This window comes from Hibiscus syriacus, unplaced genomic scaffold, assembly GCF_006381635.1.
Source record: "Hibiscus syriacus cultivar Baekdansim isolate YM2019G1 unplaced genomic scaffold, ASM638163v2 tig00110264_pilon, whole genome shotgun sequence".
Taxonomy (NCBI): domain Eukaryota; kingdom Viridiplantae; phylum Streptophyta; class Magnoliopsida; order Malvales; family Malvaceae; genus Hibiscus; species Hibiscus syriacus.
Window position 1 is genome coordinate 1,513,573 of NW_024062653.1, and position 72,089 is coordinate 1,585,661.

A 72,089-nucleotide genomic window follows, 5' to 3' on the forward strand; every position below is an offset into this window, starting at 1 on the left:
TACAATATCCGTAATTCTGTTCAGTCCAGAGTCAACCGATCGACGACCGAAAAATATGTATGCTACTGTGCCCGACGCGAAAACTGATGCAATTGGATGGTTCACGTATCGAAAATGAAGAGGAAAAACAACATATGTGAACTAACAGTATACAACGGTCCTCACACATGTTGTGCTGAAGGGGTCAACCAAGATCATCCCAACTTGGACTCTGAAGTGATATGCCAAGCCATCATGCCCATGGTAAAAGCAAGCTCTCATATAGCTGTTGCAGTGTTGATTTCAGCTATACAATCGCAGTATGGGTACACCGTCTCCTATAAAAAAGCTTGGTTGGCAAAATAAAATGCCATTGTCAAACTTCATGGCGAATGGGATGCATCTTACAACGAACTTCCAGGTTGGTTTAGGCTGGTGCGGACATTGAATCCTGGGACAATTGTGGACTTCGAAACCTCCTATGCATACCATAATGATCGAGTTCTTCGCGATCGATGCCAATTCTACCGGGTTTTTTGGAGTTACCCACAGTGTGTTAATGCTTCCAAATACTGTAAGCCTGTGGTCCAGATCGACAGGACTTTCTTGTATGGAAAATACTAGAAAGTTTTATTATTGGCATTTGTCCAAGATGGCAATCGCAACATTCTTCCAGTTGCTTTTGCTCTTGTCGAAGGAGAAGATACAGATTCTTGGGCTTTTTTCTCCGAAATTTACGTGCACATGTTATCACGAGGGAAAAAATCTGTGTCATTTCAGATCGCGGAGCTGAGATCAAAGCAGCAATGGAGTCTTTGGGTCCAATGTGGCAGCCACCCTTTGTCCAACATAGGTATTGTCTCCGACACATTGCTGCGAACTATCATGGAAGATACAAGAAGAATGATGAGCGTCAATTAATTGTGCGCATGGGTAAGTGAAAGCAAGTTAGTAAGTTATACATTTTTTGATCATTTTAATTTTGCAAAGAAAGCAAGTTAGTAAGTTATACATTTTTTGATCAGGTTAGGAACTACTTCCTCGAACGTTTGAATCAATACTTCAAGATTTACGGGCGAAGAACGAGGAAGGATACGATTACATCAGCCTCATCGATAAAGAAATGTGGACGAACGCATATGATGGTGGATATCGATATGGACACATGACGACCAACTTGGCTGAGGCAATCAATTCAACCTTAAGGGGTGCACGTCTCTTACCTGTAGCTGCTTTGGTAAAAACTATATATTTTTGTTTGGGGGCACTTTTTGCGAAGCTCGGGGGACAAGCTCAAACCTGGATGCAAGGCGGTCATGTCTATCACCCTAGATTAGTTGTAGATCTACAGAAAAAAATTGTTGCATCAAATGGAATGTTGTAACAAGCTTCTCAAGAAGGCATGAAATGTTTCGTGTCACAGAGTTACTGCGACCTCTTCAAGGGATTGAATATGTGTCATTAAGAGTAAATCTAAGGGACAGAACGTGCGACTGCGGGTTTTTTCAAGCTCTGAAGTATCCATGCTCTCATGTGATAGCAGCTTGCTCGCATACACGTCAAGACTATAACCATTTTGTGGATCTCGTATACCTACTATCTGAAGTTTTTAAGGTATACGAATTTGAGTTTCCCCCTATAGGTAATGACAAAGACCTTGATGAGGTTCAATATTGGCTTCCGATTGTACCAAATCCGAGTTTATTGAGGGAGCGTGGTCGTCCAAAATCCAATCGAATTCATTGTGATATGGATATTCGAGAAAGATCTAGACAAGACAGAAGATGTGGCCATTGTAGAAACCCAGGACACACTAGAAAAACATGTCCACTTCTGTTGTCATCAAGTAACAATTGATGAGGAAATGATGTATTTGTTTATCAAATAATAATTCTTGTATTTTAATTTGCATTTACTTCAAGTTAATGTCATTCGATAATCGCTGATGAAGATTAAAAAAACGAACACAATCATTAAATTTTATCAAACTAATAACAATTTGGTATTTAAATACAACAAACTTACAATAAGAATTAAATGGTAAATGATAACCAAATTACAATAACTAATATTAAATGGTAATAAACAAAATTAATTGAAATATATTAAAAAAAGTCCAACAAATTTAACAAAATAAAGTAAGTATTAAATGAGAAATAATAAAATATTACAATTAAACAAAATAAAGTAAATACAAATATAAAAAAAAAAATCTATCGATGCATGCGTCGTGAATGTGTTCCGCAGGGCGGTGGTTGTTTGTCTCGAGAAGGATTTCTTCGTATCACTGGTTCTGACTCATCGCTGTCATCATCATCGTCGTCGTCGTCGTCACCATCATCATCGTTGTCGTCGTCGTCCTGAGCAGGTATATTAGGTTGATGAGGAGCTGATGACGATGAAGCACCTCCATAGAATAAGGACCCTGGAGGTGTATGACTGACTATCCCACCGGCCTGCGAAAACTGACAAAACTAGGAAAACTGGGAAAACCCAGACATCGCTGAGTGTGAAAACTGTATAGGAGGTGTCTGTGCTGCGGCCATGGGTGATGAGGCTGAACCCGCTAAATATCCAGCATATAAACCCTAAGTCGAATCTACAAACATAGACCCATAATAGCCTCCAAGAGGGGTCATCTGTGACGGTGGCGGGGTCATAAAACCAGGTGAAGGCGGCGACGGCGGCATCTGGTAATGTACAGACGATTGCGGCATCATATATGGATGCGTCATCATATATGGTTGCGGTGGCTACTGGGAAGGTCATGCTGGTGCAGCTGAGGATGAACCGGAAGCACATGCTCTCCGTCTACGAGTCGGGGGACGATGGTGCTGTATCGGTGAACGTCTCTGTCGACATCGTGAAAAGGTCTGCCCTCGTGCATCATCGGGAAGTAGAAACGGTTTCCCGTTACTGTTGAACCACTCATAATAATCCTCAGCATACATCAAGAAGTCAGTAAAAATGGGCTCTCTACGTGGAAGGCGCCGATGTCGATCCTCCCACAACACGACCCACTCATGATTCCTCACCAGCCAATATGTATCTGTCTTGCCGCGTCTATCTAAGCTATGTAACTCGTCCATATTGCGAGGTGCTTCCGGAATTGGTTGAAAACAACCAAACTGCCGGAGCAGGCGATCAGTGGAGTGCCACTCTACGGTCGCATAACAGATCAGATGGACCATCGCCATCCAAACATCTGATGGACCCCTCAACTCAGGTGGGATCACCGCCCTCACATCATCAGTAGAATATGGCACCCATTCAAACTAAAACAAATAATATATAATTTTTATCAAAATAATAATCTAATTATACAACTATAATCTAAAATCGATTTTTAAACATTAAAATTCATACCTGTGTGCCAGCCTTCTGATCGATTAGCACCCTAATTTTTTCTAAATCATCAGGTAGCTCCTGATGATTTTTCCTATCAGTAGACCACCTATTCAAGAAAAAAATTTGTTATACGCTGTATAAAATTATTAATATATAAAATCAGTTTTATAATTACCTCAGAAGTAGTGGAAATACGAATGGGTTCTTCACAACAGGACATAAAAAGGGCAATCGATACCATGACCAAGACTGCAGTAGCAGGAGACATTCGCCGATAGCATTACGTTTGTAGTCAGTGGCTCCACACATCTCCCTGTACAGTAAAGCCAAAACTGCCGAGCCCCAACTGAATGATATTGTGAGACGAAAGTCGCTAAGATGTCGCAACCACATGCAGTGAACTAGGTTGCGCGATTTGTCCGGCATCAGCAACCCTCCTATCGACTGCAGTATGCATGCCCGTGCATACATCTTAACCTCATCCTTAGAGGCGTCTGCGCTCAACTCCCGAAAATTGGCCTCCGATAAACTTTTTCGGGACACGTCCTAGACTATCCCGACACAAAGTAGTCCAAGAACCGGAAGCTATACCCGATATCACATCTCCATCCACCGGAAGCCCCAGGTGCATAGAAACATCCTCAAGCGTGATCGTGCACTCTCCGCATGGAAGATGGAATGTGTGGGTCTCCGGCCTCCACCGCTCTACTAAGGCAGAAATCAGGTCTGGCTCTATCTTACAGTGACCCTGATATCTACCTATGTAACCGAATCCAACCTCTACTAAATACGGCAAGAAACAGCTAGGTATCACTAACTTAAGATTCCTAATAAAAGGATCTAATACACGGTCATTCTCCTAAAAATAAATAATTACAAAAATTAATTCTTACTCTAATAATCATGCATTTAATAAATCAACTAATTATTACTAATAATTTAAATTAAATTAAAACGTTAAAATGTTACCGTATCAGCAAAGTGTCGAGATATTTAATTCTTAATCTAATAATCATGCATTAAATAAATCAACTAATTATTACTAATAATTTAAATTAAATTAAAACGTTAAAATGTTACCGTATCAGCAAAGTGTCGAGATATTTAATTCTTAATCTAATAATCATGCATTAAATAAATCAACTAAATATTACTAATAATTTAAATTAAATTAAAACGTTAAAATGTTACCATATCAGCAAAGTATAGAGATATATGATTTCCATCCGAGCGAAGTAGGTTGTCTTCCATTATATATCTGCAAAAGAATTATATTAGTAAAATATTAAATAAAGTAAATACATAATAGTAAAAATATTATAAAATATACCTTAAAAAGATAGAGTATTTGAGAGAAATTTAGAGAATTTGAGAGAATTTGGTGTGATAAAAGTGATTGAGGATGGGGTATTTATAGGAGGATGGGGACGTGTATTTAGGGGTATAGCGCGCCCCCTGCACCGCGCTATACCCCACGTGTCAGATACCCAGGTATAGCGCGGATCAGGGGGCGCGCTATATCCACGTGGCATCAGATCACCGTATATCGCGGGGCAGGGTGCGCGCTATACCCACGTGGCGCCAAATCAGCGTATAGCGCGGTTCAGGGGGCGCGCTTTACTGCTACGGGTGTTAGATCGGGAAATATAATCTAACCGGTGTTAGATCGATAAATATTCCGATCACCGGTGATTTATTGAGAAAATTGCCTAAGTATAAGACTTATTTTAAATTGATGCTTAAATTTTAAAATTTTGAATTTTCAATCTCAAATAAATTTATCTTTTATATATATTTTAAAATTTTAAGTTAAATTATATTTAAATTATTAATTAATTATTACATAAAAATTAAATTAAATTTATAAATATTTTAATTAATTTTATATAATTTAATAAAATCATGTTCAATAAATAAATTATTTATTGATTATAACTAAGATTTATAATATAAGGATTACAATTAATATAAAAAATAGATTTATTAATTTGATTATCATAACTAACCATTTGTTTTAACTTTCAAAAAGTAATCATATTAGTTATCATAATTTATTATAAATTCAAAATCTCACAATTTCATCAAAATATTACTACATCAACTATAACTTATAAGTAATTTATTATAAAATCAAAATCTCACAACTTCATATTTATAATTTATAAGTGAAGTAAATATCAAGTCAAGATTTGACTAATGCTCCTTCCATTTTACAATTTCAATGGTCACCACCAGATACCAGGTGGATATGCCTTAACACAAACGACGCATACTTGCAAGCTACAGGCCACGGTTTTACCGGAGGACTCTTGCGCAACTCTTCGAGTGATTGTTTGGCCGGCTTTCGACGTTCGTTAGGACATTCGTCCATGCTTGAGACTGAGCTTTGGGGTATCTTGGAGGGCCTCAAAATTGTGTGGCAACTTGGATTCGACCGAGTTATTGTTCAATCAGACAACAGTGATGCCATTCACTTACTCTTCCCCCTTCTCTTACAAGTCCCTTTACACTTGTTTAAAATATTGCAGCTCTTTGTAATAAAGCTTGGATCATTGATTTCCAAAAGATACATCCATAGGGATTCCTATGGTCTTCCTTTTTTCCCCTGTTAAAGAGTTAATGTAATGGCTTTTGCCTCTTTTCTATTCAAAAAATATATATATCAAATTAGATAAATATTATATCAACTCAATAACAAGTCGGATCATTTACAGGTTGAGTCAATTACATGTCATGTTCATAACAGGTCGGGTTGACAATAGATCAGATAATACCAATTATTTATCAGGTTAATCCTGGGTTCAGGTTCATATTAGTCGAATGCATGTCAGGAGGTTCAGTTATCATATTATCAGTTAAATTCAGGTTCAGGTCCTTCTCAGATCGGGTGCAAGTCAGGTTCAGATATATAATTTTCAAGTCCAACATGGGTTCAGATCAACATTACTTCAGACTCGAATCGATTTTGAATCACCATCACTCGGATTACAAACAATTTTAATTTTACATGTCGGATCGACTTTTTACATCCTTATAAAGGGGCAATAATAATTGTGCTTGTGGACCTTAAAAACCCAACAAACATGAAATTCTTCATTTGACAAAGGATCAAGTTTTGATTGGAGTCCCTCTACTTTTCTCAAATGACATTTAATCATACTAATATAATTGACATAACGTATTTTTTAATATATATTATATTTAATCAATCAAATTGATATTACTATTAACTATTTTTTTAAAATCTTAATACAAAAATAAGTTTCTAATTTTTCATTAAAAATAGGTACATAATGTTTTCAATGTTATACTTTTACATGTATGAACTATAACCATCGTTAAATTTGGTCGTTATCTGACACATGACATGCCTATAAAATTTAAAAAATATTTAGAAAAAAATATTATTTTTTAAAAAAACCCCAAAAAAATTCCACTATCAATCGACCAATGTTAGTCCGTGATCATCACAGTTGATATTATAAGAATCGTCTCGTCGTTGCGACTAAAACTCAATCTCCTACCCACCGTGAAATTGTGTCGATCGTCGTGGAAAACGCTGTGAAGGGTCATCAATTTTTTAGGTTTTTCTTTACAATTTTTCAACGATTCTAACAGCTCAAGGTATTCGTGTATGTTACACGATCGTCACCATTGAGTTCACCGTCCTGCATCGAAAAAAGTGGTGACCCTTCACTGTCGAAGGTGAAGGGATGGGAGGGAGAGAGGACGACGCGAGGGGAGATTGATTTTTTTAATTTTTTTAAATATTTTTCTTTTTAAAAATAATTTAAAAAAATAAAAAATATAACGATAAACACTTAAAATTGTATTGAAGAAAACGTTATACACCTATTTTTTACAAAATAATTTTATCAAAAAATTATTTAAATACCAAAAGTCATTTTAAGGTATAATTTAAACACTTATTTTTGTATTTAGCTTTTATTAAAATATTGATGGATTTTTTTTAAAACATCTAGAAACGAGCATTTTATCTTAGACGATGGATTTTGAGCCAATTTGACTCGATTGTTGTTAATTTTTATTTTAAGAATTTAAACTCAAGCCTGGTCAAATCTGTTTGAAAAGGCGAGATCAAATCAAATTCGAGTTTAAAATAAAAAAAATTATCTCAATGTAATATAATATTATAATTACCACTTATATGTTTAAAGATATAGATAATAATACTCTTTTTATTTTATTTTCCCTTAACCCTTTATTTTACCTAATAAAAATCAATTATATATATATATAAGTCAATCGAGTCAAGTGCAAATTTTAACTTAAAAATGGAGTTTTGAATCGGGTAGAACCCTTGCCAAAGATCCAACCCATGATCATACCTAAAAACATCGCTTCCTTCATAAGTAATGTCAACATGATGAATTAAAGGATATCTTTTCAAAGAAAATTCATGTCAATAGTGAAATAGTCAAGAATCTTAGTTTAATTATTTAAGTGATAATGATATTATAAAAAAATAAACGATTAAATCATATTAAGTTAAAGAAAATAATTAAATCTCAAATTTATATTTGGTAATATGACCAAAATCACAATTCCACCATTTATAAAGCCTTTAATCTATTTTCTACTAATCACAATTCCACCATTTATAAAGCCTTTAATCTATGTTCTCTTCACTCTTTGGAAACAAGGAGGCTCGTATACTTGTTCTCGGCCTCGACAATGCCGGCAAAACCACCATTCTCTATCGGCTCCAGATGGGTGAAGTTGTCTCCACGATACCGACAATTGGATTTAATGTGGAAACGGTGCAGTACAATAACATCAAATTCCAAGTTTGGGATTTAGGTGGACAGACAAGTATCAGGCCATATTGGAGATGCTACTTTCCAAATACTCAGGCCATAATCTATGTTGTTGATTCAAGTGACACAGATAAGCTGGTGATAGCTAAAGAAGAATTTCATGCTATCTTGGAGGGTTTATGGTCTTGCTGTATTTCTCTTCTTCTCTTCCGCTGTCACAGTCTACAGACGTCGTGCCACCTGCCACCTACGGTAACCGTTGACCGACGAAACTACAAGGTTTTTGTGGGGCAAAGCTTGAGATTTTGTTTGTTGAAGCACTTGTCTAGAACTTACAGAAGCTCTTGGGGCTGCGCAAAACACGTCCTCCAGTCTTGGTTTTTTTTTCTTAGAAGCTTACCACGAAGCCAAAACAGAGAGAGGTTTTCAAAGAAGAAAGGAGAATTGTTTGTTAAGGATGGCAGGGGAAGAACATAACCGAATATTTGTCGGAGGATTATCATGGGAAGTAACCGAGCGACAGCTTGAGCATGTGTTTAGTCAATTCGGAAAAATTATTGAATCTCAGATCATGGTGCAGAGAGATACAGGGCGATCTCATGGATTTGGATTTATTACATTTTCAGATCGTCGGTCCATTGATGAAGCTATCAGGGTGATGCATAGGCGAAAATTGAGAGAACGTACAATCTCGGTGAATAAGGCTCAACCCAAGATGAGTAAAGATCTTTATCATGGCTATAGAAGAAGTTACTCATCAAGAGGGTCGCTATGCAGGTGGAGACAATCATGTTGCACATAATGAATGCTTCAATTGTGGCCGCTTCGGGCACTAGGCACATTATTTTCCTCCAACTTGTGGTGGCCAAGGTGGGAGTGGCGCCATGTTCTCTTCACGTTTAAGATTCAAAGGCGCTGCCGTTGATGACCGTGGTGATCGCTTCAGAGATCGTGATCGGTACATACATGACTGTTATGATGGCAGACAACGCTTTGGTTATAGGGACCGTTTAGACAGAAGGAATGACAGATATGAGAGACGTGATCTTTTCATCCGCGACAGGTTTATAAGGAAATCTTGAATGAAATTTCCGTCGGGGAATAAGGAGACTTCTTTGGGCAGCAAAAAGGCAGTTAATAATTCTAGGCCTGAAGGCATTCCTCCTTCTCAACGAGGGAATTATGGGAATGGAAATCTATCTTTAACAGAGGCATCAACAGCTCAACTACCCGAAGATGTTGTCCACGCTGGAACCAAAAAGGGGTGTTCTGGTAACAAGTCTGGTGAAGAAGCAAGAATTGGGAGAATCGATTTTAATAATCGGTGGAAGAAAGGTCATACAAATGTTAGGAATGGATACAAAAGTGGATGCTTCATGTTATTCATTGAAAACTTACCAAAGAAAATCCATTGGAAAAGACTTGGATCGTTATTCTGTGATCACGGTCATGTAATTGATGCCTTCATTCCTAACAAAAGAAATTCTATAGGGGCTCGTTTTGGGTTCATTCGCTTCGCGATAATTAAAGAAGCAAGGAAGGCGATTTCAAATATGAATGATTTTCATATTTACGATAACAAAATTAGGGTCTCTTTGGCCAAATATAATCCTCGACAGTCTTATTGGAGGAAGTCCTCGACAGTTGTTCAACGTAAGTCTAGGATGGAAGTTGCTTCGAGGAATAATCACTGTGAAGTTCAAGGTGTTGTGGACGAAGATAAACTTCACGTGTTGAGTAACTGTTTGGTGGGTTGATGCAAGAACTTTATCAAAATCGGTGATCTTGCTAGCCATATTCAAGCCAAAGGACTCGCTGGTTTCACGTTAATGAGAGTTGTTGAAAATGTACTTCTAATGGTTTTTGAAGACTCTACTTCGTTGAGAGTTGTGAATAATGAAAATTTAGAGACTCTTGCACAATAGTTTTCCAGAGTTGAAGCTTGGTCAGAGAGTCTGGTGGTGGAGTGTCGTCGAGTGTGGTTAGTTTGCGAAGGGATTCCTTTTCGCGCTTGGAATTGGGATACATTCAAAAACATTGCAGCTAAGTGGGGCAAATTATTAGCAATCGACGACAGTTGCGAGTTTCCATCGTCTTTTGATCGGGCTAAAATTCAATTACTCACAAAGTCTCAGGTGAGAATTAATGAGTCGTTGGAGTTGAAGGTCGGTCCTAATTCCTTCAGAATCAAGGTGCATGAAATTGATCCTTCCTTCAAACCAAATTCTTGGGTACCTGAAGTTCACAGTGATTCATTAGAGCTGGTTCCTTCAATTGGATCGTAACTGTTCTAGAGCTCTATGCAAAGTCGTTTCGTTCAATTTCCATTGTTGACAGTGTTGGTTATCTGTTATGCTATGATCTTTTACGTTGGTTTTTTCAATTTGTTTGAGATTTATTTTAGAAATAGTATTATTGTCTTTGGGGCTTTGTGGTTGACGACGGTAGATTTTTAAGTGATATGATTTTTGTAATGGCGTATATGGGTATTCAGTGTTTTCACATGTAATGGGTGTTATTTAATAAAATATGATGTACTCTTTTCTTCCTTCCAATGTTCTTCAACATACTTCTTAGTATGTGGAAGAATACGAATGGAGTTTTTGACTAGACCTCCAACTTCTATAAAAAAAAAAAGGCTTTAATCAATTTTCTACTCGTAAACCTAAAGCAAAAATTAATGATGAATGAACAATGTGAATTATTGTGAAGCAGGTACTCCGAATTGTCAGTCCCGACTAGCTTCTTCAATCTTTGGCTAATATGATTATTCTTACGACATTCAAGAGGACAGTTCGAGTACGCTTAAACATTTAACATCCTTTGACTTAAAAGTTTGGCGACGAAAAGTATGAATAATTTAAGCATTATGTGAAAAAAATGGTTTCCAACTCTTTCGACTATTAGCCTATCGATTCTTAATTCAATAACTCTAAATTTTTGTTCTAGGCTAATACTATCGTATGTCTTGCACTTATTCTGAACGTCCTTTCAAAAATACCAACACATTCAACATCATGCAGCACTGGTTAAAAAGACAATAGAATGCAGCATGAAAAGAACAGATTAACCTTTATCTTGCATCCATTGTGCTCCACGCTCTATATATATCTGTACTGAATATGATCCTCCAAAGACCCTACAAATAACAAAAACTAAAACATACATTAAGCTGACTAAAATATAAACGTTAAGCTTATTTCCACTAGGTTAAGCTGCAGCTACAAGTTACAATTAGCATAATCAATCTGTAAACATGGCATACAGATGGGGAAAATAATTTACTAGAGGAAGATAACTGTGGCTTCCTTCCGGTGACCAGTGTCAACCCTCTTCCTCATTTTCTGGATTGGAGTCGAGGTCTTCCCCCTTCCATTTCATAGTCTCATTAAGCGCACTGCCAGAGGTGTGCTTACATCGACACTACGACTGGTAATTCCTGACAAAGGCTCTACAACAGGTAATGTTGCTCTCACTGTAACGGCACTAATACTTGACTGGCAATCTAAATTTCGGCACTAATAATCCAGACTGTGTCCCAGATCCTTGCCCTGTTATCCCTACCTGTTGCATATAGTAAGATGAAGACCTCTATCATGATACCATAGCATCCCTTTGATCCATGCATTTACCTTGAATAACCTATACTTGAATTTGTCTTCAAATCGACTTACAAGTCGATGTTAACTAAAAGGATAACTCTATTTGTTCTAGAGCTCAATGTAGTATCAAACATACCATACAGATTGCAAATGCTAAGATAACAGAAAAGCATCGGTGATCACTAGACAGTTAAAAAGCATACAGATCTTGGAAGCAACATGAAGAGGTACAGAAACTACTATCTATATCAAAGGTAGTAATTGTTTCCTAGTTCGTATTCCTACGAGCATCTGATATAAGGTACTAGGAAATGCGACTGCGACTCTGACATTTAAATCCCCATGAAAATCAAATATGACTATCAACATGATTTTAAAATATCAAACCTGCATAAATCACATGAAAATCTCATTGTATGACAAGCTTCTACAATGCATACAATTCAACATATGCCGATAGAAGTCTTTCGAGCATTATCTGGCAAAGCTTGATGAAGCAAGCATTTAGAAACCACGCTGTCAATCCTAATTTTCATGTTCAATTGCCGATGATCACATTCAATAAGCCAGAAATCATTCAACAATTAACTAACAAAAGGGCCAAAGATTAAACATAAAACGTACAACAAATGTTAAACTTTTAAGTAAACACTAACAATTTATTCTTGTAGCAGAAGAAATTAGCATATAATACACAACAATAGAGTTATTCTGAGCACACTCTTTGATCATATTAATCCAAAACATAAAAACACAAACCCATTTTCAGATCACAAATTATATACACGAATACTTATAAATGTAAGACATGACCATCATAACCTTCATCACCATCATCATTGCTTAAAAAAACCCATCAATAATCAGGGCGGTGATAATCACTATAATCATCCCTTTCCTTTGACGTCACTTCATGCTCGACCCTTTCACCAATCTCTTTTTCTTCGTATTTCAATCCTTCTCCCAACGCCATTCCACCTAAAGCCCCGGCCACAGCTCCAACAGCTAATCCAGTTCCCAGCCCAACTTTGGGGGCCCCTCGAGGCTTTTGATCGTACGGGGAGTAATCCACCGGCGCTGACGGGGTGCCATAGCTGGAAGCTCGTTCAAAGAAGTGGCGTGGAGGCATGGGCTGGGGCGGGGAGGAGTAGTAATGGCTGGAGTAATAAGGAGGGTAACCCTCGGGGACGGACGAGTAAGGCGTTGTTGGCGGAGGAGGAGAGGTTGACGGCTGAGGCGGCGGGGGAAGAGAGACGTAGGTTGGAGCAGAGTATCTAGGTGGAGGAGGGGCATTTGTGTAATAATAGCTAGGAGGAGGAGCAAAATGGTAATCATGAGGTGGAGGAAGGGGACGTTCTCGGATCCCGAGTTTCACTCGGATCTTACCTTGGGGACGACCCGATTGTCGGAGGAGAGAAAAGGTTCGGATCTTGGAACCGTCAATCGGGTCCTTTAAGTCCTTGAGTTCGACCCGGAGGGTGGCCACCAAAGGCTTCGGGGTTTCCGAGGGTTTGGAGTGGAAGATCTCGAGGGTCAAAACGGCGTCGTGGAAAGGAACAACGAGGGGAAGGGTGAAACGCTCGTTCCAAACTGGTCGGGTTGAGCCGGAATCGTCTGATCGGGTCGATAGACGTCGGTCTGGATCGAGCCAGAATACTGCGTAGGGCTTTAGATCGCCATTTTGCCAGTTGACGTTTTTCAGATGCTTGGCTGACACGATCGTGAGTTCGAGGTCGAGTGGTCTCGGTGGAGGCGGTCGGGGGTGAGTCGCCATGACGGTAGCGGTGGCGATGGCTTTTGGTAGGTGATTATGCTAACGTGCACCGGATCGAGTGGTGCGTAGGATAGTCTGGAAGTTTTTTTGAAGATATTTTTGACAAATTGGGAGGGCTGAAGATTGCTTAGGATTTAGGAACGGGGGAAAAAAGAAGAGCAATGCAATGACGCTTTTAGCCTTAGTGGTTGGCCGGTTTTTATGCGTGTATCCGTCTGCGAATAGTATATTATAGGGTAAAATATTGAAATGGTCACTTTTATTTGATAAGCGGTCACTTTTGATCATTAAATTATAAAAATATTATCTTAGTTATTTATGTTATTTAAAACTTTTTTATTATTTATACTATTAATTTATAATATTTTGTTAATTGAAATGTTAATTTTTTTTAAAATTTTATGATATTTTATTAATTTTGATTAAACGTAAATCTACTAGATATTTCATCAAAAATATCCTAAACTATACAAATCTAGAATATAAATATAATATTTGATTTTCTTGTAAATAAAATTATAATAATAAAATGGCTGTTCTTTTTTCCCATATGTATGGGGTAAGGGGAGGTAAGATAGTAGGCTACCCCCAACACCAGGTTGAGAGCAGCTTCCGTAAGAGACTTCCGAATTATGAAATGCCTTCCGTGGGACTCGATCCCACGACCTCAAGATTAAGAACCTTGTGCTCTACCAACTGAGCTGTATGGTCATTTCAAAAATATTAAAAATTTAAATCTACATCATAGTTAAATCATGAATTTTATTAAATAACGTAATGTATTTTTTATTAAGTTAAGGTGATTACAAAGTAGTATATGTTCTATATACTCTGAATCATTTGACTATGAACGCTCAATCACCTTGCTGCAGCTACTGGTGCTCGAATTCTTGACCTCTAGGAACAACAACGGTTCATTTAACCACTGAGGTAAGTTGATTCATGTCATAATGTACTTATTTTTAAAAAAAGTTTAATGTTAAAATAAGTGTTCGAACTATACTTAAAGTTAACTTTAATTATCTAAAACGTTTTTTGTTAAAAATATGTGTTTAATGTTTTTCTGTTATAGTTTTAAGTGTCTAATGTGTTGGACATTTTTTGGGTATCTAAGTTATAATGGCTATTAAAAAAATATTGTTATTTGAAAGTGTAAGTCAAAATTTTATTTTAAAAAATACTTAAAACTAAACTTTATTTAAAAAAAAATCCAATTTTGAAATTATAAAAAAATCTCAAACCCAAAAAAAATCTAAGTTCAATCCTTTATCACCGTCATCCACCACCAATACCGCCAATCAATTGAAACTCCAATGGCGTGTGACTGCCTAAACCCTCATCGGTCGAACCTCTATCCTTCACACAGTGATTGTAGCGAAAAATTGGTGATCACATCATGGGAAATTCCTTTCGGACGATTGCGAAATCATGTATTTATACAACAATTGGGTATTCAATCGGTCATGAAAATAAGATATTTCAGTTGTTGGGTGATTTTTCAGTTAAATAGCGTTGAGTGTTCGGTCGGTTGACAATGTTGATAGTGACCGACCATGTTAAGGGATTAAAATTTAGATTTTAAAAGATTTTTTTTGTTTTTTTTATAATTTTAGAAATTTTTAGTTTTTTAAAATAAGTTATAATTTTAAGTTTTTTAATTTACATAAAAATTAATTTTTTATTAATGTGACATGTGTCACTTAACAATTAAATTTAACGACATTACAATCCATACATCTAAAAGTATAATATTATAAATGTTAAAAACCTTTTTTTAACACAAATTTTTTAAACACCTAAAGTTAACTTTGAATATAATTTAATCACTTTTTTTATATTAACCCTATAAAAATATCACAAAATAAGAATGTATTAAAAATATTTTTACAATCATATTTAAAAAGTTGAGATACGTTAATTATAATATATATAAGAATGTATTAAAAATATTTTTACAATCATATTTAAAAAGTTGAGGTACGTTAATTATATATATAGATAGATAGAATAAAAATATATTTATTAAAATATACAAGACTAATTTTTAAATTTTAATCACATTTATATTTTTTTACTATTTTAATCTAATTAAATTAATAAAATTTTTATGTTAAAAAGTTATATTTTTTCATCATTCAAGCAACTTCTACAATAAAATTTTTTTATTACTTTTTAAAATTTTAAATTTGAACACATCGTATATCATAAATATAAAATTTTATTATTAAATAATTAAATTTTTTTAAACATATACTACTCCTTTTATTCATCTCAAATTTATATAATAGAAGGGTTAATTACATGAAAAATCACTTATGTTTATGTTTTGTCCACTTTTAATCACTGATTTAAAAAAACATAAGATATGATATGTGACGTGATACTTGATATAATTATATATTTTGTCTCTTTTATTTACATATTCTCTCAATTTAGTCATATTTTTAAATAAATATTTAACATAAAATATATAGTTTTAAATGAAAATAAAAATAAAATACTTTTAAATAAAATATTCTCTCAATTTTCTTTCTTTTGTTTTCTTTCGACCAAAGGGTGACACGTGTCACTCTTTGATTGGTGAAAAATATATTAAATTAAAATAAAGTTAATATTCCAATAAAATGGTGACACGTGATATTAGGGGTGAGCAAAATTTTATTCGACTTGAAAGAACCGATTTTTTCTACTCGACTCTTGAAAACTTGACTCGAACTAACTTCGAGTTATAATTTCATAAACTCGACTCGACTAAAAAAATTCAAGTTCAAATCGAGTTGTAAAATACATCTCGAATAACTAACAAAATTTAGTAATTAGTAGATTGATTTTTAAATTTGAGTTGAATCCCTTGACTCTATATCATAAATGTATATCGCATATGAAAATATATGAATGAATACACATGTATTGTATATGGTTATAAAAGACCATTTAAATTGGAATCAAATAATATCATAATATTATAAATATTTATAATTAAATTTAAACAGAAACTCGAAAATTTGATTTGACTCTACTCTAAAAAATTTCAAGTCAATTTCGAGTTGTAAAATAGGACTCGTCAACTTGAATAACTCACATTTTTTCTCGAATTGGCTCAATCGAACGCTCACCCTTATGTGGCATGACATGTGACATCATTCGATTGGAGGATTAAATTTATTTTAATTTATTAAAAGTAAGACTAAATTAAGAGAAAATATAAATAATAGAGATCAAATGTGTGATTATATCAAAATATTTAACTTATATTAACAGTTAACTCAAAGTGATTAATTTAATAAAAACGAAAGTGATCATACCTTATATTTTTTTGAAATTAATAACTAAAAGTAGACAAAAACATAAACGTAAGTAATTTTAAATGTAATTAAATACATCTTTCTTCTTTATTTTTCTGAAAAATAAACTAAAGTAAAAATAAATATGCCTTTCAATTTGTTTTCTTGAAGAAACGAAAACAAGCAAAAAATGTCTTATACGCTTCTTCGCTAGTCGTTACGTTATACAAAGTCAGAGATAGCCTTCGCCGCCGCTGCTTCTCCTTTTCCGTCTCTCTCTCTCCCCTTTAATTTTCTTCTCCAAAATCATTTGATCTCTTTTAATTCTCGAGAAAAATTTAATTTTCTCGGGGGGCAAAACTATGTCTGACCCTTTGATCAATGGACTGGCGGGAGCCGGTGGAGGGATCATAGCTCAACTCATAACATATCCTCTTCAAACTGTACGATTCACTTCTTCCTTCCCCTTTTCAAATTTAAAAATAAAAAATCTATTTAAATTTTGTTCTAATTTCTGCTTTTATCTGCAGGTAAATACTCGTCAACAAACAGAGCGTGATCTCAAGAAAGAGAAACGGAAAATCGGAACCATTGAACAAATGTGCCAGGTTTTTTTTTTCAATGGTTTTAGTTTTAGATGACGGCTTTTCGTTTTAATTAACGGAAACTTCTGAACATTTAACGGAATATGCTAATTGAGCTGTTTTAGCTTTTAAATTAGGCACTGCTTGCATGTTGATTTTTCAAACCTTCCTTTTTTTCCCTTGTCATATTAGCAATTATTTTATAACTCATATTAGCAATAGGATTAACAATTGAAGAGTGATAGTAATTTAGTGTTCATTCTTGAATTTGTTCGCTCGCTTTTGTTTAATAGGTTGTAAAACATGAAGGATGGGAACGGTTATACGGAGGCTTAACGCCTTCTTTAGTCGGTACAGCTGCATCTCAGGTGATAACCTTTTGGATTTCTAGCATGATTGTTCTTGTTCTTGTATTACTTTTAGTAATGATAATGTTGCCAAGTGAAAGAAATTAAATTAAATCTTCAATTAATAATGATAGGAAGTTTTTTTTTTGTTTGCTTATTGTTTCATACTATATACTTATTTGTTTGGTTGCCGAGAAAGTGATTGGAAAAATTAGAAGTGGATTTATGAACTTAAGAACCATTGCCCAATTTATATATTATGCTTTAGTTTTACGTTGAAGCTGAGAAAGTTGGTAGTTATCCCTAGGTGTTCGTGATCCTTACCTTGAAAATTGTTCTTTATTAATGTATACTATTTGGCAATTTGCTACTGTAAACTGGCTTAGAGTGCTTATTGATAAATGGATTGCAATTTTCAATGTAAATGATTAGTGGTCCCATGTGATGGCAGATTTGTCCCCCAGCGCATTTATTTATTTATTATTGGCTTAAGGGTCACCTTTGTCCCTGTAGTAGATCTAATTTATCACTTTCGCTTTTATCGTGTTTTCGCATCAATTTAGCCTCTAAAGTTGCTCAATTGCATAATTCTATATTCTATCTATGACTTAAAACACTAAATTATAAACCTAAGTTATGATTTATGGTTAAGAGGTTATGAGGTTGTGATTTAGGGTTCAAACTTTATAATTTAAGGTTTTAAGTTAGGGTAGGGTATAGAATGATACAATTGAGCAACTTCGAAGGCTAAATTGATGCGAAAACACAATAAGGGCGAAAGTGATAAGTTGAGTCTACTACGGGGTGCAAAAGTTACCCTTTTGCCTTTATTATTTCTAGTTCTTTTCTTCGGTTTTTAGTTTTGTTAATATTTGTGAAAACTAATATCCGAGTATCATATTCCCCGTAAAACCCAAACTATAGCGGAAGAATATCTGTGAAAACGAATATAGCAAATGCCATATTCCTTTAAAGCATAAACTGTAGCTGGTTTTGAGATTAATTACCATAGAAATCAGGACTGATATGTTATAATTAGTGTTTAGATGCTATTGAGCTAAATCAAAATCCAGATAACTATCTTGTGAGCTCTATGGAGAATATTGTCATGGAGCCATTTTTGTTTCTTAACTAGTTTTTTGTACATGTTTTTCGAACTGGACTTTCTTACTGATCTGTGATTGGAATAGATTGCTTGCTATTGGCTTTCATAAACCTTTTTTCCCTTTTGTTGAGTGACATTTTAAATTTTTTGTGTTCGGTTTTTTGCTGTATTCCGAAGATACTTACTACTTCTATGGTACAGGGTGTTTATTATTATTTTTATCAAATATTTAGGAACAAAGCTGAAACTGCAGCACTTCAAAGCCAGAAAAGAGGGATTGGTGATGGATCAGTTGGGATGCTTTCTTCACTTGTTGTAGCAGCTTTAGCCGGGTAATGTAATATTATGTGTTTCTAACGTTGCCCTGCATCAACTTTTTGAAAACTCTTTATAAATTGTAAAGCATGTATGTCAATGACTGTCTTATAATATCTAAAATTGTGTAGTACTTCTCTGCAATTCTCTCTTCTTTGTATATCTGTGAGCTAAATATATGCTTCAGCTTCATCATTTCCCTGTGTAGGTGTGTAAATGTGCTGTTGACGAATCCTATCTGGGTAGTCGTGACACGTATGCAGGTAAATAGAAAATGTGCGTTGCAGGGAGTTTCTTATTTGCTGTAAAACACAGAAGGAACAAAACTTCATTGTATGCATTCTTCATCAAGTCCACAAATAATCTTATAGCTGAATATTAATTATGCCTTGAGAAAATATGGCCCCTTGTGTGCAGTAAATGTGTTCTTAACTTATGCCCAACATTATTTTATGCTTAGCTTCTGCTCTTTTGTCTTAGATCACACATAAAAATTTGCATTTCTTTCGATTTCTGAATTATGCATCCAGTCTGAAAATATCTGTCTTGTTCAGTTTACATGCTTGTTCATATTTAAATTAAACAACGATTGTAATGCAGACTCACACAAAAATCGCTAAGAACGACCATTCTAATTGATTGACAACAACAGCTCCAGAGGAAACAGTTCTTCCTGTCATTGACCCTCTTTCTTATGGAACGAGCCATGTGGTATGAATGGTTGCTTCATCTGGGTTGTTCTTTATGTAATTCGCTGATAATATTGAATCAAATACAAGTCATCTCTAATTGAAATAGTAGGATATTATTGTTTTAAACCCTAAAGTAAGATATCGTTATTCTTGTAGTCATAATTATCTTAAAATTTTGTGATGTCAACCAAAATGCAAGATATTTTGTTGCATTCTTTTGCCAATGGAATACTTGCAGATTCAAGAAGTCTATGATGAAGCTGGACTTTTGGGCTTTTGGAAAGGTGTATTCCCAACATTGATAATGGTACGTGAGAAGTGACAGTTACGTTACGTCTGCTAAGTGTGTCTCTGATTGTTCTTGATATTTCTTACAGGTGAGCAATCCGTCGATACAATTTATGCTGTACGAAACGATGTTGAAGAAGCTGAAGAAAAGACGATCACTTAACAAGCAGAGCAACAATGGAGTAACTGCTTTGGAGGTTGATTCTGAGTTAATCTCCCTTTACTAATAATTACGTCAATGTTTCTTGAAAATGTCTTCTTCTCTAGCTTTAACCTCTACACAAGCTGTCTAACTATGCTAGATATTTCTTCTCGGAGCTTTGGCAAAACTTGGAGCTACTGTTGTGACATATCCTCTTCTCGTCGTGAAGGTACGACCGTATGACATATAGATATTCATTTTTAGAAGAAAAACAACTTGGCAATAACCATTGTGACATAACCCCTCATTTTTGGTCGAAAAACGAGTCGAAATCATACCCGTTTCTTTGTTGCTTTTTCAGTCGAGACTTCAAGCAAAACAAGTTGCAACCGGGGACAAAAGGCATCATTACAAAGGTATGAATCGTTATGATAAACCTTATGCTCAAAAGTCAAAACTTCCGTAGTCTTTTAACTATGAGCATCTAACGGAGACAAACCCAAAAGGCTATTGTGTTCTGGTTGGTCTTCGGAGAAAACAAAAGCCGATGATGGAACCATGTTTATATGTTTCGAGTTAAGGTTCAATTTATTTCTAATACTTCCACCACGTGCATCGAAATAGGGACTCTGGATGCTATTATAAAGATGATCAGGTATGAAGGATTTTCCGGGTTTTACAAAGGCATGAGCACAAAAATCGTACAAAGCGTTCTTGCAGCCGCTGTGTTGTTCATGGTTAAAGAACTTGTCAAGGGTGTTCGACTGTTGCTTATTAAAGATGGTATTCTTGCCACGAAATCCAAGTCTCATTAGTGAATACTCTCGTGCTCCTTCTCCCACTCAATTCCCCAACTACATTTATTTCAACAATTTCTAGTTGGTTAAAATATAAAACTTGAATCATAACATATAATTAAAAATATATAAAAACATGTTTACTCATTGAAATAAGCCTGCAACGTTTGAACGGAGTTTGGAAATACCAACAATAAATTTGTTTATGTTCACAATGTGCACATCAATGTTGGATAGATACAAAGAAAATACAAAGAAAATGAAGGTTCAAGTAAAAACAATTTCCCCTCTTTGGTGGGAGTCAAAAGTGTATGATTAAATATTTTTAATTTGATTGTATTGTTGCTTATAATAAGTCTACATTTTTAATACTTTTACTTGCATTGTTCGAATAATCAGTTGTTTGTAATTAACTGTCACTATTATAAAAGAAGCAGTTAACATAGGAAATCTGTAAAACCCTATGCCATGTACAATTACTCAACTACACAGCATGAAATTCTTTTAGCATTCATTGTTATATCATCATCACTTACAATCTCTATCATCGTCAATGTCATTATAAACATCAAGACAATCATCATCATTATCATCATCGTTCGTCATCATCATCCGAAGACGACCTAATATTACAAGATATTGAATATATTCATAATCTTCACCTTCGTTATATTCATCATAGTTTACTGTAGCATATGAGGCTATACGAGCAACGCCGGGGGTCTTTTTTCTTTTCTTTTTTTTTTTTGGGTGTGGGGTGGGGTGGGGTGGGGTGGGGCAAGGTTCAGAACCGTCTGTAATGGTATGTGGATGAGACAAAACATTTGACCCCAAGTACATCTGCTCGCATTACACGAACAAGCTTTCCACCTTTCTTCTTCAAAATAAATATTGGAGAGTCGGATCCATTAACCAAATACTCGGATTTGGGTCCAAAGAAACTAACACCCTTATGAACTTGAGGTTTTACATGTCCCTTACAAACTGGATCTGTCTCTGTATGAGACCATAAGCTCTCTCTGATATGAAAAGACCAAGCATGCTTCTCCAGTTAAATCATTATCAATCACATGAGGGGAGCAAAAATAATCTGCAGGTTGACCAAAATCCGTTGAAACATCGCATTCATATTATCGAATATCATAAAGGCGGGTATAATCATTCTATCCCTCGACTGCAAAGAGATTCGGGTTCCTTGGATCAATTGTAATAGCATGCAGAGGAATAACCCGGATGAGAGGCTGTGACGATCTCTCTGTTTGCATTTAAAATGTGTTGTAGCTTCTGCAGTTTTAAGATCAATCTGAAATGCAATAGTATAAAATTGCTCCACAACTCAGCTATAACTAGATCATCATAGAACAAACGAACAAGAAGAATAAGAATTCCATGAATGCTCAAATTATGATGACTTGAAACACAAGTCACATGCTGCACTAATCCATCTTCCCCACTAGTGTAAACTAAATGAGGGTTTCTTGGTTCAACGGCCAAAGTATTAGCTCTTCCCTGATGTTTGGCCACCAACCCAGTTTCAGCACCACACTCGGAGATTCGAGCGTGTCGAACCTACAATTAGGTAACAGTTTTTAGTCAGTTTCCTCAATTCACTACATAGAGGTCTTTGCTGCATGCCTACATAAGAAATTCATTCACCTGACCATCTGAAGCACATGTAATCAAGCTACGATCACCGGTGTAAGGCATGATTTTAGCTCGGAAAACATAGTAGACACTGGCATGACCTGATCCGGAAGTAAGCTTGGGAAGTCCAGTTTCCCAATCCCATAGTATAATCTGCTTGTCATCAGCACCAGAGGCTAAAATGTTACCATCACCATTAAAGCTCACCGTGTACACACAACCTCTATGCTTTTTGAGTTTCTTGAAAATGTCGAACCGGAACACAAGATCCTGGAACATAAAACAGATAACTAAATCAGAAGCTAATGCAAAATGGGACTTTGTAAAGGCCATAAATCTTTCACTTCCACCTTTTGCTGTTTTACACCATTCGTTGAATTTCTCAGTAAGATATGATAGTATATAAGATTGACAACAAATACAATTGTCAAAAAAGAAAATGCTGGCATTTGAATTCTCATTTAAACAATATTTTATAAATAATTTAAAACGATTATAAGGTAATATTTGTCTAGAATCTTTATTAAGTATTGACAATGCGTACACATACATTTACTCAAACTCGAGTCCTCTGGGAGAACAACATTTCCTTTTATATGTCCACTCAATCAATGGATTCTCTCAGTTAAACATAAGTTCCCAGAATATGTACATTTATTTATTCATTCAGTTCCAAGAAAACATGGAAAGCCATCACATACAATTAACAAGAAAGTTGATCTCAGTATTGAAAATACAATTAACATGCTCGATATGTTAAAATCATACACACTTGTCTCTATTGGATAAAATATGAACAAGAGGGAACGATGAATCGGGATGTTTCCACTGTTTTATCCTAATGTCAACAAGCATGTTGTTCAAGCAGAATGCATTTCATGTCATAAGCGACCTTACTTGTAACCCGAAAAGTAGTACCCGTGTTCTTTCTTTTAAAAGGGGCAAGGCATAAAAACATCCTGAAGTTTAGGCGCAAGAATCAATACCTATTTCTACCATATCTACACCCATTACTTATCGATTCCTTCCTAAAGCACTTAACTTCTTCCTCCCACTCTACTTCTTCACTATTGCTCGTCCCCTCCTCAAGAACCAATACCTATTTCTACCATTCTCGAGACTCATTACTTGTCCTACGGGTTAATTTGTTAGGAGATTGTTGCAGCCCTGCCCCTAATTATTTTTATTGGGTCAAACCAATACTGTTGATCTGCCTTATCAAGGTTATATAAATTTAGTTTTGCATAGTTTTACAGCCGTCACTTTTTTTTTTGTCTGTTGATATATAGTTGGATTAATGTTGTATAATCAAATGTGTGCAATCTCTTCGTCTGGATTAATGCCTTAACTCCTTTAATTACTATAATTCGTGTATTTGCACATCACTGTTGGATTCCTGCATTATACAATAAAAAAAATGTGTAATCTCCTCTCCTGAATCAATGCCTTATGACATTAACGTGGCTCGTATATTAACATATCACTCTTGTTTAATAGATCTATATGTTTGTACTAATTTAGATCTCCTTTCTTTTCTTCTCCTTCTATTGTATCTTCTCTTTTTTACTTTGTTTCTTTGATTTTATTTGTAATCTAAACTCTTGTTGATATTCAGTAGTTGAGCAGCTGTTTCTATCTCTAAGGTGACAGAAAGGTGCCCATTATGTCTATGTAGAAAAATCCCAAAGCATGTGCCTAGAAGAATTTTCCGTCTTGTGTTGAGCCTATCTTTTCAAAGACATTTTACTTTGCACTCACCTGTACCTTAAGTGCGCTTTTAAAAATCTAGTCAGTATTATTAAAAGGGAATAAAACAAGACATCAATCATGTTCCCTTTTAAAGTAAATTACAAATTTAGTAATTAAATTTTACTTTCTTATATTTCACTCACTATACTTTAAATATTTTATATTTCTTCATTGAATTTAATACATTATATTTTTTTAGTCACTTAACAGTTAAATAGTCAACGACGTTAAAATGGGCTGTTATATAAATACAAAACAACGTCGTTTTATTGAAAATTTTGTTTTTTGTAAATGGCGTCGTTTTTAACGCCATTAATTATTCAACGGCGGAGTGACCAAAATAAGAGATAGAATAAAATCTATTAACCAAAAAAACTTAATGTATTAATTTCAGTGAAAAATAAATAAAAACTTTTAAAATTTAATGAGCAAAATAGGAAAAAAATAAAGTTAAATGATGAAATTTGTAATATACCCTTTCTTAGAGCACATCAATCAAGTTTTTTAAAAGACAAATTTGATGAGATACAGATTTACTACGGATACAACTTCCAATATTTATATCGATTAGAGTCAAAATAAAAGAAAGAGAAAAAGAAAATTAATCAAATTTACTACGGATAAAGTAGAACCGAGTATAACTTTTATTCTGATACGACGTCATTTTAGTCGTGCTTTTCAAAAGGAAAAAAAACGTGTGATGGGACACAATTTTGCATACGAAACATAAAGTTGGGTCAAAATTTTCAATGTTGTTATGGTTAGAGTGAAAAATGAAAGAAAGAAGTTAAGAATATAAATACAATTTACCTCTCGTGTCAAAAACTGGTGCTACTTTTTGAGAAGTTTCTGTTACATAAGTGAAAACAAATCCATCTTTTGAAATATGTAATCCGCTTGACACATCTTTATTTTATGTACAAGTAAAGATGTTATTTTCTTAAATATCTTTATTTTATGTTCAAGTAAAGATTTTATTTTCCTAAATCTCTTTTTTGAATTTTAGCTTTTTAAATTATTGAAAAGGTATTATTTTTACAACAAATGACCCACATCCCTATTGACTTCATCAACCGTATCCCCTTCCAAACAGCTCCTATGACTGTTAACTATCCTCACTGTGTTTACCTTCAAACGACTCTTTATACCAACTCATGTCCGATAATTTTGTGTACCGAAAAAGAACATAAAAACCTATGGAAACCCCACTCAATGCAAATTTTTAACTTAAATCCCTAGATTAGGTACAATATCTCAACATTGTAGCCACGACATAAAGAAACACTTCAGCGGTCCTTGCTATCATCATCATCATCAATATCATCATGGACATCAAGACAATCATTATATCCATTCGTTATCGTTATCATCATCCGAAGACGGCTCCATACCACCAAGAGGAGAAACAAATTCATCATCTTCACCTTCGTTATATACAACATAGTTGAATGTAGCATAAGAGACGATACGAGAGAAGGTGCGGGGGAGACCGTTCAGAACCTTCTGCAAAGAATGTAATGGCAGAACGTCAGCTCCTCTACTTGCCATACATCTCAAGTCCAAGTTTAAAACATTCTTCCATACACTCAAGATAATTCAATATAAACAAGAAGGAACAAGAATTCGGGATGTTTCCACTGTTCTATCCTACTGTCAACAAGCATGTTGTTCAAGCAGAATGCATTTCATGTCATAACCAACCTTATTTGTAACCCGAAAAGTAGTGTGTTACATTAAAAAGAGATTAGGACAAGACACACCTTTTGATCCTGCTCAATGTTTGTTGGGCGTGCGGCTTTATCGATAGCCTTTGGTGTCCATATCTTGATGCCCTCAACTCCGCTGCTAGCCAGAGCAGTGGTATGTGGATGAGACTCGACACATTGGACCCCGAGTACATCTGCCTTTATTACATGAACAAGCTCTCCACCTTTCTTCTTCCAAATAAATATTCGAGAGCCGGATCCACTAACCACATACTCGGATTTGGGTCCAAAGAAGCTAACACCCTTCACATTCTGATAATTTCCATGTCCCTTATAAACTTGAGGAATAGCTTTTCCATTTGCTTCACTACATGCAGAGGATGGGGAAGATGGAACTGGATTGTGCCCCAATCCCATATCCCGAGTAAAGAGACAAATGGATTTGTCTCTGCATGAGACAAGAAGCTCACTATGATCTGAAAAGGCCAAGCATGTTTCTCCACTTAAATATTTATCTATCACATGAGGGGGGTAAAAATAATCTGTAGGTTGTCCGAAATCAGTTGAACCATCACACTTATATTTCCGAACATCATAAAGGCGAGTATAATCATCCAATCCCCCGACCGCAAAGAGATTCGGGTTCCTTGGATCGACAACAATAGCATGCAGAGGAATAATCGACATATGAGCCCTATGACCTTTTATTGTTTGGCATTTAAAAAGTTCTGTAGCTTCTGCAGTTCTAAGATCAATCTGAAAGGCAAAAGTATAAAACCGCTCCACAAGTCAGCTATGGCTAGATCATCATAGAACAAAACAACAACAAGAATAAGAATTTCATAAATGTTCTTAAATTATCAACTCAACTCACATGCTGCACTAATGCATCTTCACCACAAGTGTAAACTAAATGAGGGTTTCCCGGTTCAACAGCCAAATTATAAGCTTTTCCCTGATGTTTAGCCACCAGCCTAGTTTCAACACTGCACTCCGAGATTTGAGCATGTCGAACCTAAAATTGAAAACAATTTTTAGTCGGCTTACTCAATTCACTGCATAGAGAGATCTTTGCTGCATGCCCAAATAAGAAATCTGTTCACCTGACCATCTGAAGCACACGTAATCAAGCTACAATCGCCTGTGTAAGGCATGAATTTAGCTCGGAAAACCTTGTAGACTTTGGCTCTGGCGTGACCTGACTCGAAAGCAAGCTTGGGAAGTCCAGTTTCCCAGTCCCATAATATAATATGCTTGTCATCAGCTCCGGAAGCTAAAATGTTACCATCACCATTAAAGCTTGCGGTGTACACACAACCTCGATGCTTTTCGAGTTTCTCAAAAATGTCTAATCGTAGCACGAGATCCTGGTACATAAAACAGGTAACTAAATCAAAACCTGATGCAACATGTAACTTTGTAAAGGACATTAAATCAGCCACTTCCAACTTTAACACCATTCATTGAATTTCTCAATAAGATGTGAGCATAGTACTAAATTACAGCCGTAATATAGTGTAACAGTCGCATCATAACGATTTTTAAAGTTACCGCCATATTACAACCGCATCCTTAATCTAGAAACATAATAATTTTTAGGAAACAAATCACGTCCAAAAGTCCACAATTACAACACTACTATGGAATCCACAACCTCGACCGCAATTTAGGAATATGGATATGAATTAGTATATAAGATTAACAACTTATATTGTTAAAAAAGAAGAGTATTAGTAACCTCCGAAGCAGCACGGCGTTGGGCGAATTTCCTATTCGATAGTTCTCCGACTTCACGTCGCCAAACATCAACCACCGCCATTGCACTTTTGTTCTTCATCGCGGATTGTTTCAAATGGAAAATTATCTATAAAAACAAAAAACAAAGAATTCAATTCAATCTACGTCAATACAAATTAAGAAAAGAGTCTTATTTTTTTGTTCATGACCCACTGAATCGAAGCAATTCAATCAACGTCGCCAAACATCAACCGCCGCTGACCACACTTCGAAATGTTGGCTTTACTAGTTCCTTTTTTTTTGGGGGGTATGGATTTCACGGAGGTTAAACTGGAGCCAGTGGCCTTTTATAGGGTTCTTCATACCCAAATATATACAAACTATTTTTTGGTAAAAGAATCTAATCGGTCCATGTACTATAGTATTTTGGGTTTTATTTTGATTTATTTGTTGAATAAATTAACAGTGGCGGATCTTGTTATAATAATTTGAGGTTTAATTATTATATTTTTTAAAAAAAATAAAGAGATTCAATGAGAAATTTAAAGAAATTTTGAGGGTCTAGTTAAAATGTTTAATGAGATTTAGGTGGTTTAACGAGAATAATATCAATTAAGTTACTTAATTTTAATTATTAGAATGTAATATATATATATATATATATATACAATTAATAAATTGTCAATCTTAGGGGCTGTTTGTTTACTTCAGAATGATTAAGGTCCTGAATGATTTGAATGATTAAGGTCCTGAATGATTCAAATGCTAAATGATTCAGAGATTCTGTATGAATTAGCTCTGAATGTGACATGATGTTTGATAATGGCTCTGAATCATTCAAAATGTACTTCTGTGCCGAATCATTCAACACTGTTTTGCTGAATCAGTTAGCACTGAATCATTCAGAGGTACGAACCAAACGCGTTGTTCTATTAAGAGGAAAACAAACAGCCCTTAATCAAGTACTTCTTGAATTTGGCTCAATGGTATTGCACTCTCTTATTATTTTATTTTCAAATATAAAGAATAAAAAAATAGCAATTATTTTCGACGGCGTGGAGGTAAACACAAGCATATTTAAAAAGTTTGAGTGTACCAACAAGAGTTGATTCAAGTGGTAAGTAGCTTAATATTGCTTAAGTAAAATCTTAAGTTCGAGTCTTTTTTTTAAAGAGGGTACTTTGTATTATAAACTAATGCAAAGTACACCACCTCAAGGCCCTCTGTCAACACACATTTTCGTCCTACTAGGATTCAAACTCCTAAAAATAGGATAAAATTTTGCTAGGATTCAAACTCCTAAAAATAGGATAGAGTTTTACTAAGATTTAAATTCCTAAAGATAGGATCCACAAGCACTATAAATAGCCATTGTAACTCACCATTGTAACACACGATTTACACACAAAACATAGAGGAAAGCACGGGAAGATACAAAGGCAAAACTATTGTAAAGGATTCGAAAAGGAAATAAAAGGTAGCATTTTCTTTTTTTTTCTTTTGCATGTGCACGTTATTTTTCTTGAGATTTGGTTCGAATAACCCAAAACGTGGGTTGCGCTGATGACCAAAATGGGTGGGGTTTCGAAGTTTCGAACCTAGATCTACCCCGAGGCTTATTTTTAAAAACCGGTTTGATTTTCGATAAAAGGAGGGGAAGAGCTTTTTAAAAATCTATATTAGTCCCTTTATTTATTATATGGATATTTTATTCATTTATTTTTATTATTCATGTTATTATTATTATATGTATATATATATTAAATTATTTTCATTTATTTTTTTACTATATTTTATTATTATTATATATATATATTTCTATAATATTTTACTTATAAATCTAATATTACTATATATAATTATTACTTTACTATTTTTTTTATCTTACTTATTTATTTTATTTATTTTATTTTTTCCCTTGTATCTTATTTGTTTTCTTTACCTTGTTTATCTAACACATTTCTCGATTTTTTAAAGGATATTTTCAAATCAATCAAGGGTAAGTAATTAGGATCGAAACTTTACCTTTTAATTTAACTTGTTATTTTTCTTAATTAAGACAACTGGAAATTACGTAGTACCGAAAGGGCGGTTCAAGGGTGCTAATCCTTTCTTGATCGTAACCGACTCCCGAGCCCAACATATTTCTGGTAAGACGCAGATCAGGTAAGAAATAGGGTATCCGATCAACCCATTTATTTTTAAATAAATGATCGGTGGCGACTCCAATCCACATTTTTCTAAGTCGAAGCCCAATCCCGGGCACAACCGAAAGACGGTTGCGACAGCTTGGCGACTCCGCTGGGGACGGTAAGTGAGTCAGGCTAAGGTAATTTCCAATTGTCTTTTTAACGAAAATGGTAAGTTTAAATTTTAAGGTAATATTTCGATCCTTTTTACTTACTTTTGATTATTTTCGAGTAAATAGTTAGACTAATCGTTTTTTCATGATTTCAGCCTTCAAAGTTTTCTTTTTTTCATCTAAAGGCTCTATACCCGAGCTCCGAACCCGTTTTAAGTGGGGGTGAAAGCGACGCCTTCGTGTGAATTTATTCATCGTATGGGCCTAGCAAGTAACCTTCAGGATTCATATACCTTATGCCTTCGTGTGAATTTATTCTCCGTATGGGCATAAGGGAATGTGTCATCTCGAGTTTAACTTAGTCCACACAAGCATGTGATGGGTTTAGGACTAAGGGTCTGGTAAGCCCAAGGGGGCACCAACAAGGAGAACTTGGGTACCTTTTTTTTAGAACCTAAACCCAGAGACTACAAGGAGTTAGGGCCCACCCCAAGACCTCATTTCAAACCCTAGGATACCGGAATTATTTCCTGCTTTACTTTCTGTTCAAAGCATGTGAACTAGAAATTTATGCGGTTAGGACTTGTTCAAAACCAACTTACGGGATAGAGATCATGTCCGGGTAGGAATAATAAGCATGAGGGGTAGATATTATGTGGGGTAAGATTTTTCATTTTTATTATTTTGATTTACCTCACTAACTCTTTTTGTTTTTGTTCTCTTTTATTTTGTTTTCATCACCTGCATCATTTAAAAGAGGTATTGATCCACCAAAAATGTGTTTGTTACACAAAATAATCTGAATTAATGGACAAAGGTGTTGTAATACAAGAGACTAAGAACCCCGAGGTACGACTATGGTCCGAGAAGACTCAGAAAGAAAAGGGAGACAACCTTCAAGAAAGCTATGTGTCAGAGCTGGTTAGGTACGCATCTATCAGCCTAAAACAGAACAATGTGCAGGAGCTTCGAGATATCTGGGACAGCTGGAAGAATGATCGGAAACAGAAGTTCAGCCAACGGTACGGTGACATTGCACTTTTACTTCACGTTAGGATTGATGAGCCCTTGATTAGAGCCATGGTCCAATTCTGGAACCCGGGATACAGTTGTTTCACTTTTAACTGGGAGGACATGGTACCTACTATCGAAGAATACACAACACTGCTACACTGTGAAAACATCAAACTAGGGCGAGTCTACGTTAAGCACACCAAAAGTCAGCCTTTCAAGAGTACACTGGCCAGAGACGCAACCATCCGAGATTTCCTAGATCAAGTACAGAAGGCAGCCCGTCATCTTCATGGCCTGGCAAGGGAAGCCGGAGTGGTTCGACAAGGTATTCAACCAGTAACGGATGAAGGCAGAAGACTTGTCAATCTACTAGAAGCTATTCGGGGTTTAGAGGATTTAATCTGAGTGTACCTTTGATTATTTTTATGTCACTTACAAGATAATATATTTTTGCCTGAATAAAGATTATTTATAATAATGAACACTTTTTCTGGATCAGTGCCTCTAAGTTACATACATCATGCATTGCATATTTTGCATTCTATATCTCATGTTTATTTCTATATTTTCCATGTTTTTACATTCGTATTAACAAACAGAACATGTCTCAGAAAGCGAAAGAGAAAACACCAAGTCTACCACTACAGACATTAAATACGCATCATCCGTATAACACCCGCTTGAAAAAGAAAAAAACAAATGGAGGCCAGAATGGCTCAAATCGAGGAGAACATGGCAAAATTGCAGAAAGAACTTCAATATAAGATAAACCAGATTAGTCTGAGTACTCTAAATACAATCATGAAGAACCAAGAATATTTGGTTGATCAGATCGTTGCCAAGTTAGTTGGCTTACAACAGACCAGTGCGCTTGGGGCAGGTTTACCGGAAGAGGTAACTATACCACCTACCCCACAAGGGGTTGTCTCACCTGAAATCTTACCCGAATTATAAGAGGACTCATATGCTATCAAGGGGAAAGCTATATCTGGTGCAAATATACAAGCATCCGCGACCAACACTCATCCGGAAGACTATCATGTCCCGGATTTTGACGAGGAGGATAAGGAAAAGAAGATGGAAAAGAAGATCAAGATGTTAGAAGATCAAATGAAGATGGTCCAAGGGGACCATGATGATTATGGAGTGGATGCAATGCAGCTGAGTCTGGTTCCAGATTTGGTGCTTCCACCAAAGTTTAAAGTTCCTGAGTTTGAGAAGTTCGACGGGAACAGCTGCCCTTCAGCCCATATCACTATGTTCTGTCGGAAGATGACAGGATATGTAGGGAATGACCAACTCCTGATCCACTGCTTCCATGAGAACATGTCCGGTTCAGCTATCTGGTGGTACAAGCAGCTCAGCCGAACTCATATCAAGACATGGAAAGACTTAGCCAAGTCTTTCTTGGAACAATACAAGCATATCAACGATATGAGACCAGACCGAGTTATGCTACAAAGCCTGGAGAAAAAGCACAATGAAAGTTTCCGACAATACGCACAGCATTGGAGGGATTTTCCTGTCCAAGTTCATCCACCCTTGGATGAAAATGAAACTAAAAAGCTGTTTTTACAGACCCTGAAGGCACCTTATTTCGGGCGCCTGGTGGCAATTACATCGAGAACTTTCTCAGATCTAGTTATGGCTGGTAAGATGATCGAGCCAGCTATAAAACAAGGAAAAATTGAGGGAGATATCAACAATGTCAGTACCTACAACGCCAACAAAGGTGTTACGGTCTCAAGTCCAAAAGCTGTTGTAGTTGTACCGTCTATTACTTCTAAACAAACTCAGAGAGGACCAAGGAAAAAAAAGATTTGCATCAGTCCAATCCCAATGACATATGAGGAGTTACTCCCAACGCTAGTTGAGAAAAATCTTGTGACTCTAGTTCAATCCAAACCTAGAGAGGCCCCATATCCTGAAGGTCATGATATTAACGCCGTATACAGCTATCATATTGGGAGCTCAGGGCACACCACTGAGAATTGTGGGGCATTGAAACGTAAGGTCCAAGATCTGATCGATTCAGGGGCATTCAATTTCAATATGTAATGGGGCATTCTGATCGAGAGTCATATGGGGCATCCATTAGGAATTTTGTTGCATTATCAAGTATATCATCTTGTTTGAACTTGTTTTTCTTTCGTACTTCTTATGCATGAACATTTTAAGTCACTTGACGTTTAAACATTTTAAATAAAATGCTTCCTTCTTAGGAGATGAGCAAATTTTAATCTTGAATTCCTTGAATATCACCTCAATTAAAAACTGTTTAATAATTGAGGTTGTAAATCTTTGACAAATGACAAGATTGAACCCTGCAAAACAAAGACCCCTTGGTCCTAATTTAAAAGATACATCAGACTACATATTTTTCTCTTACCGAGCTAAGTTTTCTCTTCTCATGAAGAGTCCATCCAAGGTTTGGTATTCAGACACGTATTAAGAGCCAACAGAATAGGGTAACTAGCACATGAGATTGCAAAACTAATTGGTTTATACCCTTGTTTATGATGTTCAGGGATGATAATGATCTTCACAGATGGAATAGTCGAGTAAGCAAATCTAGTTTAGGTCAGTTGTTTGGAAATTGAACTCTAAAGATGAGATCCCTTGACTTTCAAAAACACCTATACTATAACAGGTTCTTCTTGACAATCTTAAGAAATTAAATCCGTAAAGCTGAGCTATTCCACTAAGGCAATTGGTTATAGAGTAAACTCGAAAGCCCTGGCTTTATGAATAGATTATGTTCAAACTATGACACTGCTCGGACACTTGGCAATTCGGTGTTTGCTCCACTGCTTTTGTCAGGCCAAAGACTTTGTGATGAGATGAACCCTTCAGTGATTTGTCCCTCTAAAGCTGAGCTATTCCACTAAGGCAATTGGTTATAGAGGAAAATCGAAAGCCCTGGCTTTATGAATAGATTATGTTCAAACTATGACACTGCTCGGATACTTGGCAATTCGGTGTTTGCTCCACTGCTTTTGTCAGGCCAAAGACTTTGTGATGAGACGAACCCTTCAGTGATTTGTCCCTCTAAAGCTGAGCTATTCCACTAAGGTAATTGGTTATAGAGGAAACTCGAAAGCCCTGGCTTTATGAATAGATTACATTCAAATCATGACATTGCTCGGACACTTGGCAATTCGGTGTTTGCTCCACTGCTTTTGTCAGGTCAAAGACTTTGTGATGAGATGAACCCTTCAGTTAAACCTGATAAAAGTGATTATAAGTTGTCCCTCTAAAGCAATTGGTTGAACACCCTGACTTTATGGATTCGGCTAGCCAGACAATGGCAAAATAAATCAAATTCATCTAAAAAGAAATTTTCGGTAATAATAGACTAAGGGAGTTGAAAAACACCTGTTATAGTCAAATTCACACGAGCACTCAAGAATTTCATTTTTTAGACCGATATTTCTGCACTACCTTTGTTAGAAGAGCTTACGAAACTTGAAAAAATGGAAGATTTCAGAGAACTGAAACAGAAGTGTTCTGAAAGGTCTAGTCATTGATTATGCTAGTTGTGTCATTTTGTTCGCCTCTGATCAAAATACCAAATCAAGAAAGAGGGGCATGCCATGATCTTCACGATAACCAAATCGATGAAACAAACCCACCTCTAGACCAACTTTTCGATCTTGATATTTGTCAAAGATTTGCAGCTATCAAAGATTAAAAGAGTGTTTGATTCTTTTGATATCCAATGAACTAATGTTTTATGATTTGCTTCAATTGTGAAACCTAGAAAGAGGTAACTTTTTCAAAAGTTCTTTTTGATATTTTTTAAAATTTTGAAAATTAGAAAGAAGAAAAGCATTTTCAAACAAGATAAGTTCTCTGGAAGCATATCTTGGAATTCAACAAATATCACTCCGAAGCTCAAGATCGAAACAGAGGCAAAGGAAACCATCTTTGGGGCAAAATTTGATAAGGGGAGGAAAAATTGTCTTGAGGTCTGTAAGAGTACACCCTGGTGGAAATGAAGACAAATTAAGTCAGAATGAATACTGCACACGCAGCCATTCCCCTCACATCTCAACATATACATCAACACGTACATACATGACGCATGAAATTTGCATCTTTGAATTCATCATCATGAGCAATAAAAACCTTGATTTTTCCTCCCTTGAGGGCAAATTCAACAGCAAATAAATTTCATTTGGGCATACATCAAGCATACATCATCAGGATAGTTACATCCATATACATTTTACAGATCTTTCAGGAGAAGATGAGATTAAAAGCCAACTCGACAGATTGAAAGATCGACATTCATCTTCAGATTCAACATTTCCAATATAAACTTTGTCTCACTTAAGACAGTCTCATTTAATGCAGATGATTATCTCACTCAAATTTGTTTTTCTTAAAACATACTTTGTCTCACTTGAGACTGTTTTTCTCGAAAGAAGATTTATTTCACTCAAGATTATTTTTCTTAAAACAAGATTTGTCTCGCTTGAGACCGTTTTCACTCGAAAGAAGGCATTTCATTTCACTCAAGGTTATTTTTTTAAAGAAGATTTTATCTTGCTTGAGATAGTTTCCCTCGAAACAGAAAATTTTGTCTCCCTTGAGACAGTTTCTCTTGAAAACATTTCCCTTGAAATTAATTTTTTCTCTCCTGAGATAGTTTCCCTCGAAACAGAAAATTTTGTCTCCCTTGAGACAGATTCTCTTGAAACATAAACATTGAAAACATTTCCCTTGAAATGATTTTTTTTCTCTCTTGAGATAGTTTCCCTCGAAACAGAAAATTTTGTCTCCCTTGAGACAGTTTCTCTTGAAACATAAACATTGAAAACATTTCCATTGAAATGAATTTTATCTCGCTTGAGATAGTTTCCCTTGAAACGAATTTTGTCTCCCTTGAGACAGTTTCTCTCCAAACATAAACTTTGAAAACAATTTAACGAAATCTTTGAATATGTTTTCCTTCAAACAAATTTTGTCTTCCTTGAGACAGTTTCTCTTGAAACGACACAATTTGCTCGAGAATAGATTTCAACTTCACGACGAAGGATGTCTAGCTCGAAGCCAAACATCCGCGATTTCAACTCCACGACGGAGGATATCGTGACACTCGAGACAACACAAGTTCAACTTCACAACGAAGGGACAGTTGGTTTTCAACAAACAACTTCTCAATTTCAGAGCCAATTTCAACTTCACAACGAAGGATATTGGACTCCAGACAACGCAAGTTCAACTTCACGACGAAGGGACCGCTGCTTGTCAACAACAACTTCTCAATTTCAGATCCAATTTCAACTTCACAACGAAGGATATTGGACTTCAGACAACGCAAGTTCAACTTCATGACGAAGGGACCGCTGTTTGTCAACAACAACTTCCCAATCTCAGAGCCAATTTCAACTTCACAACGAAGGATATTGGACTCTAGACAACGCAAGTTCAACTTCACGACGAAGGGACCGCTGCTTGTCAAAAACAACTTCCCAATCTCAGAGCCAATTTCAACTTCACAACGAAGGATATTGGACTCCAGACAACGCAAGTTCAACTCCACGACGAAGGGACCGCTGCTTGTCAACAAAATTTCATTCAGAGTCAATTTCAACTTCACAGCGAAGGATATTGGACTCGAGACAACACAAGTTCAACTTCACAACGAAGGGACGGTTGGTTGTCAACAAACAATTTCCCGATTCCAGAGCCAATTTCAACTTCACGACAGAGGATATTGGACTCGGAACAATGCTACTTACTTGGATTTCAACTTCACGACGAAGGATATCCAACTCAAAGAAGGATTATCTGCCATCAAAATTGTCGAGTTCGACTCCATTCAGCTCAATGACACATCAATCGCACTACTTTCCGGTTGCAGTCGAGGTTTTCAAGTCGAGAAGATGACCTGGGTTAGCCGTGCCTTAGTGACAAGCAACCATTTTCAAACAACATAGCTTAAGTCAAGAAAAAGCTATCTGTCAATGAAGATTTCTGAGTTCGATTCCGATCCAAGGTCTTTAAACTGAGAAGAAGACCGAAGGGTAACGGGAAGCCACGTGCTGATTCAAATTCCGAACTACGGCTTCAATTTCATATCATTTCAAGATGAACTCGACTTCACGATGGAGGAGTCATCCGTAACTCAATTCGACAGGGAGTTATTGAAACATCAGAGTTAATTTTCAACTCCACTGAACGAAAAGTGTGTCTTTTAATCTTTGCCCTATCCCCGTTACACGACTATGGGCAAAGAGGGGCAGCTGTCAACACACATTTTCGTCCTACTAGGATTCAAACTCCTAAAAATAGGATAAAATTTTGCTATGATTCAAACTCCTAAAAATAGGATAGAGTTCTACTAAGATTTAAATTCCTAAAGATAGGATCCACAAACACTATAAATAGCCATTGTAACTCACCATTGTAACACACGATTTACACACAAAACATAGAAGAAAGCACGGAAAGATACAAAGGCAAAACTATTGTAAAGGATTCGAAAAGGAAATAAAAGGTTGCAATTTCTTTTTTTTTCTTTTGCATGTACACGTTATTTTTCTTGAGATTTGGTTTGAATAACCCAAAACGTGGGTTGCGCCGATGACCAAAATGGGTGGGGTTTCGAAGTTTCGAACCTAGATCTACCCCGAGGCTTATTTTTAAAAACCGGTTTGATTTACGGTTAAAGGAGGGGAAGAGCTTTTTAAAAATCTATATTAGTCCATTTATTTATTATATAGATATTTTATTCATTTATTTTTATTATTCATGTTATTATTATTATATGTATATATATATATTAAATTATTTTCATTTATTTTTTTACTATATTTTATTATTATATATATATATATTTCTTTAATATTTTACTTATAAATCTAATATTACTATATATAATTATTACTTTACTATTTTTTGTCTTATCTTACTTACTTATTTTATTTATTTTATTTTTTCCCTTGTATCTTATTTGTTTTCTTTACCTTGTTTATCTAACACATTTCTCGATTTTTTTAAAGGATATTTTCAAATCAATCAAGGGTAAGTAATTAGGATCGAAACTTTACCTTTTAATTTAACTTGTTATTTTTCTTAATTAAGACAACTGGAAATTACGTAGTACCGAAAGGGCGGTTCAAGGGTGCTAATCCTTTCTTAACCGTAACCGACTCCCGAGCCCGAGATATTTCTGGTAAGACGCAGATCAGGTAAGAAATAGGGTATCCGATCAACCCATTTATTTTTAAATAAATGATCGGTGGCGACTCCAATCCACATTTTTCTAAGTCGAAGCCCAATCCCGGGCACAACCGAAAGACGATTGCGACACCCTCATTAAAAAACCTCCCTAATTCTAAATGGAGGAAAAAGAGTGAACCAAGAGGTGGAAGGGAACAAATACAAGGACAAACATATACATCCAGCATGGCATACCCCAAACTACAAGAACACTCACACAAACACCTATACACTCCAATTAGCATATAGAAATAAGAACTGATTAGACTACCGAACCTGAACTAAAAACGAAACAAACATCGAAATGAAGTGTCCGAACCATAGCGAGACCCAGATACACCAAACCTGAAAAAACACTACATAACACCAAGGCTTCATCGATCTTCAACAAGCACGCAAAAACAGCGAAACATTCCTTAACACTAAAGATATCTAACACTAAAAACATAAAAAAAGTTTTTCATCGAGTACTTGTGTATGCAAAAAATCTTTGTTAAGTGATTTAGTCACTAAAGCCAGATATCTAGTGTAAATTTAACAAGAGTATAAGTTACTATGTTGCTTTCTCGAGGTGTCTATTGAATTAACATCGCTCAACATTTTTATCGTATATTATAGATTGTCCAAACTAGTAAACATGAGTTTGTAGCACCATAATCGTCAATAAAACATGTTGTCAACTCAATGATTTGTGTGCTTTTATGTTTTACCAATATGCCATTATTTATTTTGAATGATTAGATTTATTAAATTAAGTTAAAATTAGAATCAAATATGTAATTAAAAATTTCCTTAACTAATACATTAATATTTCTGTTAACATTCAATAATAAATGATTTAATTGATATTATATAAATAATTAAATTATCTTATTGATAAAGTTCACAAGACAATTAAAATAAACAATCTTATAATTTAGTAAATATCTGAAATAGTTTATCAAAAAAAATCTATTAACATTCATTATTATCATCGTTATCTCCGCAAAGATCTTTGGCCATTTCTAATCTATAACATTATGTTTGCAATATGTGAAGAGAATACCATGAGAATATAGTTAATGGGTAATTTTACTGTATGGGAGCATTGCATTATTGTCTTATCTATGTTGTCGTTTCTTTCCAAAACCTGGTGGGGAGTCCCTTCACAGGAACTGGAAATGGCCTATACTCAATCCCACTCTGCAAAATCCAATAATTCGACGATGGACATAGTATTAAATATTAAGAGATAAATTTATAAAATTTAATGATAGGCAAACAAATTACTAATAAAAAACATAAAAAAACATGTAAATTATAGAGAATTTCAAGTTTTCAAGAGGTGAACACGTCCATCAAATCTCTCAGTGCAACACTAAATAAGTCCTCTTCTAACACTAAAGATATATACAATTCGATTTGTCATCGTCTTTTTTTCCCATCATTTTCATGAATTTAGTGACCTTATTTGCACTTTGATTTTCAAACAACATACCTGAAGTTGGAAACCAAGTGGTGTGCCACTATGAGCATCTCCAACTTCGCAAGCTCGTTTCCAGGGCAGGCATGCACTCCACTGCCGAATGGCATGAACGTGTTGGGTTTTGGGACAACCTGCAACAAACAATGAGAATAACTAATCTGATGTACTGCAACCAGAAGAAACAACTTTAAGTGTCTGTTCATACCTCGAACCTCGATGGATCGAATTCCCGGGGATCGGCGAAGAACTCGGGATTGTGATGAATGTTTCTGAACAGAGGCATCACTTTCCAACCTTTCGGAATAAGGTAAACTTTGTATTCCACATCAGCAACTGCTTCTCTAAAAGTGAAGGATATGATGCTTGCCATTCTCAGTGTCTCTAGTACAACCTTGTGAGTAATTGGCATGTTCCTTGTGTGACCAACTCAACTGCTGATCGGTTTCTTCGATCAATCTCTCAATTGACTTGTGTTCAGCCTACAAACACAGGCCTCACTCATTAGTTTCAATCACAAAGACAATCAATGTAGAGTTGAGTATTTGATCAAGTCGAATCAATGAAGGTATAAAACTAGAGTCATTTTTCGAATCGAATCAAATTTTGCTTAATCGAGAGTTCCAGCAGTACCTTGACTGCTTCCAGAAGTTTGGGATTGTCATGGAGGTACTTGACAATCCATGTCATAACACTAGCCGTGGTGTCCTGAGCGGCGAAAAAAGTTCTAATGATGTTATCGGCCATTTGATCATCGGTCAAGACTTCACCTTTTTCATCCTTGAAATTCAATAGACAGCCGACCCCACCAGATCCCTTTCGAGCAACTTTTTCTCCTTCGTTTCACTTATGATATCACTCAATATCTTGCTTAGCCTCTTCCTTGCCTGCAGGGAGTTATTTTTTATTACAGGAAATACGAAAGAATTCGAGGAGTCAACAAATATGGGGTTGCTAATTACCTGTAATGCCTTTCTGTATGGAGTTCCAGGGATGTTTATAGGGAAGGAATTGTAGCCATTGTCGACCATGAAGTAATTCTCCTTCAGCTCCTCTCTATATCGAGCTTCGAGACGGCCAAAAATCATAAGCATACCGACATCGAAAGAAATCTGCAATTATTTGCAGACAGATAACATTGTTAGAGTTGGCAGTTAGAATTAGTTGTTATAATTCTGGTAGAATTAGTTTAGCTGTTATGGATTTGTTAGAATGAGTTTCTCCTTGTATATATACGTTTGTACAGAGGCTTAATAATATGTGTGGTGGAAATTTCTTTAAAGAATATTTTGACAAACATGAACACAACTTTTCAACATTGATTAATGCCAATCATTTGTTTGACGACGGCATTGAACCGAACAGACCTTTTTCATTTCATGAAAGGTGTTAACGACATGCCCCCCATGCCAAGAATCCATGGCCGAGGCTACTACGGCATCGATATCCGGCACCATGTTCCGATTAGCCTCGATAGACAATGAGGCCTGAACCAGCTTCCAGAGACGAGTGTGGTGTTCTCCTTGGTGAAAAAACAACGCCGCTGGACCAATAAGACGCTCCATGCTGCTGGGGTACGTCGGCTTCAACAACTGAGCTTTTGTTACCAACACAAACCGAGCAGCCTCGGGGCTAGCCAATAAGACGGAAGGGCAGCCTAGTAAATGCCTTTTGAAAATCTCTCCATGCCTGAACCACCGCCATGTAATTAAGCACAGAAAACAAAGAAAAGAAGCAGCAAAACGAAGAGATTTTTGAAAACCTTTTCTCTCTAGAAGAAAAGAACACATTGGGATCTTGAGAATAGAGCTGGAGAGTTTCTCCTATAGAAGGCCACCCCATTGATCCAGGAGGAAGCTCGGTTTCAGCTTTTCCTTCTGGTTTTTTCTTTTGCCTTCTTAATAATCTATACAAGACTACTAGAATTACAAGGAAGATGGGTGCATATGCAAGACTTGCAGCCATTTTTTACAGACGCAAGATTATGTTCCTGGGGATTTGTGACTTATATAGGCAAGAGGATGAAGACAAGAACGTATGTCATTCAATGGTTCGTCCTTCTATACATGGTAAGATAAAGATGTTCATAGAAAAACCACCTAAAACCATTGGACATAATTTTACAGAGTTTTCACTAGGTATAACTGTATAACAGTATAAGTTAGAACAAAATTCCTCTAGGCTCTACCCATTTCGATACGTGGAAGAGGAATTGTATTTTAACTGAACATGGCCGTCATCATAATTTTAAGCCTCTCCTTTTCTCTAAATTCAATCCTTCATCTCCTTTGTGCATTGAGTACTTTTACTCTAAGATCATGAAGAAGCGCGTCTCCTTTTGATGGACAGATGTAGAGGATCCTTAACCATTTTTTTCAATGATATCATAATATGTGTAATTATATATTAGAAAACACTTCGAGTATTATTTCCTACATTGTGTTTAATCATAGAATTTAAACTTTTAGAAAAAATGATTAACTTTAAGGAATTTTTTAAATTTAGGATGGATATTTGATTTGAATTTTATATCTTTTGATATAATATGATTGGGTTGTATTTACTTTTATTTTTTTTAAATAATTACAATAATTCCCCTCCAAAAGATATGATTAATTTAGATTCAAATTTAAGGTAAAAATATTTCATCAACCTAAGATGATATTATAATTATCACCTATATTTTCATAGTTAATTACAAAAGTTTTTCTCTATATTATTATTTTTAATTAGTTTTTTATTTACCCTAATATATATATATATATCAAATTAGGTGAGATATAAAACTTTACCATAAAAGTAGAATGGATCGGATTGAATCAAATATAATTTTTTGATTGAGTTTGTGTTGGCAAAAAATTCAACCCGATCATGCATATTTTTTTTACCATCAGGCCTTTAATTAAATTATAAATTTCAGCAAAAAGAACTTTTTTTCTACTTTCTTAGCTGAAATAAAATTTCAATAAAGGAGATTTAATATTATAAAAGGCCCAAATTTCTAAACGACGACGTTTAGGCACTTCGGAAGACTACTAATAAAAAACCCTTGACTTGGATTGTTTGGCAGTGTCATCCAGTCTCTCAGAAAATCAACAGCTCCATTTCTTCATAAACAAACATGCAAGAAAAGAAGGCAGAAACGGGAAATAAAAATGCGAAAAAGACGAATCTCTTAGATCACAGCTCCATCAAGCATCTCCTCGATGAATCCGTCTCCGAGGTAAAAAGAAAATTGAAAAATAAAACGAATCAAAACAACCCTAGATCCTTTCATTTTCACAATTACAGTTCAATTTCTGAGTTATTATTTCTCTCTCTTTATTTTAAATAGATTGTTAAGAGTCGTGGATATGTTGAAGATGTGAGGATGAGCAATGGCAGATTATTGATTGGAACTATGACTATTGTAATCGCTCTTGTTGCTCAATTTTACAAAAAGAAGTTCCCCGAAAACCGTGATTTCCTCATCGGTTGCATCGTATTATATCCTTTTTCGTCACTGTTGTAATTTCTAGATTAATTGTTATTTAGAAATGTTTTAAAATTTGGATTGAATTTCTTTATATATATATGAAAGCGTGTTGATAAACTGGATAGAATCTAAATTAGGATCTATTTGAATTTCTTTATATATATATATGAAAGCGTGTTGATAAACTGGATAGAATCTAAATTAGGATCTATTTGACTGTTAATTTTGGCTATTTAATAGAAACAAGTAGTTATATGGTCGTGTTTTATAAATATAATACAAATCTAAGCATAATTATTTTTATGAAAGTGAAATTAGGATTTAGATACTTTATTATTAAAAAATAAATAATTTTCAAATTTTGATTATGTAAAAATATGCAGCTTTTGTTACCAATTGGGCTTTTTGTTTTTTACTTCTAGATGTAAAACTGAGCATTGAAAGCAGCAACTAGACTGAGTGTTAGATAACTAAATATATTTTATTTTTGTGTGCCATATGATCATATGAAAACTTTGTTTATGAACTAAATTCTGTTGAAATTCCCATCTATTTGTTACTTTTTAAATGATTAAGAGGAAAAACTCTTGTCCTTCATCTGACCTTGCTTCAACATTTGGCTTCTTTGTTACTTGTGAAGAGAGGCCAAAACAATGATAATATTTTTTTTCTTAGTTTCTAAAGCTTAAACCGGAACACAATTGATTGGAATGTATCTACTACTATCAACTAGATGGTGTTAGCGTAGTTTCTGCCTTTCCCCTGATTTTTTTTGGCAAATAAAGAAATGTAATCTTTTATGGTACTTTCATGTTTCTTTGATCCTTGACTCTGGCAAATATATAGTCTTCAATGGAGTACTCCAGCTGATCATATACACAAAGGAAAAGAATGCCATTCTCTTTACATATCCTCCTGCTGTAAGTTCTCATGCATTATAATTAAATGTTTCCTTATATGTTGTGCGACGTGTTGATTACTTTTTCTTTAAGCGGAGTTTATGTTCATGTATGATAAGTTTGGACATCGCTCTTTGCATGTTTAAGCCTGTGATGTTGAAATTTCCGCAATATATGCATGGCTACTGATTCATGATATCACCATCAAACTCTTCTCTTTTATATTAGTATGAATGCATGATGGCACATTTTAATACACATTCATTGTCATCTAGCACACTGTCCAAGTTTCCATTAGAATGTTGAAAAAGCATTTGCAACGTAAATAAGATTGAAGGAAAAGGAGTTTTCTACATCTAAGTGCTGATTTATTGTTTTCAGGGATCTGTCACTAGCACTGGTTTGGTTGTCTCTTCAAAGTTGCCTAGATTCTCTGATCTTTATACCCTTACCATAGCCAGTGCGGATCCCAAGTCCATATCTGCAGGGAAACCAGTCGAGTTGACCAAAAGTGTTACCCAATGGTAGCTCACTACCCCCTTATTTGGCTCTCTCCTATCCCATTCGCACACCTTCCATCCATTTGCATTTCTAACCTGTAAAAATATTGCAGGTTTACCAAGGACGGAGTATTAGTGGAGGGACTATTCTGGAAAGATGTTGAAACACTAATAAATGAGTATGCAGCAGAACCAAAGAAAAAGAAGTGATCTTAGATAACTAGATGCTAAGCCTTAATCTGATAGGTTCACCAGAATTATTGGTCTTGCTTTTGAGGATTTTAAACTAAATGAACTTTGCCCGAGGATTAGAAGGCAATTTTCATCATTTAACGAACAATGGGTTCCTGTTAATGAAAAAAGAATTAGCATCTTTAGTTTTATTAAATTTTGTGGCTTAGTTGGCTATGGCTTATATAATAACTGATGATAATTTCCATGTAGCTTTCATCTATCTTAATATTCCTAGCTTAATTGGTGCTAGGACCAGCTTTGCATTTCAAATTGCGGATTGTCGCTTCCCTTGGTTTCCAGCCTGTATGTCGGGTTAGCTCTTTCCCATTGCCATGTTTCCTACGGCATTATTTATTGATTTGCTTGCCTTATTGGTTGTGCTATATATTTTTCTTTGGTCAAATTTTGGTTTTGGTCACTTTACCATGATTAAATTGGTTTATTTATATCTCAGGCCATAATTGTGTTTGTGTTGATTTATACTTGTATAACTTGCCAAGTTTATAAATTAGTTTATAAACCGAGTCTTAATTCAGTTAGCATATGATTACTATTGTAATCTAAGAAATGATGATGGTTCGTGTGCATTTAAATGTGAATTATCTTTCAATCTAAAAATGGGTAAATTACGTGTTTATTGTCTAAACTATCAGTTTTGGTCTATTTTAGTATCTAAGCTTCAAATTTTTTAAAATTATACCTGACATTTAATTTTTGTTTCATTTTAGTATCTAGTTAAAAACTTAAAGTTAAGTTTTGAAAAAAAAATTGAAAGTTTAGTTACTAAAATGGATCAAAACTGATAGTTTAGGTACTAAACACATTAAATTTTTAAAGATGTGTATTAAAATGAAACAAATACTAAATAGTAGGTATGATTTTGAAAAAAATAAAAAATTTAGGTACTAAAATAGATTAAAATTGATAGTTTAAATGCTAAATGTATAGTTTACCCTTCAAAAATTTAGGGATATGATTGTTTAAGCATTATATAAAAAAATAATTCAATTTTCCTAGTCCAGCAAATGTCTGTAGATCTCCTGCTTCTGGTGCAGTGTACTTTGCAAAGTGAACTCAACATCGGCCGACTGTGTCAGTGTGGTAGTACATTACGGGTTTCCGCATGGGTCAGTGCGTCCACTCATGGCTAGCAAGCCGTAACGATTGAGCTGAAACGAAAACAAAGAAGGGAAGACTTTTGACTTCCAAAGCAATAAAAAGTTTAAATTGGATAGTTAGCCTGCAAAATCACTAATATATGCAATCGTCAAAACCTACAGAAAACAAGCTCATACAGTTCTTATGTCTTGATCAGTGTTGGGCTTGGCTATGTTTCAACTCTGGCTGATGGTTTGATCATGTCGGCCACGGCTTTGTCTCTAGAGATGGAAGCAGAAGCTCTCCTCCGTACTGGTTGGTGGAGTTGGTTTAGCAACGACACTACAAAACGTTGCGAATGGTCAAGTATATCATGCAATGAAGCTGGAAGCGTCAACCGCATTGATCATAATTATCTATGTGGCAAACAAGCTTAGGTGAAATCTGAGAAATTGAATTTCTCTTGCTTCCCGAACCTTGTTCATCTTGATCTTTCTTGGTGTAAGATTAATTGAAGAACGCCTTCTCAAATAGGTGATTTGTCATCACTCGAGTACCTCGATCTTTCTCACAATTATCTAACAGGTGAGTTACCTCAATCCCTTGCAAAACTTGCTCGTTTGAAACACCTCAACCTTATAACTCTTTTGAGGGTTCTATCCCCCTAGATTGGGGAAACTTGAAGAGTTTGATGTCCCTACAAATGCTGAGCTGCAACATTAGTGGTCCCATCCCTTATACTTTGGGTAATCTAACCAATTTGAAACGGTTGGACCTATCCCGTAACCTTTTCAGTGGGACAATTCCTCCTACTTTGGGTGGCTTAATCAATTTGGAAATTTTGAGTTTTACTTCTAACCAAATCATAGATTTGACCCCGTCATCAATAACTAATTTATCAGGATTGAGCCAATTGTATCTCAATTCAAATCTTCTACAAGGTCCAATACCTTGTGAAATTGGAAATGTGAAGAATTTGTCTAAATTGAATATAAGTAAAAACAAGCTCAGTGGTTTGATTCCTTCATCACTATCTAATTTATTTAGATTGAATCGATTGTACCTTGACTCCAATCTTTTAGAAGGTACCTTGCCACAAGAAATGGGGAATCTGAAAGCTTTAAGGCACCTTGACCTCTCCAATAACAAGTTGATTGGACCTATTCCATCTCGAACTGGGGATTGTAGGACTTTTCAAGAGCTGTCTTTGAGTAACAATCATATTAATGGAAGCATACCCTTTGAGATCTTCGGCTGTGCTCGTACTCTTAATCTAAGCCATAATTTCATCAGAGGACAAATACCGCTACAGCATGGTATCTGGACTTACTGGCATGTTTTGGATTTTAGCCACAATAATATAACAGGTATGATTCCTGAATCTTTGTGGTCTATGGATAAGGTCGATCTATCATATAATTCCCTGGAGGATCCTATTCCGAATCACATGAATAATTCATTTGGGCCTGACTCGTTTTGGGGCAACAAGCATTTATGTGGAAATGTCACAGGCTTCCCTCAATGCTTCCCTTCTTCCATTTCAAATACATCAACAAGCAGCATACTGAAAATCATTGTTCCGGTTGTCGGCGTTCTAGCCATTTTTTCTGTAGGATTTTTATTCTGGCACAAATATAGAGCCAAAAACAACACCCTTGAGCCAAATGTCACAAAAAATGGAGATTTATTCTCCATCTAGAACTTTGATGGAAGAATTGCATTCGAGGACATCATTGAGGCGACAAATGTCTTTGATATTTGATTTTGTATCGGCACCGGCAGTTATGGTAGTGTTTATAGAGCACAGTTAAGGAGTGGAAAGATGTTGCCTTAAAGAAACTTCACCGAAGAGAAGCAGAGGTCCCAGCTTTTGTTAGGAGTTTAAAAAACGAGGCGAAAATGTTATCTGAGGTATGACACAAGAACATCGTGAAACTTCATGGATTTTGTCTCCACAATCACTGCATGTTTCTGATCTATGAATACATGCCCCGAGGGAGCTTGTTTTCTGTTTTCATAGACGATGCGGAAGCAGTGGAGATGGATTGGATCAAAAGAGTAAATGTAATCAAAGATATAGTGGACGCTTTATCTTAGCTGCATCATGATTGCCTCCCACCGATTGTTCATCGAGACATATCGAGCAACAATATTTTATTGAACTCAAATTTTGAGGTTCATGTCTCGGATTTCGGCACCGCTAGACTCCTCGATCATGATTCATCCAATCGAACAATGCTTGTTGGTACATACGGATATGTTGCACCATGTAAAGTTTCCATGCTTTGTGTTTACTTGTTTTTTTCTCTTATTTTAACTGTCTTATCAAGCGTTGAAGTTCTTGCGAATGCAGAGCTTGCTTATATCATGGTTATGGATGTAATTGAAAAGTGTGATGTGTATAGCTTTGGAGTATTGGCACTTGAAACACTAATGGGAAAGGATCCTGGTGAACTCTTGGCATCACTCTCAACATTATCTTCCAATAATATAATGTTGAGTGATATATTAGATCCACGCCTATCACTTCCGAGCGATCAAAGAGTGGCAAAGGATATTGTATTTGCTTCAACAATTGCCTTTGCTTGCTTAAGGTCGAACCCAAAGTTCCGGCCAACGATGAAGCGTATGTCTCAATAGTTTCTTTCTCAGAAAAGAGCGGTAGCCGATCGTCTCCAAGTTATCTCTGTGTTGCAACTCAAGAACCATGACCTGTATATGGATAATGAAGGCAAAATTCAGTCTAAGAATGCAGTCCAAGATGGTGAAATTCATGGCATTTCTTCAACTTAATTCCCATGTCTCTTCATTTCTTTTGTTTTATTTCGAAGTCAGATGTTTGTTAGTTGTGAAACTTTAATTTTTGAATACTGCAACCTGTCCTTGTTCTTGCAAATCTGAAGTCTAAAAGGTTACAATTGGGACATCATATATCAAAAAGTTACAATCGAATCTGATACATGCATCGCAAGACTCACATCAAAATAAAATAGATTAACGCTTTTAAATAATCCACACGAAAAAACATTGGAAAACAAGAATAGCAGAGCAGCAGACTTACAACTGCTTTTTGAATGGGATCCTGATGTTATTTGGTCAACATGTCATCTGGTGTTACGATCTGTTGTCTCTTAGCTTTCCAACGGTTCTTGAATTGCATCAACGATATCGGGAACTCAAAATATGTTCATTTTACTTAAGACAACGCATGCGGAAAATCATATACATGGTTAATGCGAGGTTTTGTAAATATTATAAATTTTCAATATTTTTATTGATTATTTATAATATAATTTAATATAGGATGATGCATTATCTTTTAGAATTATATTTATTATTTTATTAGGAATTAAGATAGAGTTAAAATAATTATTTTTAATCTATTGTTATTAGGAATTAGGATAGTATTGTTATTGTTATTATTATTATTATTATTATTTTCAAGTATTAGTCATAGTATAATAAGGACTCCTTCACCCCATATAAAGAAGGTTCATTGAGTTCTTTTCAAATTATTGAGAGAGAGATTTTCACACTCTGACTTATCTTTTCATTGCGATTAGGAGGGTTGATTAGAGTCGTATTATCAAGTTTATCTTTTCATTACGATTAAAAGGGTTTTATAGAACATTTATCCATCTATCTTCTCTTCCATATATCCATTATTCATTTTCCTCCATTATTACCGCCCACCTCCATTAGTTAAGTTTAATATTTTCATTACATATCTCTCTTTTATTTTTATCTATTTTTATATTTATTTTATCCATTTTTATTATCCTTATTTTTCATTGTCTTAATATTTATTTCTTTGTCTCAATTTCCAGCAACCCTAATCCAAATACCTACATTCTTTACTGTCGCCCATAACTTTTCATTCTTTCCCACTCGTTCTTTGATCGAGTCTAAAATTATCTAGGTTTGATTCTTCAACGACAAGCAATATTCATCATCCGTTTTCGCATCTTTATCAAACCACTCAATTAACAATGTAATAATCACGTCACTATCCGTTTACTTTTTGTTACAAGTGATGGTGGTTGGAGTCATTTGTGTTTCTCGTAGATTCGGGGCTTTATTCGAATATCCGAATGATAGAAAGGGTGTTGCTGGCGACATAAAAAGTGTATCTCGAGATAGAGATTGTTTGACGATGGATGATGTAGATCTCAGGATTCAAGAATTAGGAAACATGCGAAGGCTATTGCCTTTGATAGACAACGTCTACAAATGCGTTGACGATGGTGTATGTAGTTTTGCTCCATCTTCGTTGTTTTGTTCTCAGATGCTGCCTTATATGACATTTTTCTTTTTCATTCTCAGGAAGAGTGTTTCCCGCCGATAACAATGTAGGTAGATTTATACGACATACAATAGCTTCCTTGCCTAAACTATCTCCTCCAGCTTTTGATAGCCTACACGTAAGGTCAAGTTTAATATATTACTAATTGTTACGGAATTAGGCGGCCAAACCCCTGAAAATTCCAAACTTTCGTAGGTATTTATTTTGTACTTTTTAGGGTAAATTACATGTTTATCCAATTATCACTTTTTATTTTGTTTTGGTCATTCGACTATTTTTTTACTTTAAAATCATATATAATAATATATTTTGGTTTCATTTCGGTCCGTCGTCATTGAAAGATTAATGGTGATGTTGATGTGTCGACATAATATAGTGTCACGTCATCATTGAATTTTTTTAAAAAGTCATGTCGGCATTTCTGTTAAATTTTTAACGGCGAATGACCAAAATGAAACAAAAAATAGTATTATGTATGATTTAAAACTAATTTGGTGATCAAAACTAAATAAAGTGATTTTATATTCTTAAATTTATTATATAAGTTATTAAATTTACATATCATAATCTAAAATCTTGTATCCGCCTTAACAACAATTGTTTTAGTTTTGGTGCTTTGGTGGTAAAGCGATCCTCATTCCGAGTTAATATCTGTTACCGATGGTCGTTGGTCACGAACCGATGTCGAGCCTCACCAGGACTCGAACACGGCTACTTACATTTCAACAGTATAACCAATCATGATTTGTCGTGTCGCGAGTACAACTATTTTAATTTTTTACTTAAAATTCATGTCATAACATTAAAATATTAATATTTTATTATATCCACGTTAACATCATCAATACACATCATATTTGATTAAAGGGTTCCTCCATTGTTATCTTAGGCAAGATTATGGAAGATAATCCAATCCGGGTCAGACCAAAAGTGTTGGTGGTCCAAATGCCATTGCAGGCTCATCACAAGGGACCCAATTTGCAAAAAATGTCCAAAATCTTCATTCCATTGTCTCAAAGGTTGTTTCAACATGTTGCGTTTTAGGTTTTGAGAAACCATTTTATGATCACACACCTGGCGATGCAACAATGGAATCCCTACTTTCCATTTTGTGGTCATCTTCCATTGCTAGTGGGTTCATCTGCCGTTGGTCAGACACTTGTTGGTACCAAAATTACAAAATTGTATGATTTGGGATTTGAGAATCGAGATTCAATGAATACACCGTGGGATTATTATAATTCAAATTTTGAAAAATTTTTATTAGATTCGAATATATAGTGATTCATATTGGTTGTTTGATCAAACAAATACGTGATGGGTGTAACAAAAGATATTATTAAGATTCATTTTTTTAATAATTTAAAATAATTATAAGGTAATATTTATTAAAAAAAATTAATCATTGATAATACTAAACTTTAGAGTTTAGAAACATGACTGCTCAAACTTCAGATATATAAAAAGAACAATATTTTTTCACCACTAAGATCATTTACCATGTTTCATTTTTATTTACGGTCTCAAACAACCTTTTCCTCTTCCTATATGAATATATATATCCTAAATTTCATGATTTTTGGTATCTCTATCATCTAATTCGAGATTTATTTTTTACATAATTTTAAAAGAAAAAAATTAAGTAAAATAATCTAAAAGAGATTCTAAATTAAAATAAATTAAATATGCATTAATCTAAATATGAAGACAACCCGATTTAAGTCCGTCCATTTATTATCTTTTACATGTATATTATCATTAAGGATAAACTATACCATTAACCAATTAACTATATAGTTCTTTAATTTTACCATCGATATTTTAATTTTGTCAATCAGACCACTTAATTATTTAATTATATTTAATTAAACTACTTGCTGTTAATATCTTATGGAAATGCTGGTGTGGAAGTTAATAAAATCGATATAATTATAAATTTAGTCCTCAATACTTATACATTCTATCAATTTGGTCCTAAAATAAATTTAATTCAATAAATGTAATCCACCAATTAGATGTTGACACATGTCACCATTTGATTAAGCATTTTTCTATAATTTAAATTTATTTAATTAACTTTCAACCAGATAGTGACACGTGTCACCACTAGCCAAATTCCAAATTTGTGTTATTATTTACACAGTACCATATATATTTTAATTAATTACAGAAAAAAATATACCCGTGATGTGAATTGAACCTAGAGTTTTTATATATATTACAAATTGGTTTATGCAATATTACAATAAAAATTAAATTAAAAATTTATATATTTTTAAAATAATTTTATATTTTTTCACATTTATAATTCAAGGATTATATATAATTTCAAATTATATCTTTTTGATTTAATTAATGATTTTATTTTTTATTAATTTTTTTGAATAATTTATATTTTACTTAATTTTTTTATCAGATTATGTAGTTTAACTAAAATCAATTCCAAATTACACATTTTAAACTACATAATCTAATAAAAATTAATTGAAATATAAATAATTCATATATTTTATTTTTAATAAAATAAATCATTAATTAAGTTAACATATATATGTTAAATTTATTTTAAAAATATATAAATCTTAAATCTTAAATTTAATTTTTATTTTAATATTGTATAAACCAATTTATAATATATATATATATATATATATTTCTAAGTTCAATTCTCACCATGTGCATATTTTTTTTCTGGTATTAACTAACATATATATTATACTGTGTAAATAATAACACAAACATGGAGGTTGGCTCAGTGGTAAGGTGTGTGCAAACCTTTCCTGGTTCACCATTTGATTGGTAGATTAAATTTATTGAATTAAATTTTTTTGGACCAAAATGATAGAATATATAAGTATTGAGGACTAAACATATAATTATACCGATTTTATTAGCTGTCACATCAACATTTCCATTAAATATTAATAGAAAGTGACTTGATTGAATACAATTAAATAGTTAATAGTCTGATTGATAAAATTGAAAGATCAATAGTAAAACTAAAAGGGCTAAATAATTAAGTTGTTAGTGATATAGTTTATACTATCATTAGTTAGTTTGAATAATTATTATCTTGTAAATATACAAAAAGCTTCACCATCTGATTGGTAGATTTAAATTTATTGAATTAATTTTTTAGACCAAATTGATAGAATTTATAAGTATTGAGGACTAAATACATAATTATACTGATTTTATTAGCTGTCACATCAATATTTCTGTTAGATGTTCATGATAAGTGACTTGATTGAATACAATTAAATAGTTAAATGATCTAATTGATAAAATTGAGAGATCAATAGTAAAACTAAAAAGGCTAAATAATTAAGTGGTTAGTGATATAGTTTATACTATCATTAGTTAGTTTGAATAATTATTATCTTGTAAATATACCAAAAAAACACATGTTAGTTTTTATTTGAATATTCTTTGTAACACAAAAACATACATGTTATTATGACTTAAAATATCAATAACTTAAGAAAAAAAGACTCCCATGTTTTTTTTAGAAGATTTAGATATAATTAAACTCACACATCTTTTCATATTCGAGTTATTTTAAAAAATATTTTATTTTAAATGTAACACCTACGACCTATACTTATACCAATACAAGTTATAGATGTCACATGATTTACTCTCTGTTTTGAAAACCGGACCGGCTGGTTCAACCGGGAACCGTTGCTTAGTCCGGTTCAATCTAAACCGGTTAAACCGCTATTAGTGAACCGGCCAGAACCGCTGAACCGTTCGAACCGGACCGGCTGAAAACCGGAAAAAATTGGAAAAAAATCGGGAAAAAATGGGATTTTTTTTTTTAAAAAAAATTAAACCAAACAACGTCGTTTGTTAAACGAGCCAAGTCGAACTCGAGTATTGCTAAGCTCGACTCGAACTTGAAAACTTTAAAAGTAAGCTCAACTCAACTTAAACTCACAAGCTAAAAATTATCAAGTTCAACTCAAACTCGAAATATAATATTGAAACTTGAACTCAAAAATGCTTGAACTCAAAAAAAATTTAAAAGCTCGATTGAAGCCTAAAATTCGAGCTTGATTGAAGTGAAAGAATAATTCACTCAATGCTCACCACAAGGCTCCATGATTTTGAATGCCAAATTACTTCTATTATTTATAGAAGTTAGTTGTGATGCGCTTCTATGTTTCTTAGTAATGTGAGATTGTTTTGTTCTCATATTTTTACTCTTTAGACTTTTGGTATGCTCTTCTATGTTTCTTAGCCATGTGGTATTGTTTTTAAAAAAAATAAACCAAACAATATCATTTTGTTATGATTTTTTAACCCAAAATTTATTTTTTAATTATAGTTATATAATTATATTTATTATTTAATATGTTTTACCTTAAATATTATGTTGTAGTTAATTTGAATCATTTTGTTTCACTTGATTTTATGGTTTTTAACTTATATATGTTATGACTTGCTTTGAATATGACTTGTGATATAAAAAATTATTTTTTATTAAATATTTTTGGTATTTTTATTTAATTTTTTAAAAAAATTATGACGTCTTCCGGTTCTTCCGACCGGTCGGATCGGTTCGACCGGTTGAACCAGTGAACCGGTAGCATGACCAGTTCGCTAACCGGTCCGGTTCTGAAAACCATGGATTTACTTAAAACATTTCCCAATTCAAAAGTGACTTGATTTTTTTTTCAATTATAATAGAAAATATAAAATAATAAATCACATAATTTGTTATAATATTTAAATATCAAATATGTCCATTTATAAAAGTAATACTAAATAATATCATCCATGATGAAATAAAGTAAAACAATTTAGTTTAGCCATTACAACTATTTCCAAAATAGTTAACAAAGCAACTAGAACATTTATAAGTACATGCCACTAAATAAGTCAGAATTACATCAAAGGATGTCTTACTGATATTGTATTATACTCCTCGATGCTTGAGATTGCTCAATACTCCTTACTTCTACTCCTGATGTTTACCTACGAGTGAAAATCATCACACGCTAAGTATATACTTAGTGAGGCAATTTAAAAATAATAAATAATCTTTTCATGCATAAAATTTGAATTCCATCATCAAATACCATAAGATTTTCTTACCTGCCAAAATCAACATGACATGTTATAAATATAATAATTAAATCAATAACTATAGCCCAATTTATTAATCAATGAGGAACCCAGTATAGGAGTTAAAAATTGCGTAATAACGCTAAGGTTGAGCCATGCTCACCTAATAAATTGCACCATAGTGCTGAGGTTGGGTGTTTCCCACCTAACTTGTACTATGTGTCTTCACTATACACATTAGTACTACTTAAATTTTCACAACTGCTAGACTCTATGGCATGCCATTAATACCATTGAACCTCAATATCATACTTGGGCATTTAGTCATGAATTAAATCATCCATGGCAACATATAACCATGAAACAAACCTTAGGGCAGTTCATACCCAAAATAACATTCATGTCAAAATTTCATGCTGATAAAACAAGGCAGATTTATCACAAGTCTTCCTAATGATGTATAAAACATCTATGTACAATGTCATGCATGTATTGCACTCACCTTGACACTTTATAATTCCAAAAGATTTTTCTTTGAACACAGATTAAATCAAGATCTGCACAAAATCATAAATTCATATCGGTACATATATTAGTATTGTACTAACATAAATACATTTCAAAAATAATTTCCAAAATCAGACAACTCGCACTACCTTTAAAGAATCAATATTCTGTATTTATACACACACTGGAATTTAATTATGTTTCTTCCTATAAAAACTAAACTCGAATACGAATCTATCCATATAAAGAACTCCTTTTAGTTCATTTTGTACAATTTATGTTAAATTTTCAAAGTTAACCTACAGAATCTGTTTTGTGCAGAAACTGCTGCCCCGCTTTCTGATCTTTCCTCGGTTAAAAATCAATATCTTTTTGTATATACCTTGAAATTGATCCCCATTTATTTCAAATGAAACTATATTGATATAAGAACACAATATATAAAAATAACCTCGAAATCATTTTTATATAATTTCTGGTGAAGTTTCAAACTCACTGCCAGATTCAAAAATCTAAACTGCTTTCCTTATTTTGCATCCTTAGGTTATTCATCAATTCTTACAACCAATTCTTTAAAATCACTAAACTCTTCATAACCCCAAATCATAAAAGGTCATCATACATTTATCTTCACCATGAAATTTTGGTACCAAATGATATAGAACTTCATACAGAACAATTTTCTATTTTACGACAACTCAAAATCCAAAGAAAATTGCTCAAAAATGGAAAAGAAAATTTTTTCTTACCTTTGAGAGAAACCCACAACTTTCAGCTGAAGATGAAGAAATATCCTCAATCATTCTTTATCTTTCATTATAATTTAATGAATTTTTAATTCATTAAATGCTAAATTACCAATTTACCTTTAAAATTAAAATATATTTCCTAATTTACCCTTAATGAACTTGATATTTACATTAATACCAAGTCACCCAACCTTATCATTTCCACAGTCAAAGATGAACTAATTTGACTTTGACTTACTAAATTTTCCATGAACTTTTCAAAAATTGCATTTTAGTCACTCAATTCCACAGTTTCCGTCAAATCTGAAAAATTGCACATTTCTGAGCCAAATTTCTCTGATATAAAATATTAAAATAATATTTCCTATCATTTTATAACATCCTTTAAATTTTCGTAAAATTCTAATCCGGTCCGAATATTCTATTTCAATACCGAACTTTACTGCTTTATAGCTTTTAACAAAATTCCTGTACCAAAATATGATTTCCCACTAAAATCTCTGTTTTAATCCAAACTATTTATTTACAGGCTAAAATATATAACTTTTAAAAATTATAATTTTGGTCCTTAAACTTTTCAAAGTTTATACTTTAGCCACTAAACTTTCAAAACTTACACTTTAGTCGCTAGACAAAATTTGGGATATTATAATTCTTCCCCCTTAAAGAAAATTCATCCTCGAATTTTCTCTACGTATCTACATACTTGAATTAAATAGATGAGGAAATTGTTTCTTCACGTCTTCTTCTCGTTCTCAAGTTGCTTCCTCAACTTTATCGTTCCGCCAAAGAACTTTTACCAATGGAATCATATTATTTCTTAGTTCTTTGACTTCATGTGCTAAAATATTTACTGACTCATCTTCGTATGATAAATTTGGTTGAATCTCAATTTCCTCCGGTGTAATTACATGTGAAGGATCTGATCGATACTTTCTAAGCATCGACACATGAAAAACATTGTGAACTTTGTCTAATTCTGGAGGTAATGCTAGCTGATACGCCACCGGTCCCACTCTCTTTAAGATCTCATAAGGTCCAATGAATCTTGGACTTAATTTTCCTTTACGCCCAAAGCGCAATATCTTTTTCCAAGGTGATACTTTAAGAAAAACTTTATCACCTTCATGGAACTCAATCTCTCTTCGCTTCAAATCTGCATAAGACTTCTGACGATCAGCTGTTATCTTGATATTATCTTGAATTATCCTCACTTTATCCTCAACCTCTTTCAATAAATCAGGGCCAACCAGATTCTGATCTTTTAACTCGAACCAATTTAATAGTGTATGACATTTTCTTCCGTATAAAGCTTCGTATGGAGCCATCTTGATGCTCGATTGATAGATGTTGTTGTAAGCAAATTCTACTAGAGAAAAATACTTTTCCCAAGATCCATCGAAATCAATCACACACGCCCTCAGCATATCCTCCAATATATGGATAGTCCGCTAAGACTGACCATCCGTCTGTGGATGAAAAGTTGTACTGAAACTCAATCGAGTACCCAAAGCTCTATGCAAAGAATTCCAAAATCTGGATGTGAACCTTGGATCCCTGTCAGATATGATGGATACTGGTACACCATGCAGTCGAACTATTTCTTTTATATACAACTTTGCATACTTATCCAATGAATAGTCTATTCACACCAGAATGAAGTGTGTCTACTTAGTTAATCGGTCAACTATCACCCAAATAGAATCCTTTTTACTTGGTGTCAAAGGTAGCCCTGCAACAAAATCCATAGTGACTCGTTCCCACTTCTATTATGGGATTGAAATCGGTTGTAAAAGCCCCAAAGGCACTTGATGCTCAGCTTTTACTTGTTGACATGTCAGACATATGGCAACAAACTCAGAAATAGCTCTTTTCATACCCGACCACCAATACCAACTCTTTAAATCTTTATACATCTTATTTCCACCTGGGTGCATAGTCAACGGACTATAATGTGCCTCCGAAAGAATATCCTTCTTCAATTCATCATCACGAGGAATGCAAATTCTTCCTCGATAATACAGACATCCATCCACTTTAACTTCAATGTCTTTAGTCTCATCTTTTTCCACTTGTGCTATCTTTTCCAAGCATCTATTGTCTTTCTTCTGTAGCTCTCTTATCCGATCTATAAGCATCGACTTTATCCTTAATTCAGCCAGCAGTGCGCCATTTTCCTTTAAAGATAAGCGAGCATCTAAAGTTCGCAAAGCTGCAAAAGTCTTTTGACTAAGTGCATCAGCTACAATATTAGCTTTACCAGGATGGTAGTCAATAATCACATCATAGTCCTGTAAAAGTTCTATCCATCTTCTCTGTCTCAAGTTTAGCTCTTTTTGAGTCAACATATACTTTAGACTTTTATGATCTGTGTATATGTAGCACCGTTCACCATATAAATAATGGCGCCAAATCTTTATAGCAAATACCACTGCTGCCAACTCAAGATCATGTGTGGGATAATTTTTCTCATGAGTCTTTAATTGTCTGGAAGCATAAGCTACAACCTTACCTTCTTGCATAAGTACACAGCCCAAACCATTATGAGATGCATCACTATACACCACATACTCTTTACCTAACTCCAGTTGTACCAGTGCTGGTGCTTCCGTTAAAATCTTCTTTAGAGTTTCAAAACTTTCTTGGCACTTCTTGGTCCAAATAAATGGAACATCCTTTCTCAAGAGCTTAGTCAATGGAGAAGCAATCATTAAAAAGTTCTTCACAAACCTTCGATAATAACCAGCAAGTCCCAAGAAACTTCGAACCTCTATAATATTCTTTGGAGGTTTCCACTCCACGATAGCTTGAAATTTCTTAGGATCAACCCTTATGCCTTCTGCCGAAACTATATGACTGAGAAAATCAACTTCAGATAGCCAAAATTCACACTTTGATAGATTGGCATATAATTTTTTCTCTTTAAGAATCTCGAGCATAGTACAAAGGTGAACATCATGCTCTTTCTCTGGTTTCGAGTACACTAGAATGGCACCAATAAATGACACCACAAACTTATCCAAATAAGGCTGAAATACTCGGTTCATCAAATCCATAAATGGTGCTGGAGCATTAGTCAACCCAAACGATATCACTACGAACTCGTAGTGCCCATATCGTGTCCTGAAAGTTGTCTTTGGAATATCTTCCTCTTTAATCTTCAACTGGTGATATCCCGATCGAAGATCAATCTTGGAGAAAATGGTTGCTCCCTTAAGTTGATCAAACAAATCACCAATCCTCGAAAGAGAATGATTGTTCTTTATAGTCACCTTGTTTAACTGCCGATAATCTATGCATAATCGCATTGATCCATCTTTTTTTTTTCACAAACAACACCGGAGCACCCCAAGGTAAAACACTTGGTCTAATGAATCCTCGCTCCAGTAGTTCTTGCAATTGAGCCTTTAATTCCCTTAATTCTTTCGGGGCCATTCGATAAGGAGCCATCGAAATAGAAGAAGTACATGTACGTCAATACCAAACTCCACATCTCTATCTGGAGGTAATCCAGGTAACTCATCTGGAAACACATCTGAATACTCTCGAACTGTTGGAATGTTTTCCAACTTAACTTCGATAGCTCTTGTATCCACCACATTTGCTAAAATTTCTTGACACCCTTGTGAAAACAATTTCTTAGCAGTAAAGGCTGAAATCACATTGGATAAAAGATTCACCCTTTCTCCAATAAATATTATCTCCGAACCCTTTACATCATTTAAGAACAATCTTTTCAAACGACAATCTACCCAACCATAATAGGAAGATAACCAATCCATGCCTAAAATTATTTCAATTTCCTCGAAAGGTAATTCCAACAGATTTGCAGGAAATCCACTCCTTGTATCTTTATCGGACAATCCTTACATATCCGACTAATTCTCGCACTATGGCCCAGTGGATTAATTGCCACAATATCACTAGAAATAGGTTCTAAAGAGATTCTCTTCTCTCTAACCAGGTTTGCACTAATATAAGAATAAGTATAATCGGGATCAATCAATACAACAACAGGTTCATCAAAAAGGTAAAAGGTACCTGCTATAATCTCATGAGCATCTCGATCATCATCAGTCCTGATATGATAATTTCTGGCAGTAGTCTTGCCTTCCCGATTAGATGCAACCTCAGACGTTCCTGGTATACTACCCTTTTTTCTTCCACCTCGCTGCGATGCTGCTACAGACTGATCTGGATAAAGTTCTAGATATTTATTTCTATAATGTCGAACTTGCTTGCAATGATAGCATTTTCCTTCCATGAGCCGACACTGACCAAAATGATTCTTTCCACAATACTCACATTCTGGTTTCTGACGAGATCTAGAACCTTTAGTATATGTTGAAGTTGTTTGTGTCTGCCTAGACTTTCCTCCAGAAAATCCCTTTTTATGGGAAGATGCTGATGAGACATAACTTTTCTGCTGCTGACCCTTGCTACATTTGGAAAATGGTGCAGAGTAAGAACTTCCAAACCTTTTACTTGCCTGTACCTTTTTCGCCTCTAAATCTTCAAGGTCAACTTTCTCCATAGCTTTAGCCTTATTTACGACTTCCTGAAAAGCAGTAAAATGATGAGAAACTAGGATCCTTTTTTACTGAGGATTCAACCAAGAAATAAATATGTCAATTCTAATTTTCTCAGTTGGAATGAATTCTGATGCAAATCGACTCAGCCGGTGGAACTCGCATTCATATTCATAGACTGTCCTGCCAGCTTGCTTTAGATTCAGGAACTGTTGCATTATTTCATTGACAAACACATCTCCAATATATTTCTCCTTGAGTTCACTTAGAAAAGAAGTCCCACGTGATCTGCTTAGGGGAGACTCGTGCAGTGACAGTATTCCACCACACACTAGCTTGTTCCATCAACAGAGACACAACTCCTTCTAGCTTTCCCTGATCATCACAACTGTTCAGTATGTTCTTAACATCATTTAACCAATAATCAGCAGTCATCGGATCAACATCTGCATCGCCTCGAAACTCAGGTGCTTTCATCTTTCTCAATTCTTTAGGAACCGATACTGGTGCCTGACGATTAATAATGTTGTCTAAAGTTTGTAAAAACAACCCCTGATCTTGAACAGGCATGTTCTGCTAATTCACATTAATCGACTCTACATTAGTCTGAGCATGAGGTTGATTTTAGTTCACCTCAGTACTCCCACTATGTACAAGAGTAACACGCTCATCGGCTCTACTTAACTCTTGATGATCCGACATCTGAACACAGTCAAAATCATCTAAAATTAATAAGGAGTAACTTTACAACATAATAAGCATCAAAGCATATATACAACCATCAGTATAATTTTGACATCCTAGTGGCATGTATACATTCTTAACTATTTTTAAACTCATTTTCTGCCCAGAAACAACTAAACATGTAGTTCTGATGCCAATAAATGTAACACCTATGACCCGTATACTTATACCAATACAGGTTATAGATGTCACATGATTTACTTAAAACATTTCCCAATTCAAAAGTGACTTGAATTTTTTTTCAATTATAATAGAAAATATAAAATAATAAATCACATAATTTTTTTATAATATTTAAATATCAAATATGTCCATTTATAAAAGTAATACTAAATAATATTATCCATGATGAAATAAAGTAAAACAATTTAGTTTAGTCATTACAACTATTTCCAAAATAGTTAACAAAGCAACTAGAACATTTATAAGTACATGCCACTAAATAAGTCAGAATTACATCAAAGGATGTCTTATTGATATTGTATTATACTCCTCGATGCTTGAGATTGCTCAGTACTCCTTACTTCTACTCATTATGTTTACCTACGAGTGAAAATCATCACACGCTAAGTATATACTTAGTGAGGCAATTTAAAGATAATAAATAATCTTTTCATGCATAAAATTTGAATGCCATCATCAAATACCATAAGATTTTCTTACCTGCCAAAATCAACATGACATGTTATAAATATAATCATTAAATTAATAACTATACCTCAATTTATTAATCAATGAGGAACTCGGTATAGGAGTCAAAAATTGCGTAATAACGCTAAGGTCGAGCCATGCTCACCTAATAAATTGCACCGTAGTGCTGAGGTTGGGTCCTGCCCACCTAACTTGTACTATGTGTCTTCACTATACACATTAGTACTACTTAAATTTTCACAGCTGCTAGACTCTATGGCATGCCATTAATACCACTGAACCTCAATAACATACTTGGGCATTTAGTCATGAATTAAATCATCTATGGCAACATATAACCATGAAACAAACCTTAGGGCAGTTCATACCCAAAATAACATCCATGTCAAAATTTCATGCTGATAAAACAAGGTAGACTTATCACAAGTCTTCCTGATGATGTATAAAACATCTATGCACATGATGTATAAAACATCTATGTACAATGTCAAGCATGTATTGCACTCACCTTGACACTTTATAATTACAAAAGATTTTGCTTTGAACACAGAGTCAATCAAGATATGTACAAAATCATAAATTCATATCGGTACATATGTTAGTATTGTACTAACATAAATACATTTCCAAAATAATTTCCAAAATCAGATAACTTGCACTACCTTTAAAGAATCAATATTCTGTATTTATAATTTAATTCCGTTTCTTCCTATGAAAACTAGACTCGAATACGAATCTATCCATATAAAGAACTCCTTCTAGTTCATTTTGTACAATTTATGTTAAATTTTCAAAGTTAACCTACAAAATCAGTTTTGTGGAGAAACTGTTGCGCCGTTTTCTGACCTTTCAATGGTTAAAAATCCATATCTTTTTTTACATACCTTAAAATTGATCCCCATTTGTTTCAAATGAAACTAGATTGATATAAGAACACAATATATAAAAATAACCTCCAAATCATTTTTATATAATTTCTGGTGAATTTTCAAACTCAATGCCAGATTCAAATATCTAAACTGCTTTCCTTATTTTGCATCCTTATGTTCTTCATCAATTCTTACAACTAATTCTTTAAAATCACTAAACTCTTCATAACCCCAAATCATAAAATCTCATCACACATTTATCTTCACCATGAAATTTTGGTACCAAATGATAGAGAATTTCATATAGAACAATTTTCTATTTTACGTCAACTCAAAATCCAAAGAAAATTGCTCAAAAATGGAAAAAAAATTTCTTACCTTTGAGAGAAACCCATGACCTTTCAGCTGAAGATGAAGAAATATCCTCAATCATTCTTCATCTTACATTATAATTTAATGAATTTTTAATTCATTAAATGCTAAATTACCAATTTACCTTTAAAATTAAAATATCTTTCCTAATTTATCCTTAATGAACTTGATATTTACATTAATACCAAGTCACCCATCCTTATCATCTTCCACAGTCAAAGATGAACTAATTTGACTTTGACTTACTAAATTTTCCATGAAATTTTCAAAAATTACATTTTAGTCACTCAATTCCACAGTTTCCGTCAAATCTGAAAAATTGCATATTTCTGAGCCAAATTTCTCTGATCTAAAATATTAAAATAATATTTCCTACCATTTTATAACATCTTTTAAATTTTTGTAAAATTCTAATTCGATCTGAATATTCTATTTCAATACCGAACTTTACTGCTTTATAGCTTTTAACAAAATTCCTGCACCAAAATATGATTTCCCACTAAAATCACTATTTTAATCCAAACTATTCATTACAGGCTAAAATATATAACTTTTAAAAATTATAATTTTGGTCCCTAAAATTTTTAAAGTTTATACTTTAGCCACTAAACTTTCAAAACTTACACTTTAGTCACTAGACAAAATTTGGGATATTACATTAAACCTAATATAAAAATGAGTGTTTAAATTATATAATTTTTCTCATTGAGATATCTAAATTATTTTTCTTTCAATCTATGTGTCTAACATTATTATTTTAAATGTCTCAATCGTAACAATGTTGAAAAATTTCATTAAAACACATGTCACTTTCTGAGAATTTAGAAATTTTAATTTAAAATAAAAAAAATTAAAATATAATTTCTTTTCTAAAAAATCCTAATTTTTATAAAATTATAGGAAAAAATCTCAAATTCCTAAAAATCCCTAAAATCACCTCTAAATTCCTAACTCTAACCCTAATTTCTTTTCAGACAAAAAACCCTAGTTTCTCCCTTGCCAGCCACGACCGTCGATGTCAACACCGTCATTGCCATCTCTTTTTTCGATTATCGTCATCCTTGTCGTCACTCGTGCCATTAATCCTGTTGGATCACACGAATATCGTGATTTTTCCTTGCCATTTAAATTGTGATTGATGTTTTCTTATGGTTCTTTTTTGGGTAAAGGGACGATTGGGTATGTTCAGTCGAAGAAAACATGGACGAAAAGGATATCAACTGTCATAGGTATAGAGATTGAAATTAGGATTTTCAAAGTTATAGAGTTTTTTTTAAGATTGAATTTTTTATATATATAATTTTAAGTTTTTTATTTTAAATAAAAATTTCAAATTATATAAACATGACACCCGTTATCTAATGAAGTTTTTAATAGCTATTATATTCAGAGTACTCAAAATAATAACTTTTGTAACAAAAAACACATTGATTGAAAAATGTTTTAAATAACTAAATAAAAATAATATAATTTAGACACTTATTTTATATTAAACCCATATTTTATTATTGGACCACTCCTGACTGAATTTTGAAATTAGTGAATTCAATCCTAAAACACAACATTTTGTTTTAATGAGCTTTTAGGACCATGATGATTTTAAAATTAAACAACTTAATTCTATATAATTGCATTGGAGAAGTTTATATATAAATCTAATACATTTTATTTAAATTTTGATAATGAATTATATATATTAATAATTAAGAAAAAAATATTTTTGATCCATAACTAATTATTTTATATTATAAAAATATACTTATGGTATGTTTAATCTAATATTTATAATTTTACAAAACTTCTTTTTACTAAGTTTATTTATCTTAATCATTACAACTTAATATATATTTTAATGGTTATGTTAGAATATTATATAATATAAATTTAATTTTTATGTAAAATAAAATGTGTAAATCTAACAAATCGCAATATATTATATAAGTTTATAAAACGGCAACATTTGAATTTTAAAATCTGAACTTAATCCTTATTTTAAATTGACTAACATTTTTTTATTGTAATTTATTCTTTTGATTTAATATATTTTCTCTAATCCTCCTAAATTTCAGAAAGACCTTATGGTTTAAACCAATAATTCAATGGCATAATACAAACAAATACTCCTAACGTTTGACACTATATGCAAATTTGCTCGTATTGTTTTTTTGGAACATTTGACCCCACAACGTTTAATTCTGATTCATAAGTCCCCCTCGTTGGATGGAAACCATCAGTCAACTGACGGTCAACGGCTCCAGCTGACTAAGCAATCAAAGGTGGACATAGATGATGACATGGCGATTCCATGTCACTACTAATATATGCTGACGTGGAATTGACACATCAACCTTTTTAATTAAATTTAAATTAGAATTTTGTAATAATAGGAGAGTGACATGGTGCGTTTTAGCAAGAAGGGATAAAATGCTACTAAATGTAGGGAATGAGAAACGAACTTGGGGCAAGGGCGTGAAATGGGATGACCCTTACGACCAGGCCAAGCATGCTACTCGGTTATGTAATGAAACAAAACCTTATTTAACCTATTATGCACACCAATAAAAGCATGTTCCTCGAAGACCCTTGAACGTTAAAAATCATGCAAACATACGAGAACCAATAAAACTCAGGCTTGCCACTAAGTATAAGGCATCAATGCCTGCTTTTAAAAAAAATCTAAATAACCCAAAACACTGGAGTGAAATCAAATGAAAACCCTAAAAGGATTGCTGCAAACCAGGATAACAAAAAAATTTCCCTTCTTTGTATCTCTTTAAGCTTCATTTTTGGAACCACAGAAACTGCTGGAACGACAGCAACAACAGGCGCCTCTTCGAGAAGCTGTAGACACCGAAAATAAACAAGGAGAATTATATAAAGACGAGATTATGTATTTGTATAAGAACGAAGAGATCTACAACAAGGGTTTCGAGATATGGCCGCAGCAGTATTATTACCAACAACAACAGCAGCCGAACGTGACTAGCATCTCTTTTAGAGCGGATCCTATTTGAGGACGAGCTAGTGGGTTTAACTTGTCCGATGAGACGTCTTCGAGATCAGTAGGGTTTACTCTTATGAAACATGAAGGGATAAATTGCCTAGATTTTAGAAACCAAGCTACAAAAGATTGTCCGCATTTGAGATGCAGGACTTGTTGTAAGAGTAGAGGGTTTCAGTGCCAAACGCACGTTAAGAGCACTTGGGTTCTCGCTGCTAAAAGGCGAGAGAGACAACAATAGCTCGCGGCTTTGCAACAGACGCAGTAGCGAGAAAACGAAGAACAAGTTCGAGGGGAGAATCCGAAAAGGATGAGAGAGAATCGTGGTTCTCCCTCTCTGCCTGTACTCGTGTATCCCCAACTTCATCAAGTAAAGTTCAAGTTATAGTTTGACAATTTCCCATAATTAATATTCCATCAGTTATAGGTAGCACCCAATAAGATCGTATCATTTGCGTGTGAGCGAGCACCTCGATGTTCACCGAGATACCTATTTTCCAATTTTTCCATTAATTCTGCCACTGTTTTCTGGGGAAACTGACCAGAAAGTACCATATTCGGTGTGTGTGTGTATTGTTGGGGAGAGAATTCAAAGAAAACCCTATTTTTATTATTTTCTTTTCATTTTGTAAGCTAGTTTTTCTTTTAGATCTTGATTTTGTTTATTATGTTTTTGGAATTTTGAATTAGGGTTGGAACTGGGTCAATTGCCTCAAGAAGTGAGTTCACCAGCAGTGTTTCGATGTGTGAAAGTTAGTGCGGTGGACAATTAAGAAGAGGAGTTAGCTTATCAAAGGGCGGTGAACATCGGGGGATATGTGTTCAAAGGAATCCTCTATGATCAAGGCCCCGAAACTCATTACACCAGTGGCGGTGAAAACTCTCTCTCTCAGCAACTTAATCTCATTACCACCGTGACTACAACCGCAGAAACTGCTGGAACAACAGCAACAACAGTCGCCGCCTCTTCGAGCCATACGGGCACAAGTATGCTCGACCCTTTTCTTTTTCCACCACCACTTAACGCTTTTCATTTCTGGAACATTTTGAAGAAGCCTCTGAGATATTTGAAAATTGCGTTTCAGTTTGTTTTATTAAACTGATCATTTATTATGGGTTAAATAAGATTTTGTTACCCAAAATAACCGAGTAACATGCTTGGCCTGGTGGTAAAGGTTATCCCATTTCACACCCTTGCCCTAGGTTTGATTCTCATTCCTCGCATTTAATAGCATTTTGTCACTTCTTGCGCATCAACTCCAATAGTTGGAGAGTGACTACAAAATTCTAATTTAAATTTAATTTTTAAACAAAAAAACTGACGTGTCAATTCCACGTCGGTCAGCTAGACTCGTTGACTGTCAGTTGATTGACGGTTTCCATCCAATGAGAAAACTTCTGAATCATAATTAAACGTTGTGAGGGTCAAATATTCCAAAACAATACGAGCAAATTTGCATATTGTGTTAAACGTTAGGGGTATTTATTTGCATTATGCCTAATTCTATCCTAAAACATGCCTACTACTTGCCAATGTAAAAGTGTCAAGTCAATTTTATTTTTAATTAAATTAAATTTGAAATAAAAATATATTTTCTTGTTGAAAATAGGATATTGTGTTATTACTTTTAACTATTGTATAGGTTTATCCAAATATTAGATAAAATAATATACTACTAAAATTAACATTATAAAATAAATAATTTTCAAATTTTAAGATCTATCGTTATCAAACAATATAAGTTATGTTCAATGTTAATATATCACACAAATTGTTAAGAATTTTAACACGATTATATTATTCGCAAATATATATATATATATAGAAGGAAGTGTTTATGAAAATTTTAAAATTTTATTTATTTTTATTAAAAATAATTTTACATCTGTTATGATTTAAAAAAATTTATTGGTCCCTACTCCTGCTTGAAATTACGTCGTGGATCAAGATTCATTTAATTGTTTAATTAACGAAGTCTTTTCTTAGGCGATTTTCCCGATATATCACCGGTGAACAGTATATTTTTCGATCTAACACCGGTTAGATTATATTTCCCGATCTAACATCCTTAGCAGTAAAGCGCACACCCCCTGCACCGCGCTATACGATGATTTGGCACCACGTGGGGTATAGCGCGCCCCCTGCACCGCGTTATACGTTGATCTGGCATACACGTGGGTATAGCGCGGCCCCTGCAGCGCGCTATACGCCACGTAGGGGTATAGCGCGGTGCAGGTACCGCGACATACCTTTACTCGATATAGCGCGGGGCAGGTACCGCGTTTTGTATAAATTTCCTCGCTATAAATACCATTCTCCGCCAGTTAAGTTTCTCACATCTCTCCTCTCAACTTATAAATTAATACAATAATTCCATCAACGAGTCAATAATTCTGACAATCTTCTCATATTTTATTTAGAAGTTCGTACGATTTTTCGTTATAAGGTAATTTTGTTATAATTTTTTATTATATTTATTTTTATTATGATTATTTGAAAAAATATTATACTAATTATTTTCAATTAATTTTTGTGTTTGTAAAATTGGAAAGCGGGAGCATACGTCGAAATAGTTTTGCGGTGCAGGTAATAATATTAAATTATATTATTTAATTTATTTACGTTGATGTGTAAAAATTTTATTGTGTTATATGTTCGTTCATATATAATTTATTAAATCAGGTTTGTTTCATTTATTTTTTTTGCAGATATAATAGTGCCACACTTTTAAACTCAAATAATGGCGTGACTTTCAGCTATTGTTTATTATGATGGTGAAATTCGAGAAGATGAAACCGACGTTGTTTTCGTGTCAAATGAGCGTGTTAAAATATCATTCAAGAGAAACATAACTCTTGAGGAGCTGATAACGAAGATTTCGAGGAAGATTCATGTTGGAAGTAGTAGAAGAATGTCGTCGTTGCAGTACAGATTTCCAACATCATTGTTGCCATTAACTTATACAGCGTTCGAACTTTCGAACAATGATGATGTTCAAATGATGGTTGAAGCTCAAAGTAATTATTCAGACGCCGCTACTGAGATGTATGCATATTTTGTTCAAGTGCGTGCTGTTCGGGGTCAATCTTTAAGCTCACACTATGGGCTGGCTGAACATGTTGATCAAGTTGATAGCCCGACTACAATAATGTGTAATGATTTTAATGCCATAATGAGGAGACATTCATCCGCAACTCCTTACGATATGTATAGAGGTGGGTCCACGAACAATCCGTATGACAAAACCGCGTCCAGTTCAAGGGGAAGGCATTCATCTGCAGAGTTCTTTGACCATATGGAGATGCCATCGACGCAACAATCTGTGCAGTTTCCATTTGACACGATGGCTTCAAGCTCCAGGGAGAGGCATTCGACTGCGAGCTTTTTCGATCTCAATGTCTATATGACTTCCAGTTCAAGGGGAAGGTGTGCAAGTAGTAGGTTCTTCGACCTAAATGTGGAGAGCATGGAGGAACCATCATCTCCACCAGAAGAACCGCTTCGTGAGCCTGGTGCGGATGGTGCTAAGACTGGACTATTCATTCACCCAGAATCACCGCAATTCAACTCCGATGATGATGAAGTTCCAGGAAATGTGGCACAAACTGACCCTCCTGCACACATGTATGAAGCTGATTATGGTGCAATGTACGGGCCAGAATTTGCGGATATGCCTCATCTCGGTGACTATGGGTATTACTCATCAATAAATAATGGTGAGTTATCTTTAGGCATGGAGTTTTCAAGCAAAGAAGAAGCGATGATGGCTATCAAAAATTACAATATCCATAATTATGTTCAGTCCAGAGTAGACCACTCCACGACCGAAAAATATGTATGCTACTGTTCCCAGCGTGAAAACAGATGCAATTGGATGGTTCACGTATCGAAGAGGAAGAGGAAAAACAACAGATGAGAACTAACAGTATACAATGGTCCTCATACATGTTGTGCTGGAGGGGTCAACCAAGATCATCCCAACTTGGAGTCTGAAGTGATATGCCAAGCCATCATGCCCATGGTCAAAGCAAGCTCTCATATAGCTGTTGCAGTGTTGATTTCAGTTATACAATCGCAGTATAGGTACACTGTCTCCTATAAAAAAGGTTGGTTGGCAAAACAAAATGCCATTGTCAAACTTCATGGTGAATCGGATGCATCTTACAACGAACTTCCAGGTTGGTTTAGGCTGGTGCGGACGTTGAATCCTGGGATAATTGTGGACTTCAAAACCTCCTATGCATTCCATAATGATCGAGTTCTTCGCGATCGATGCCAATTCTACCGGGTTTTTTGGAGTTACCCACAATGCGTTAATGATGTCAAATACTGAAAGCCTGTCGTCCAGATCGACGAGACTTTCTTGTATGGAAAATACAAGCAAGTTTTATTATTGGAAGTTGTCCAAGATGGCAATCGAAAAAATTTTCCAGTTGCTTTTACTCTTGTCGAAGGAGAAGATACAACTTCTTGGGTTTTTTTCCTCCGAAATTTACGGGCACATGTTATCACGAGGGAAAACATCTGTGTCATTTCAGATCGCGGAGCTGGGATCAAAGCAGCAATGGAGTCTTTGGGTCCAATGTGGCAACCACTCTTTGTCCAACATAGGTATTGTCTTCGACACATTGCCGCGAACTACCATGGAAGGTACAAGAAGAATGATGAGCGTCAATTGATTGTGCACATGGGTAAGTGAAACTTAGCAAGTTTATTTTCTTTCGATCGTTTTAATTTTGCAAAGACAACAAGTTAGTAAGTTATAATTTTTTGATCAGGCTACGAACTACTTCCTCGAATGTTTGAATCAATGTTTCAAGAGTTGCAGGCGAAGAACGAGGAATGGTATGATTACATCAGCCTCATCGATAAAGAAATGTGGACGAATGCATATGATGGTGGATATCGATATGGACACATGACGACCAACTTGGTAGAGGCAATCAATTCAACCTTAAAGGGTGTACGTCACTTACTAGTAGCGGCTTTGGTAAAGACTATATATTTTCGTTTGGGGGCGCTTTTTGTGAAGCTCAGGGGACAAGCTCAAACCTGGTTGCAAGGCAGTCATGTCTATCACCCTGGATTAGTTACAGATCTTCAGAAAAAAATTGCTGCATCAAATGGAATGTATGTAACAAGCTTCTCTAGAAGGCATGAAATGTTTCGTGTCACAGAGTTGCCGCGACCTCTTCAAGGGATTGAAGCTGT

At 34.5% G+C, this 72,089-nt stretch overlaps 4 protein-coding genes and 6 pseudogenes across 4 annotated transcripts; 6 read left to right on the forward strand and 4 right to left on the reverse strand.

Annotated features, from left to right (window-relative positions):
* Positions 1-7,964: 7,964 nt before the first annotated feature.
* LOC120115502 (ADP-ribosylation factor 1-like) lies at positions 7,965-8,560 on the forward strand. Its single transcript, XM_039136204.1, has 2 exons — positions 7,965-8,384; positions 8,498-8,560. Exons 1-2 carry the CDS (start codon positions 7,965-7,967, stop codon positions 8,558-8,560), a joined length of 483 nt encoding a protein of 160 aa, XP_038992135.1.
* A 2-nt stretch (positions 8,561-8,562) lies between these two features.
* LOC120115503 lies at positions 8,563-9,187 on the forward strand (annotated as a pseudogene).
* A 3,154-nt stretch (positions 9,188-12,341) lies between these two features.
* On the reverse strand, positions 12,342-13,636 carry LOC120115422 (protein SRC2-like). The gene has a single exon (XM_039136148.1). The coding sequence runs from the start codon at positions 13,479-13,481 to the stop codon at positions 12,564-12,566; it is 918 nt and encodes a 305-aa protein (XP_038992079.1). The 5' UTR covers positions 13,482-13,636; the 3' UTR covers positions 12,342-12,563.
* A 3,402-nt stretch (positions 13,637-17,038) lies between these two features.
* Positions 17,039-21,102, forward strand: LOC120115423 (annotated as a pseudogene).
* Positions 21,103-21,563: 461 nt separating this feature from the next.
* Positions 21,564-23,024, reverse strand: LOC120115504 (annotated as a pseudogene).
* Positions 23,025-25,772: 2,748 nt separating this feature from the next.
* Positions 25,773-27,971, reverse strand: LOC120115505 (DDB1- and CUL4-associated factor 8-like). Its single transcript, XM_039136205.1, has 5 exons — positions 27,873-27,971; positions 27,238-27,501; positions 27,009-27,149; positions 26,189-26,890; positions 25,773-26,003 (listed from the first exon to the last, which is right to left on the reverse strand). The coding sequence occupies exons 1-5, from the start codon at positions 27,969-27,971 to the stop codon at positions 25,773-25,775; spliced, it is 1,437 nt and encodes a 478-aa protein (XP_038992136.1).
* Positions 27,972-39,521: 11,550 nt separating this feature from the next.
* LOC120115388 lies at positions 39,522-41,844 on the reverse strand (annotated as a pseudogene).
* Positions 41,845-42,961: 1,117 nt separating this feature from the next.
* Positions 42,962-45,136, forward strand: LOC120115425 (probable signal peptidase complex subunit 2). Its single transcript, XM_039136149.1, has 5 exons — positions 42,962-43,102; positions 43,214-43,365; positions 44,193-44,274; positions 44,635-44,777; positions 44,867-45,136. The coding sequence occupies exons 1-5, from the start codon at positions 43,001-43,003 to the stop codon at positions 44,961-44,963; spliced, it is 576 nt and encodes a 191-aa protein (XP_038992080.1). The 5' UTR covers positions 42,962-43,000; the 3' UTR covers positions 44,964-45,136.
* Positions 45,137-45,195: 59 nt separating this feature from the next.
* Positions 45,196-48,878, forward strand: LOC120115506 (annotated as a pseudogene).
* A 17,422-nt stretch (positions 48,879-66,300) lies between these two features.
* Positions 66,301-67,980, forward strand: LOC120115508 (annotated as a pseudogene).
* Positions 67,981-72,089: the final 4,109 nt, after the last annotated feature.

What these genes read in the sequence shown, in the direction of transcription:
- LOC120115502 (XM_039136204.1), top strand. Translation starts at nt 7,965, where the DNA reads ATGTTCTCTTCACTCTTTGGAAACAAGGAGGCTCGTATACTTGTTCTC. An exon ending in TTGACCGACGAAACTACAAG is followed by an intron (nt 8,385 to 8,497) that starts GTTTTTGTGGGG and finishes TTTTTTTCTTAG; the next exon opens with AAGCTTACCACGAAGCCAAA.
- LOC120115425 (XM_039136149.1), top strand. Translation starts at nt 43,001, where the DNA reads ATGCAAGAAAAGAAGGCAGAAACGGGAAATAAAAATGCGAAAAAGACG. An exon ending in TCTTTACATATCCTCCTGCT is followed by an intron (nt 44,275 to 44,634) that starts GTAAGTTCTCAT and finishes TATTGTTTTCAG; the next exon opens with GGATCTGTCACTAGCACTGG. An exon ending in ACCAAAAGTGTTACCCAATG is followed by an intron (nt 44,778 to 44,866) that starts GTAGCTCACTAC and finishes AAAATATTGCAG; the next exon opens with GTTTACCAAGGACGGAGTAT.
- LOC120115422 (XM_039136148.1), bottom strand. Translation starts at nt 13,481, where the DNA reads ATGGCGACTCACCCCCGACCGCCTCCACCGAGACCACTCGACCTCGAA.
- LOC120115505 (XM_039136205.1), bottom strand. Translation starts at nt 27,971, where the DNA reads ATGAAGAACAAAAGTGCAATGGCGGTGGTTGATGTTTGGCGACGTGAA. An exon ending in AAGATGCATTAGTGCAGCAT is followed by an intron (nt 26,891 to 27,008) that starts GTGAGTTGAGTT and finishes TTTGCCTTTCAG; the next exon opens with ATTGATCTTAGAACTGCAGA. An exon ending in ACATTGAGCAGGATCAAAAG is followed by an intron (nt 26,004 to 26,188) that starts GTGTGTCTTGTC and finishes AGTGTATGGAAG; the next exon opens with AATGTTTTAAACTTGGACTT.